The following is a 71,338-nucleotide window of genomic DNA, read 5'->3' on the forward strand; positions in this document are numbered from 1 at the left end:
GGTAATTTGTAAAATAGATTCTAAGAAATTTAATAATTAAGTAACACATGAAAAAACTACTTGATACATAAATAGTTTACTTAAAACATGAAACATGAAAATGTTATTAAAAAATTAAGCAATTTGTAAAAGTGTTACTTAAAACAGGAATTTTTTCTAGAAAATAAGTAATTCATAAAATATGAAAGAAGTCCAAGAAATTTATTTACTGTACATACAATAAAATTTTCAAGAAATAAAGCAATTCGTAAAATATGAAAGAATTAGTTAAAACAGTAAATGGATTCTAAGAACTTCAATAATTTATAATATATGGAAGAATTATGTAATACACAAGATAATTATTTAAAACATGAAAAGATTTCTAAGAAAAATTACATAATACATTAAATGTTACTTAAAATGCGAAAAGGTTTCTAATAAATTAAGTAATTCGTAAATTTTGAAAAATTACTTTATATATGAAACATCACTTAAAATGTGAAAAGGTTTTAAGAAATTAAGTAATTCGTAAAACATTAAAAATTACTTAACACATGAAACATTACTTATAATGTGAAAAAATTTCTAAAAGGAATGTAAAAGGTTTCTAAAAATCAAGTAATTTATATAACATTACTTAAGGCGTGAAAATGTTTATAAAAATTAAATAATTCGTAAAACATTCAAAAATACACGAAACATTACTTAAAAGGTGAGAATATTTTAAGAAATTAAGTAATTTATAAAAATTAAAATATTATTTAATACATGAAACGTTGCTTGTAATATGAGAGGTTTCTAAGAAATGAAGGCTCCCATGACTTTTAAAAAGTTAAGGTGGTTTTCATTTTCGTTTTTGAAAAATGGAATTTAATCAAGAAAATTGTTTGGTTAAAAATTAAAAATAATTTTGAAAAATAAAAATATGTAAAATTATAAAATAATGAAAATAAAGATTTTAACTTTAAATGAATTGACTCTGGTTCAAACCCACAAATGTAAAAATATTTTTTCAATAGTTTCTCAAATATTAAATTTGATACCATGCCACGCCAACATCGTTAGAAAAACAATGTTTTAGTTTGTATTAAAAAAAGTGATTTGCCTCTTTTTAAAAGGTTAATGGTCTAATTTAACGCAAAAAAAGTGTCAAATTGACAAAAATGTAAACATAGAGGGTTAAGTTGATCATTATTACAAAATTAAATAATTAACTAGCAAGATATGAAAAATTATAACCTCAGAGCTCGTAGTAACATTCCCTGATAGGCAAAGCTAAAAGTAAATTCTATAAAAACACCCCAACCACGTAGAGAATGAAAAAGAAATAAAATACATTACAACGTCTACTAGTATTAGCAGTAGAAGCGGTAACTCTTTTCTAGTGTATAGGGTAAAAGGGTGTCAGTTGGGTGTGGTGGTCTCGATTGCAAGTGGATTGCAAGGGATGGGTGTGGAGCTGCGATAGTGTACGACTTGTGTGTGATGGACGTGTTTGGTCTGTTTTGGGCGTGGGTGCGTGTCAAACCCCAAAAATGGCGAATCCAACAAGGCGAATGAGGTATGCATGTTTACTATTTGGTGCACTAGGGTAGCATGATTCGTCACGCTCCTAGCTTGTTGGCAGGTTAGAGTATTGACGCATACTAGTATTAAAGTATTCGCCCATTAGCAATATCTAAGGATTTAATTATAGGGTATGTTCAAGTGAAGGAATAATACACTCAAGAAAGAGTATGCCTAATAATCTGGCATAATTTGATATGGCAAATTAGGCTTTCCTGGTATACTTAAGGAACTTATTTTCGAGCAAAATAGCGTATTTTTCATAGTTTTTCGTAATCATTAGATTTTAAGTTTATAAGTGTAAATTTCTCATTTTTACTCATTTTGTAACTCAATTTAGCCAATGGTGTCATTGGGAGGCCTAACATGTGGTTGAATGGTGTAGGGATGCGTTGAAGGTTGAAAACCAGCAAAAACGACACCAGAAGAAAGGGTATCACGATATTCATATCTTGGAATTGCGATACCTCCAACAGGATGAAAGATTAGAGGCCACCATTCAGTCGTATCGCAATACCCACTTTGGGTATCGTGATATCCACCCCTTAAATAAGACCCCAAGGTTCAAAACTGCCTAAGGTATCGCGATATCCTCTTTTGGGTATCGCAACACCGACATCGTGAGGGAGACAAAATTGGACAAAAAGGTAGTCTTTGTCCACCCGGTCCACCAATCACCCAAGGCTCGTATAGGGGTAGTTTTAGCAACGAAAATTCATCAACATTCAGCATAAAACAACCAATTTTGGCTGAGGAGGGAAGAGACATACATTGGTTTAGTTTTTAGCTTTAGTTTCTCTAGGTTTTCTTTTAGTTTTTTTACAACTTTTCTAGGGTTTTTATTTTCTCTTATTTTTTCTTAGTTTTAGAGTTTATTTTTCTGCATCTACTTCTTGTTCTTAGTGTTCTTAGTGTTAGTTAAGTTAGTTATCACTGTAGCTTAGGTTTATTTACACTTTGAGTCCCTGTACCTTGGTTGTAAGACATTTCTAGCTTTAGTTTAATGTTTTTTTTTTTACTTTAAATCAGCTAAACTTTGTTCATTTTATGTTTATTGCTTTAGACTTTCTTATTAAATGCCTTTAATTTCATATTCTTTAAGTTTTCTTGCATAAAAATCCAAACTTTTATATTTTTCTTAACCTTTACTTTCATAGCTTCTTTACTTTTCATTTTCATGTCCATTCTCTTTATTTTTAGTATTAGTAGCTAAACCTAAAAATGAAGTTGGTTGATGGAGATGTGGGTAAGTTGATTTTTTTTGGAAAAGAGACTAAATCGTAATAAATTGGACTAAATCGAATTGTAATGGCCCAAATTTGAGGTTATCGGAACAGTGGTTTCGGGACCACAAATCCGATGAGAAAAATTTTATTTTTCTTATATTTTTATGGTCTACAATTTCACAAAATGATTTCGTGAAAATTTCGTTCGAAAATTTCGACGTTTGGGCACTCAATTTAGTTAAAAGGACTAAATTGTAAAAAGTGCAAAAGTTGAGTTCTACATGTTAGAGGTGTCCAATTGTTATGAAACTTTAAATTGGAGGTCCTTATATGGTAATTATACCATTGGTAACTTGGTAGACAAAAATGGACATGAGATAAGTGAAATAGAAAATTTTTAAGTTAGGGGCAATTTGGTAATCTAGTAATTAAAATGAATTAAAAGGGAAAAAGATGGCAAAAATCATCATCTTCTTCATTAGGACGAAATCAGCAAGGGGGGAAGCCATAGTTAGGGTTTTCAAGCTTCCAAGCTCCATAGTAAGTGATCCCAAGTCCCGTTTTTAATGTTTTTTACGTTTTTGGAGTCTCGGTAGCTTAATTTAGCTTATTCTAGCAATAATTTAACCTAGGGTTTATATTTGGAAAAATACCCATAGGTGAGAAGTGTTTATTTTGATGTTTTATGATAGAATATGAAGCTAGAAATTATGTTAAACAACTTTTGCTAAGCGATTTTAAGTGAAAACGAGTAAAACGACATAATCGGTAAAAATACCTAATGTTCATAAGTACATGTTAGAGTAGGAATTTGATGTTGCCATAGAAGGGAAAAATGTTCAGAATGTTATAAAACATAAGAATAAGAGATGAAGTTTAATTTCCGAGCCTTGGGGCAAAAATGTAATTATGTAAAAGTTTAGGGTAAAATTGTAATTTTGAAAAGTTAGAGTCGAGGGCTGTTTTGATGAATGTGATTATTAAATAAGTTAAATTTACTATTTTAGATCAAGAAGTACGAAACTCGAGGTTAGACAAAGGGAAGAATAAAGTTGAAGACTAAGTTGGTGAATTCGGCTATAATTGGTACCGAGGTAAGTTTACGGTAAATAAATGCAATATTTCAATATTTATTATTAATGCTGTTAATTTCCAGCAATTATGAATTTATTTTATGAATTTATTTGATGATGATCCAAGCATGAAATGATAGAGAATTAAAATTTAAAAGTCCCGTTGATACATAAGGATGGTAATTGGATACGAATGTCATGACATTTGGGTAAAGAGATCCCATGTAAGACCATGTCTGGGACATGGCATTGGCATCCTTAAGATCATAAGAGGTCCTCTGTAAGACCATGTGCGGGACATGGCATGGGCACTTAGACGAGAGGTCCCATGTAAGACCATGTCTGGGACATGGCATTGGCACCGAGATGAGAGGTCCCCTATAAGACCATGTCTGGGACATGGCATGGGCACCAACATGAGAACATCCCATGTAAGACCATGTCTGGGACATGGCTTTGGCATGTTATTATCGAAGAGACCGAGTATCCTTATTATTCCAATGTAGCTCAACGGGCTTGTAAACGAATCATGTTCATGAAAGTTCAGTTTAAAGCATAAATGGCAAGCTCAGGTAAGTTGTAAGACTTAAGAACTTCTTATACTATCAATTGATGTTCAACGATGCAGCAAGAGTTGAGTAAGTTATGCACACAAGTATTCTAAGTAAACAAGTAAGAGAACTAGCATGAGATTAACTAAAGAGTAAACTAGAGATATAGACATTGAGTTTAATTATTTAAGTTAAATATTGTTATTTATTTGCTAGTAAACTTACTAAGCTTTATGCTTACTTCTTTTATTTCTCTTTCTCTTATAGTATTGCAAAGCTACTTCAAAGATCCTAAAGAAGTCGGAGATCGTCCACACTATCAACTACAACGCTTTCGGTATTTTATATCGAAACACGTTTGAGCTATGGCATGTATAGGGATTTAGTTATTTTGTATGTTTGTAATGATGATTTTGCTAATGAGTGATGTGTAAGTATTTGATGATGTATGGTCATTAAAATGGTTAAGGATGAAGGTGTTTGTTGTTATGAAAGATTAGGTGATAAATTATGCATGGAAATCATGAAAGGATAAAATTTTGCAAAGAAACAGAATTCAGGCAGCACAGTGACGTGAATTTGAAAAATCACCCAAGATAGTATAAAATGAATTAGAGGGTGAATGATATATGGAATTAAAGCTTGTTGAGTCTATTTTCATAGAAAAATAACAGTGTAGCAAAAGGAAATTTATATTTTAAGATATGTGAATTTTAGTAAGATAGGGTCAGAACTGTTTTTGGAGTCCCCTGTTCTGAGTTTAGAAAATAATTACAAATTGTACCAAAATGGTTATGAGTTGAAATTTACATGCTTAGATTCCTTAATTAGTCTATTTTCTGTAGGAACAAGTGGGAATAGCATATGAAAATCCTATAATGAGAAAAGTTATTTTTAGTAACAAGAGGTCAGAATAGTCGAATGGTGAAACAGGGGAGACTTTAACTAATAAACTGTACTAATTGGCTGAACCAAAAATTCTAAAAATTTTATGGTAGGAATATATATGAGTCTAGTTTCAAGGAAAATTTACGGAGTTAAATTTTGAGTTCCGTAGCTCAAGTTATAATTAATTTAGTGACCGTTGCGCAATTGGACAGCTTTGCTGTAAATAGTGAAAATAATTTGCAAAAGTAAATTTTTATGCTCCGAATTAGTAAGATAAGTTAAGTAATGCCTCGTGCTCGACTCCGAAAACGGTCTCGGGTAAGGGGTGTTACACGAATAAACTTAAAAACTTAAAAAATAACACCCCTAAGGGAATTTCTAGACAAGTGAAATCGAGAGGTAATATTGTTGTGCACCAATTCATTAGTCTCGGATTAATAGGTGAGATCGAGAGATAAATCAGATTGATTTGTCTAAGTCAATAAAATTGAGATTGAGAGATAAAATGAAGCACTTAGTAATTTAAGCGATTTAAGTCCCTCATTCAAGAACCGGCGAACCACATCGAAATCAACCAACCGCCATTAGTCATTAATTGATTAATCTCTTAGTTTTGTACTCTTTACAACTTGGTCATTAGTTTAACATATTTAATTTTCTTACAAAATTTTATTGTTATGATTTTCTATATTATAAATTCATATCAGTAGCCACTTAGACTCTATAATGTACGCTATTTATCATTCAATCGTCACCTTCTTTAGGTTTGATCCTTAGAATACTCATGTGTTCCATTGCAACACTACAAATATTACAACTGACCTTTACGCTTGCAGTAAAATCGCGTTCTAAAATTGTTTTATAAAATCGTTTATTTTATGCACACGTGCGAACACGGTCAAAGTTGTTGACGCCTTTGCCGAGGAGACAGTGCAATATTGAGTAATTTTTAGTTGTGCACATTTTATGTAAAGATAAGTAGCAAAAGTAGGGTTTATAGATACGGCTTTGCTTTTATTTGTCTTTATCTCATTTGCAATTTTTAGTTAATTTTCTACACTCTTTTGTACTTGTAGGAGGCGTTGTATGATTTGGACCGGTAACGGCGACTTACCATTTGAGTCGAAACTAGAACGTATCATTATACATGCGAGAAGGGCGTAACATCCTAGAGACACCCTACCTCCACAAAGAGATCAGCCCATCAAATATTCGCGAGTAGAGATTTAATCACCACTACACCCACGCATGGAGCAACGTACTTTGAGCTACTACGCGATGCCCAATCTGGATATTGTTCGAGGTAGCATTAATAGCCTGGTGATTAATGCCAATAACTTTGAAATCAAACTGAACATGACCCAAATGATGCAAGTGAACCTTAAATTTTGAGGGTCAATGAATGATGATCCGAACCAACATCTTAAGAGATTTCTAGCCATTTGTGATACCATTAAATATAATGGGCAATCCGATGACGCTATCCGTCTTCGGTTATTCCCTTTCTCTCTTACTGATGATGCGTTTATTTGGTTAGATTCACAACCGGTAGATTCTATCAATACTTGGGACGAGCTAGCGAGCAAATTCTTTGCGAGATACTTTCCCCCAAGTATGATAATGAAGCTTTGTATGGATATTACAAATTTTCGGCAATTGGGAGTGGAATCACTATACTAGGCATTCATGATGAGTTACTAAATAGAGATGTGAATTGTAGCATTGATTGGCTATAAAAAGCTATGAAGGTGATGGACAAAGGGGCATTTGCAGACTTTGTGGTTCTTATATAGAATATGTGGAATGAGCGTGATAATGTAGTGCCAAAGGGGAAGCACTCAGCAGCCCACTTGATACTTGGTCGAGCTAAGGGGCATAAGCCGATGTTGCTAGCCCGTTTAGGAGAGGCTCGTTGGGTTCTGCCATGGCAAGGGGCCTTCAAGGCTAGTGTCGACACAACCTTAGATCGGGATGGAGAGAGAGTCGAATTAGGCGTTGTGGTGCATGACGAGGATAACTTTGTGCATGGGGTCGAGTGATTCGACAACTTGAGGCAATGGAACCGAGCTGGGCTGAGACACGAGTGATCCTACTTGGTCTTCAAGTTGCACATTCTATGGATTTGATACATGTTATAATAAAGTCCGATAAATGTTCTTTTAGTTTCAAAGCTTTGTACTAGTTTGATGGATATTTCTATTTTGACATGAGGCCTGATAGTCTAAACGTTTATTCTTGTCTTTGGATTTTTCTTATGTAGCCCGATTCGGCAATAGAGTTGCCGATAGTCTAATCTGGCTAAAGTTTGTGTCATTTGATGCTAGTTGATTATTCTCATGAGATCCATGAATTTTTTTTATGCTAGTTGATTAATGAAAATTTTGGCCACTTGGGCAGTTTATGCTTAAAAAAAAGAAAAAGAGAAAAATAAACAAAGAACTTTGTCATTGATACACGAACAACAGCAAAGAATTTCTAGGGTTTGTCCGTATCGGTAAGCGATGGCGATGGCTGCTCTCAGACGCGAAGGGAGGCGTTTCGCCCCTATGATCTCTCCCCGCCCTATTACTGCCCTCCGGTCCTCTCCTCTCGCTCCCTCTCTCGAGTACGGATCTCGTTTTCTCCGATCTCTCTCTATACACATATTCTCATCGCGTTTCCTCTATTTACTTGGACTTTTACCGGACTGATTGGATTTTGAACTGGTTTTGAGGACATTAAGTTTGTGGACATTAAGTTTGGACTTTCTTTTCTTTTTTCTTTTTTGTATATTTTCCTGATATTTTTTCTATATATATAAAATGGACACTTTTGAAATAAGCTTAGTTCATTTCCCTGCTAATAGAGAAGAATGCATTATATAATTTTTATAATTAAATACATATCTAAAATTGAGCTAAACAGTTTGTACTGGTGTGGCTCAATCACTTAAGTTTTCGGAAGGAAGGAAAGGATGAAAATTTGAATGTACCTTGTAAAATTTATAATGAAATTTATATTTTAGCAATTTTCTTTGATGCAATTTGAGCTAATAAATAAGTTAACTTGGATGGCAGGGATGAGTGTCCTATTGGAGTTCGTTATATTTCGACCCAAGTTGGTAAGACTGTTTCCTGTTTCTTTTTAGTGCGTATGCTTTTCATGTTCTCTTCTAGAGTTAGGGTTCCTGGTGAAGGTTATAACTTGGGTAATGGTCAATTCCTTGTGCAGTTAGAAACCGTATGAAGAGTGTCAAGAATATTCAGAAAATCACAAAGGCTATGAAGATGGTTGCAGCCTCAAAGTTGAGAGCAATTCAAACTAAAGCTGAGAATTCCCGTGGCCTCTGGCAACCATTTACTGCACTTCTTGGCGATCTACCCAGTATGTCCCACCAAGAAGCCTTGATATATACTGTTTTGCTGAGCAAGCTCAATTGAATTTGTTTGTGTTTTCATTGCATTTTGCTTAATGGTTGCTATCAAGTTGTGTTTTTTCCCTTTATGTTGAATTGGTGCTCATGTTGTGAATCTTGTCAGGCTTTGGCTCCCTATACCCAGAAGGTTACGCAAATGACTTTGATATTTGGTTGATAATAGAACATCTTGAGCAGATTAGCTGCACTTTTAATGCTTCTTTGTGTTTATTTGTTTGATAATTTTGTGAGTATATCCTTATATGTCCTAGGTTAATATAAGCTGATGATTTGGAGAAGATGGGTTTTTCTCATTGATTTTGTTTATTGGGGTGTAATCAGGTTTGTGATTCTCATATAATCATGCCGTATGGATGTTATGTGTGTGCCTATTTGGGCTTGCTCTGAAAGAATTTAAGCTTTAGATAGGTTTTGATTATTTACAGAACTGGTTCTGTATCAGTAATACCTAGTTTGACTCAGTTGATAACTAATATTACGTGGTTCAGGTTGAAAGAGAATGGTGAATGAACTTGCTTAGTTAGGGTTATAGGGTCTTTTCCTATTCACTCCCTTGTTTTGTCCTTCTATAATTTTTTTCTATTGTTATGTTTTACTTGTATCAAATTTATATTTCTCTTCAGCCGCATTTTACTAATGTCTTGCCACAATGCTAGGTGCTAATGTTAAGAAGAACGTTGTTGTGACCATCTCTTCAGACAAAGGTCTCTGTGGTGGAATTAATTCTACATCAGTCAAGATAAGCAAGGGGCTCCACAAGTTGAACTCTGGTATATCTCCCAAGCAACTGCTTGTTTGTTTTCTCTCTGGTGGTATCCAAATTGGATGCTTCTTATGAGTTAAATATCTTTATTTTGGAAGGTCCTGAAAAAGAAACAAAATATGTTATTTTGGGAGAGAAGGCAAAGGCTCAATTGGTTCGTGACTCTAAGAAGGACATTGAGTTAATCATAACTGAGCTGCAGAAGAACCCTTTGAACTACACTCAGGTCTGTCATTGTGCTTTTATGTGCAATAATGAAAGAACCTCTGATTGCTATATTCGATGCTTGATTCTTTCTTTATTGTTGTCTTTTTTATCATGCAGGAGTAGGATATTTCACATTAAGAAAAATCTGGTCATATAATGGGCAAGAAACAGTAATTATAGGACTTAATTTGATAATAGATGGTAATTTTATCAGTTGGTTTAGAAAGGAAAGACTCCATTTTCAGGGAAGTAATGTGACAAATGATTCAACCTACCTACTGACCTGGAACTTGAATAGTAGTCATAACAGTAATTTAAGGTAGGGTTGAATCTTGGAGGTTGTTTTGTTGCAGTTCTAGTTAGAGTTTAATGGATAATGATTCTAGGGAGAGTGCTAATGCTTTTTGTTTGGTTATAATCTGTCATGATGTTGGTAAATAGTAATATCTGTACTTCACATGTAGATCTCCTCAGTCTTTACTTAAAAGCCTTAAAGGCTTCATATAGGGTTAGGAATTTTTCACACAAACCTAAAGAGCATACATGTGCAAATTCTCCTATGATTCTTTTCTATTCGTTGAATGAGCTAATGTGAACATGTACTGTCTTATACTTATCTCTTTGGATGAACTGGATTTTTCCAATATAGTTAGATCTCTCTTTTTATGGACTTTTTCTACTTTTTTTTTCCATACTTACAAATATATGTGCCCTTTCAGGTCTCTGTTCTTGCAGATGAGATCTTAAAGAATGTCGAGTATGATGCTTTGAGGATTGTCTTCAACAAGTTTCACTCAGTAGTTTCATTTGTGCCAACAGTGTCAACTGTTTTATCACCTGAAGTATGACTAAAATCATTTAGCTTCATATTTTTCTTGTTTCTTGTTCAAATGTTACTTTATTTTAGTCTCTGCTTGTATTTGCTGGTTTGTTTGAATAGATTGTTGAAAGGGAAGCTGAATCTGGGGGAAAGCTTGGTGATCTAGACTCGTATGAAGTTGAGGGTGGTGAGACAAAGGGCGAAATACTTCAAAATCTTGCAGAGTTCCAGTTCTCTTGTGTAAGTCCCGCTGTTTGATACAAAAATCCTTATTTCTTCACATTCTGCATGGAAGTTATACCATGAAGGCATGAACTATGAATAATTGAATATAAATATTTGATTAACGAAAACCAATCTTTCAAATTTTGTGAAATTTACTTGACACCTAGGTCTTAGAGAGCTGTATTAAGATCGGGAGAATCTCTTCTATGTAATGATCGTTAATGGAAGCAATTCCTATGATTTCAAAGATAAAGTAAATGCTTTATCAGTTAAGTTCCAAAGATTGTGATAGAGCTCTAAGGTTTTGCTTGGTAGAGTAGAAAGAAAATTGAAAATATGGAAAATTGAAGGGGTAGAAAAATAGAAAGAAAATATAATTTGTCTTTAAGTAGGTTCGCTTGGTAGGAAGGATGGAAAATTTGAAAGGAAAAGTAATTATCGTTTCCTTCATTGCTTGGTAGAGTAGAACAATGAGAGGAAAGGAAAATGGAACTTTGAAAACTGCATAATTTTAAACTAACATACACCCCTCTTCCACTTTCTCTCCTCTCATCATCCCAATTTAGAATGATTGGTTGGTTTTGATACATTAGGATGGTAAAGGATCATCTACTATATTTTCTTTCCTCTCATTTTTCTTTTTTTACCAAGCACACTCAAATCTTATTTTATTGCACTTTTCAACTCTCTTTTTATCCTTTAACTTTTCAACTCAATCAAGTACACCTTGATACGGATAAAGTGCGGAAGAAGGATCGTATTCAAGCTGTTCGACTCAAAAAGAATTCAGATTTGACTTGTAAAGAAGAAATAACAAATTTAGAAATTAAAGAAAAAGAAAACACTGAAAAGAAGAAATTTAAGAATTAAGAATAAATATTCAAAATAATAATTAACTAAATAAATAAACGAAATTTAAACGTGGAAGATGGATCGAATAAACCGATGGTTTTGATGGATAGATGGATTAGTGTCTAATTGAACCTTAGTAATGAAAACAATTGTATCTTAATGAACAATGAAGAAGCTAGGCTAGCTAAGTACATACAAATAGAGCTCTAAAGTATACTAAAACTCTAATTAATCTAAACAATAAGTAGTTTTAAACTAAAATTTTTTGTTTGACTAAGAAACAAAAATTCCTAAACAACTTAAAATACTTAAACAATAACTAAAATTAAGAATAAATAAATAATAAAATAATAAAACTTAATAAATACAATATTGGGCTCATATATAAATAAAAATTAAGCCTAAAAACCAAACTCGATTTAAATTCGAATTAAAAGTCCAAAACTCGTAATTTCCGTCATAATTCCGTCCAGTAATTCTGCTCGCTTAATCTCACTAAAATGGTCATAACTTGAGCTCCCAAACTCGAAATCGAGTGATTTGAAGTGCGTTTCGAAGTTGAGAGATAGATCTTCAAAAGTTATGTAGACATCTAAACTCATAAATGCTTGGATCTCATCCAAAAATTTGTCGCAAGTTGACTAATCTTTTTAGTTTGAAAATTGGCAGCTTGGTTGAATTGACTTTAAAAAAATTCACTCACTCTGTGCATATTCCTCGATTCCTCGAAAGGATCCATTCTCACATATTATCCTTGATTGAATCTTGGTTTGATTTACTTAACTTTTGACTTTGTTGTTGGGTTTTGAGGTGCCGTGAGCCATTTGCCAGGGGAAACCATTTAGTATCTCTTTGTCCAATGTATCTGGATGACCAAGAACAGATAGCCATAAGAGAATTTTGAGCACTAGGGTGCCTTTAGACTTCGATTGTTTAAGGTGAAAGAAAATTGTAATGATGGAAAACTGGAGGGGGAGAAAGATGAAAAGATAGAACATATATATACATCTATATATTCCTTCCATTGGTGTCTTGGTTGGAAAGATTAAAAAAAAAAAAGTAATTGTCTTTCCATCCGTTATTTGGTAGAGTTGAATAATGAAAGAAGAAAAATTAAAATTAAAATTAAAAAAGAAAAAATGCATAATCTTGTCAGTGTGCACAGTTAACTTACATTTCTGATTTCTCTGATATTTTATCGTCCTTTCATTCCAATTTAGAATGATTTTATTTTTATGCATTGAAATGAAAATTGCTCATCTTTTCTATTATCTCACTTTTCTCTCCTACTAAGTATGCTTAAAATTTGTTTTTCTTTTTTCTCCACTCTTTCCATCCCTCCATTTTTCCACTCTACCAAATACTCCCTTAATCTTGAGAATGGATTTCATCTCATCTTCTTACCAGTATAAGATACTTGGTTTTCTTTTTTCTCTTTCCATCTACCTGCGTGTGCTATATCGTTTCCAAAATTTACCATTAAAGCATTCTCATGTTTCTTGCAGGTAATGTTCAATGCGGTGTTGGAGAATGCTTGTAGCGAGCAAGGAGCAAGAATGTCTGCTATGGATAGTTCAAGCAGAAATGCAGGCGACATGCTTGATCGCTTAACTCTTACATATAACAGGTCTCCCTCTCACCCTCTTTCTCCTATAAACACTTTCATATGAATTGGTTTTCATATTTTAACTAGTTTTCTCAGTCGCTTTTGTGGAGCCTCATTTAGTTGCTATTTCGTGTTACAGAACCCGTCAAGCATCAATTACCACTGAATTGATTGAGATTATATCCGGAGCATCGGCATTGGAAGGTTGAACAAAAAGAACAAGTGCTATGTTTTCGGGACAGCGATGAAATAAAATCCGAGTGAACAACTGCTATGTTCGGACTTGTTCATGGTGCTACTTTGTGAAACAGTTTGGTGGAGCTAGTGCGAATAATGACCTATCCATTGTCAAGTGCAATGTAAATGTGATTTTATTTTTGATCATTCATTGACATCAGCATAAGTTCAGCATTTAGAGATTGGACGAATAAGATTGCCCTTTTTTTCTTTCTAAATTATACTCTAAAACAGCAGCCAAATCTAATAATATAAAGTTACAAAAAGGAGGATCCAAGTTCGAATTTTCGAGGTGATATTGTTGGGATAGATAATTACGATCCCTGAATGTGTATTGTAAAAGGGATATGAAAAATACAAAAAAAATCTATATATTATTTTATTATTTCTGAATTATTAACCATTCAAATAATGAATTAAAAATTAATTACAGGAATTAAAAATAAATTATTTAAAATTATTAAACGCTTAAAATTACTTTCAAATTTTGTAACTTAAATAAAATGATAACTTATCAAATATCTTACCTTATTTATACAATAATTTTAAATTTAAGATAAATTATACAGTTAATCATCAAACTTATGTAAATTTTCTTTTTAGCATCGAGAAATATATTTATGTGATAATTTTAGACACCGGAATATAAGTTTATAGGAAAACTCGATTTTGTAGAAAAATCAATTTATTTTTTACTTTTAATTTTATTTTTCTCGTAAAACGGAAAATAAAGATGACTAACATTGTCTAACCTCCAAATTAATAGCTTGCGATCAAAATGAAAATATTTGTTAATGATAATGCTGGTATTACAAACTCTTTTTTAATGCCAAAAATGAAAAATTAAAAAAAGAAAAATATATTGTCGCTATATTTATAATTTATATAGGTTTCGGGTCAGTCCGAATCTAAACCCAATTTTTTTGGTTGGATTTTTGTTCCCTCTTCAATCTTCACCTACCACGTGTTGGGATGAGTAAATTACCCTAAAAAGGAAGCATTTTGGTAAATTTAACGCACTATGAAAAAAAAAACACCTCCAACAGCTTTCATTAAAAAAAGAAAAAGAATAGAAAGACCCTCCAACAACTTGAGAATATACATACAGACTGACACAGAGGGGAGATCTGAATACACAGAACCGAATACAAAACAGTGACCACAATTCTCCAAACCAAGCCTTTTAGAAAAGTTAGTAATCTCCTACATCTCTAAACCCTCAACTGCAAGCTTCTTTTTGCCTTAAGCTTTTATTTGGGTTCTTCATTTTTTCACTTTTTAATGTTTCTTTGTTTTGTTTTTGTTATTGGGTTTCTGAGAAAATACGAGAATTTTGCTTTGTTTAATGTTGCACTTATACATTTTCCCAATCTGGGTTTGTCATTTGCCTCCTTACTTTTATGTTTTCCTTGTTTGGGTTCTTCATTTCCTACCTTATGCATGTTCTTTTGTTTATGATTCTTTCTTTCCCTTCCCTTTCATCTATGGTAGTGATGAATCCTTTAATGTTTTCGTTTATTGAGAAAATGCGGGAATTATGCTTTGTTAATGCTCTATTTGGGCATTTTCTAAATCTGGGTTGTTGTTTATATATACTTTCTCTTTTGAAATGGTGTTTTTTTTCTTTCTTCTGGAAATGGGTTTGTTAATTGGTTTTCTTGTGGTAGTGGAAGATCCTCATTACTGTTTTGGATTGTTGGAAACAGATATATATACTTTTTGATGGAAGGATTGGTGAATTCACGGATCATTCCTATTCGAACTTCCTGTAGACGGCATTACTCTGTTTTTCTCCCTACATTTTCCTTGCAGTTAAGGAATAAAAACTTGAATAAGGGTCAAGTTTGGATGATGAGACGTCACAAGTCATTGGATTCGGTTGCTGCTTCGATTCAACCATTAGAAGCCTCGACTACAGGCAACACTGATAACAGGCAGCCTTCCAAAGGTTTTTTCTTCTTATTTATATTTCAAGTGGTTCATATATTTCTTTAATTAAGTTCCCTCAATTTTGGATGAAAAACAAGTAATTGGTTTATATGAAAACTTTGAAAAATCTGATTGTACCGTGTTAGATATGTAGTTGTACCCAAAACTCATACTCAAGTCTGAGTAACCTAGGTTAACTTTTCTGTATTTTGTAATAGTAATTGTGTGATATTCATCTTTTAACATTTCAGAGGTTCTTGAGCTGTGGAGAAGTGCTGATGCAGTGTGCTTTGATGTGGATAGCACGGTGTGCGTAGATGAGGGCATTGATGAACTTGCGGAATTTTGTGGGGCTGGAAAGGCTGTTGCAGAATGGACTGCTAGGTTGTTCTCCACATTCATTTTAGTTTCTTCAATTCCTTCGATATTGTGGAGCATGAATAGTTGATTTTGATTTTGTTTGATAGAGCCATGGGTGGTTCTGTTCCTTTTGAGCAGGCCTTATCTGCCCGATTGTCTTTATTCAAGCCTTCCCTAGCTCAAGTCCAGGATTTTCTCGACAAAAGGCCCCCAAGGTATGAGGCTCATATTTCACTGTCTCGAATATACCTTGATATGTTCTTCATATGACTAAAATGCTTCTGAATTATGGATAGTTTGTAGAATTTGATTGGTAGATTTTTCTAAGCCATGATTTAATTGAACCTCGCAATGTGTTCAATATTTGCTTTAAACACCGTGAAATCTTGTTATATTATGTTTTAGTTCTAATGCTTTCCTTGTTACTTGATGGAAAAAAGATAAAAGAGTTTCATGTAGCTCCATTATTTTTGTGTTGCTATGTTATAATGAACAAAATTCACCAACTCCTAATTTGGCAAGGACCATTGTCTCTAAAATATCCATCTTAACTTTTAACCGACATCTTACACATTTCAGAGCCTAAAACCCAATGTTTTATAGCCAACTGCCTAACCAAGGTTAGTAAGTTAAATTCTTGTCTTTTTCATCTCTTTTGTATTAGTGCCTTTTTATTTATTTTTTGTTGAGATAATTAATTATTTGGAATAAAAATCTAAGTTTAGGTAATACACACAATCAAGAATTGCAATGTTATGAAACACCACCCCAGTACTTCTCGGCTTGTGATTTTAATAATGCTTGCAGCATAGTGGTCATTATTATTAAATTGTATAATGGTAGTATGCAATTTAAATTTATAAAATTGTTTGTTTCCCGTTGGATTAGGGCTTTCTAAATGTTGTATATCATATTTACCAATACAGTTAAACTAAATTATGAGGTTTTCTAAGAAATCACTACATAAAAATGATTACTGAAGGGCATCAACTCCTCAATGAATTAACGATTTTTTATTATTGTTTGCCTTTCTTTTTAATCTTCTCTTTGACATGATGTTTGATAGCCTAGTTCATTATTCTTCTTACTGATCTCTAGGATTTCGCCTGGCATTGAAGAATTAGTCAAGAAGCTGATGGCAAGGAATACCGATGTTTATCTAATTTCCGGGGGCTTCCGCCAAATGATCAATGTATGCAACTATGCTACTAAATGCTTGAAAGACCATCTCTGTTTTACTTTGTTCTGTTAAGGCATTCATGTGGTTTCATTTGCCCTTCTGATAAATGCAGATCTGAAATCACTTGCAATATTTTGATGACATTGAAAATAGAAACTTGAACGTAGGAAACTGGAATCCTTACTTGACATTAGATATTACACATGCAGCAAATGGTGACTTCTGAAAAACCAATTAGATATAAAATTATGAAAGTGTGATATGGGTAATGTTGTCATCAGTAAGAGTCATTGTACAGCGTGTAGGTTCCTTACTATTGAGAGAGCCATGTTATTGTATATTAATATAATCTTCCAATGGTTAACCATTGGCCAACTACTGCCAGAAAATAGTTAATTGAGAAGAGTTTTTGTAGCCTGTTGCATCAATCCTTGGAATTCCGCAAGAAAACATTTTTGCCAATCAGCTGCTCTTTGGAAGTTCTGGGGAGTTTCTGGGATTCGATGCTAATGAGCCCACTTCGAGGAGTGGAGGAAAAGCTACCGCTGTTCAACAAATAAGAAAGGTGAGTCTTGTGGCTGTTTTTTGTATTGGCCGGCTAAAAGTTCATTTTCCAAGTCTAACCAAAAAAAAATTTCCAGGTTAAGGGATACAAGGCATTAGTCATGATTGGTGATGGTGCTACTGATCTTGAGGTTAGTAAAGTCATCTTAACTTTCTTTAGATATGGTTAATCTTTAAGGTTACCATATAAAGTAATTTTTCCTTCAATGCATTGGGAATCAATATATTAACTGTTAATGATTGCATTTAATATAAGAATATTGGGTAAAAGTATCATGGAGGCTTTTGTATTAAGAGCTAAAATGCATTTTGCCCTCTACTAAAAAAATGGGCAAATTTATCCATGTACGTTAGATAAAGGAGGAAATTGGCTCTTTCTGTTAAAATTTCATCCATCTGTGCTATTAAAAGCTATCGTGGATGGCAGAATTACCAGACAGTGACCTGTGGCGTACCACATGTAATTCATACTGACATATATGGACCAGTTTTTAACAGTAGAAATGAATGAAACTTTTAACAGAAGGACCAGTTTGTTCTTTGATCTAATATACAAGGACTAATTTACCCATTTTTAAGTAGAGGGGGAAAAATGCAATCCAACTCTAGTACAGGGGTGTCCATGGTCCTTTTACCAAGAATATTGCTATAAATAGAATGTTAACAACACTTAAAAGAGTCCAAAGAGCGCCGTGCATGTTTTTAGAGGAAGAACATTTCTTGTTCAACATGCTTTGAAGTTAAAACAACTTTATTAATTGTGTCAAGCGATCTTGTTGCTTGTTTGAGGGAGTGATGGTGAGGTTGTGTCAAACGTATCCCGAGTTCATTATCTATTAGTTGACTTATAATGTTGAGCACCTATAGGCTATTGAGCTGTCTGATGGATAAGGGCAATTTCTGGGTTTCTTTTTACTATATCCCTTCATTGTATTCAGCAACATTTTGCTTATCCAATGTGATTTTGACATTTTATTTTATTTTCATCTCGAAACTTAGGCCCGTAAACCAGGAGGTGCCAATTTGTTTATTTGTTATGCTGGTGTTCAACATCGGGAGTCCGTTGCAGCAAAAGCTAATTGGCTGGTGTTTAGCTTCACAGATCTTATAACTGCCTTGGAGTAACTTGCTTTCATTCTGATTTTTATGCCATTTTTGGGGGTTTTCTATGTTCTGTTATAAGTTTCCTGCAAATACTAATTAGGCATTCATTCATGCTGTTCTTATAACATCTATGGCTGGTATATGGATTTGGTGAGATATTTAGGCTCAAAAGAAGTCAACAGCTATGTCAGAGACTCGGGTATGAGCGTTGAATATTAGTATGTGTTCGACATTGATATGTTAAATTGTTTGTAAGTTTTTCTATGAATTTAGAAGGTGTTTGGAGGGATCATATTTTCATACTTGCACAAAATATTTGTTAGACATAAATGTTGAACACGAATGTTTCAAATTAAGAGTTGGAGCAACATAAGTCAACAGCATACATGAACTTAGTTTATGGACATGAATGGTATAAGATTTTTATATTAATGAATTTTATTGTGTTAAGAAGGTTAGATAATTTTATAAGAATTTCAGTGATTTGTATGGTAAGGAACTTGGTAATTTATTGAAAACATTGGGATTAATTTATTTAATTCATTTAAATGAGTTTAAGGAAGCGTTGACTTTGGTTGAATATAATTTTTGTTTGGTAATATAATTTTAAATTTTAAATTTTACAAAAGAATGTTAATTTTTATAAAAGTATCTCTAATAAGTAATAAGACTCAAAATCAAATCATTTTTAAGAAAACATTCAAAAATGCGATTACTAAAAACTTAATAATAAAAATAAATATTTTATATATATTTTTATCTAATTATTCTAAAATTCTTTATTTGTTGTGCTATTCTCCTTCTAACATTAAACATTTACTCTTGTTATTATTGATTGGTTTTAGTCAAGTATAACTAATTAATAATAACACTTTATAATTTAGTTAAAATTAGTATAAATAATTTATAATTAATAATATTTAATTTAGTCATATATAGTAAGCCAAAATGTATGAAAAATTATTTTGATCAATAAACTTTTTAAATTATGTAATTGTGACTAGTAAAAATATATAATTTTAGGATTTAATTGAAGCAATGACTAGAGTTTCCATTTGTCACTTAGATAACACAAAGGTAAACCTTGTTATGCTCTTTCTCTCCATTGATATTGTATGATAAAAAGACATAATTATGTTTTTTTAAAAATATGTCTCAAAATTAAAATACTATTATTATTTTATAAAAACAACTTTTAAACTTAAATAATGTAGTGTGGGTCTAAAAGTTACATGATAATTAGATTTGAGTCTAATTATTTGTAATTACTAGTGTAATTATTTCAATTTTACCCTCCTTAAGAATTAGGGAGTGTAGTTGAGGTTAATTACACAATCTACTAATTATCTAAACATATCACACATAACAAAATTCAATTACTAAATGAATCTTAATATTAAATAAATTTTAATTATATAAATAATTATTTGATTTAATATTTTAATAAATAATATGAAAGTTTATAAAAGGGCTCCAAAGTTAATAAGTTTTTAAAATTAAAAACGAAATAAAATAAAATTTTATTGAGTTTAGTGTGAGAGCTTATTTAATATCTGGAACAAGTTAGAATATTGATTTTCAATTGAACTTATCAATCAGGTTGATTTTAATTAATGTTGGAATCATATTAAATTGGTCAGCGAATTAGTTGAATTGAGAACTGATTGAAAAATCGTTTTGAGAGAGATAAAATTAATCAATTCCAATCATTTAATTTAAATTAAACAAATGAATTAAATTTAGGGTTGAATTGGGTTTTGTAATTTATAATTTTTTGTAAATCTTTGAAGAGAAATTATTTGCATCAAGATCTGGGCTCCAACTGCCAGTTATCTGATTTGGATTGGTGGGTCATTTTCATTTTCTTTACTAAAAACAATACGATGTTTTAAATTTAAATATCTTAATAAATGCTCAATAGAGTTCGAAAATAGCTTTTCTATGTCCTACCATATTAAATTCTTTTATCCACTCTCATACTTCATTTTATAAAACATTGTCTGCTTTATTTTTAAATAATATTTTGAAATTGTATCATGTTATATTTTTAAATGTTTAGGTGATGTCGTGATATAATCTTAAAGTTTCATTTCATCAAATTTTTACATGCGTCAAGTTTAAAGATTAAGTTTGATTTAGTTATCAAATTCATGTACCAAAGCAGCTAAAAAAAATACAAGTATCAAAATGGATATAATTGCCAAATTCAAATTCAGATTGCCACTTCATTAAACTTTTACATTTGTCAAGTTTAAGTATCGAAGTGGATAAAAAAATATAAATACTAAAGTGGACCCAGATTTAGAAACTAAAAATTATAATTTTTTTTTTACTCAAGCACATAGTAAGCCAAAAATACGCCCCAATTTCTTGTCATGACATGCTTAAGACTAATTGATCAAGAAAGTAAAAATCCAAAATGAGTTTAAAAGAATAAAGAACAACATTGTTGGAATGTTTTTAAACTATGACTTCAAATTTTCTAATTTAAGTATAAGATCAATTTAGGGGTCAACTTTTAGGGGTTGGTATAATTGTTTTTGTTATATATAACTCTTCCATCAAAACAATCTTCATCGATACGAGTTTGTTCTTTTGTCAGAATAGCCTCCATTAAGGGGACTTTTCTAACTACTCATCATGTCGCATTAAATGTACATATCACACATGACACCTCTGACAAATGCGCCATAAGATATTCCATAATCCAATACCCAACCACCTAACACGATCTAATCATGAGTTGTCCTATCCCATAAAGCCATCCTTTATAAGATAAAATACCATTCCCCAAAAAGCTCATGTTAGACTTTCCTTCTCTTATAAAAGGGCCCCTAAACACAAAAGGATACTACAAGCCATCACTCTGCAATAGCTCCGTTTATGTTCCCTTTCCAATCACTTACTCTCTCCTAAACACCCTCCTACCACTCTTGGCACATTGACATGTGTGAACTACCCTTAGCTACCAACCCTTCAAATCTTATGTTTACAATTGGCATCGTTTATTGGAACCAAGAGAAAAAGCGATAGCTCAACCAAATGGTGGCATTCCCTGCCAACAAGGACAATGGAGAACGACAAACCACCAGTAGGCTACATAACAACAAAACAACCTAGATCACCAACATGTGGTAGAAGAGTATTAACAAAAACAAGCTAGCCAAAACTATTAGTGTAGGTTCGAAAGCAACTAGTAGAGCCACTATTATGCCACTCATAATGACCCCTATTATGTGGGCCAAAACAACGCATATTGTGTTGGTTATTTTCGATACCCCTTACAAACTCACATGTACCAACAACAATAGTACTTTGGGCATCGCAATCTGCCCCCACTATGATGAAAAAACTCACTAAGGACATTGGACTCTCTGTGATATTATGAACTACAAGCTGAACTCAAACCTTGCAAGATCAAGAAAAATAGCAACGGGAGATGATAAGGCAAAACACTAAGGTAATACAAAAACTCCAAACATGTTAAAATAATCTATCTCGAAGAGAAGATCTAGAGCAAGAAAGGAACATGAATCAACGAGACTCAACCATCGAATAGGAAGATAGAGCATCCTTAGCGACACTAGCTCGACAAGAAAGTAAAGCCAATAGTAAGAGAAGTAAAGTGATAGAAGGAGAGCATTGAACTCAGATGATGCTTTTTCAATAGTAAAATATACCTTTAAAAAACAAGTGAAGTTTATAAGGAATGAGATCAACTCTACTATGAAAGAAAAGGTATATGACGTTGAATGGGCCCCTTATGTGAACAAACCCTTAGCATCTCGAATCATTGCAAAACCAATGCCCCTAAATTTTAGCCCATCAAGTAAACATATGACAACAACAAAGACCCCATCAACCACCTAACCCAATATTATAACCACTGATGTGTCGTGAAACTAATTAAAAATTTTACTAAGGCAAGTACACCTATAAATTAATAGTATAACTACGGTGAGCAAAGATATCGTTCCAACAAGGACTAAAAGTACTAGTAATTATCGTTTTTCTATTATTTAACCGAATAATTGGAGTGATTGATTGAAACGAGGACTAAATATTGTTCCACTGATGTGTGGAATGGTTCATCTCGTGTGGGTCACATGGCTTGCTTCGATGCTCCGGTTTTCACTCATTTTTCGCTCATTTTGCTCCCAAGTGCTCTATTAAGCATTAAAACCATGGATTTAAAGGATTAGGAGCATAAAATTCACAATTAACATAAGATAATCACCCAAAAATACATTAAGAATAAAGTTAAAACATGTTACTTTTAACACTTATCAACCAAATGGACATCTAGGGAGTGTTAGACACTTAAATGTTGGGTCTTCGCCACAAATCTGTAAGCAGGAACCATTGGCAATTCCAAACAATTTCCTAATTGTTCCTTGGCCAATATCTTACCAACAATACTACTTATAAGAGTCGTATAAGCCTCATTGTTGTCAAGCAATATTTAATGAACCCTTAAGGAAATTCATACATTGCTTTAATGAAACAACTTATGTAACACTTCAAAATTTTTGATGTCTTAATGCCGTACTATTTTGAGGAGTGCATGAAAAAATTCTTGAAAAATAAATTTCGATTAATTAATGATCAAAAGTAAAATGGGACATCAGAGAATTATCTATCAAAGTGTAGTAATTCCTTTAAGATGAGTTAAGAGATTAAAATATAAATTCGCAAAAGAAGGAAATTAATGGTAAGAGGGGATATTGGAACCCCTCTACCAATGCCACCAAATGCCCATAAAGACTAATCAACGAACAAATGTCAGTTCCACAATAAAGGGGGACATAAAAAAATGTCTATCTTAAAGGTGCTATTATTGGAGCTGTAAGAAGAGAAGATCTCAAACAATTCATTAACCAGTCACGCCAAAAACAAAAATCTTGATGGATGAGGCAATAGCTAAATAGTAGTGTGAGGCATAATTAACATGAGATAATAGGCATGAAAGACGGATAGACCACCCTTTCAATCCTAAAAGGAAGGTTCAAGAAAGGAATGTGATGTCAATAAAGGTGGCAACGAAGAAGCTTCATCTAGGTGAAACTGAGGAATGATACATCATCTTAGACAGAAGGGTGAGTCAAGCATCATCTATGATTATTTTAGGTTTAAGTCTCACCATATGCAAATGTCAATAAAGCGTTGACATTGTTTGCAAAAATTGAAACCTTTAACCGTGAGTATCTAAGTTAGATGGGTTTAAATTTTAGTATGTGTGAGTTCCGTTTAGATTTATTTTAATCTAATTTAGATATATTTTGATTTTTAATCCGTAATGCTTTCTATTAAATTGATCTAGTTCTAATTGATCATCTATATTATTTATGATTTATACTTGTAATTAAATATGTAAATTAAAAAAAAGCCTCAGTTCGATTTATATAATGTATTAAATAAAAATTTTATAAGTAGAACTTTATCTTGCTTTAACTTAATTTTAATTAATAAATTACTTTTCATACAATATATTTAATTATATTCTTTTTAAAGACAACCAAAACAAACTTGGGATAACATAATATATTTTCATCTAGGTCAAATCCAGACATAATTACCGAAACTTTGCATTTAAACTACAATTAAATAATATACCTAGTCAATGAGTTTTGGTATAGTTGAAAAAAAGTAGAGTCCTTAGATCTCCGGCATTCAGATTCAAGATTCAGAAGGTGGGTTTTCGAGTTTCATTTTACGCGGGTTTTAGTTCGGTTGATTAGTTTGTTGGTAAAAATATTTTTCTAGTCTCTCTCAAGTTCGAAATTTAGCAAATTCGTCCCTTTAAAAAACCGAAACAATTTAATTCCTGCAAATTTCAAAAGTGAGCAACTAATGACTATTAATCATGATGTTAATATATTCCGTCAATTGTACATAATTTTTATTGGTATAACAACAAATTTAGCCCTCAATGTTTACTTATTTTGTCAATTCGGTCTTAATTCTAAAAAAAAGCAAATTAGCCTCTACATTTATGCATTTACACAAATGTTGAGAGATAAATTTGTTAAATCAAGACAAATCGTCAGGATGTGCAAACTTTGTTATTATACCAATCAAAGTTATGACGAAAAACATTAATGATGTGATTAATTGTTCTTAATTATCCACTTTCGAAATTAATAGGAATTAAATCACTTTAATTTATTTGAGAGGGACTAATTTGCTTAATATCGAAATTGAAAGGGACCAAAAGGGTCTTTTTTCCTAATTTGTTTCTGTTCTTAATTGGCAATGATCGTTTAGTTCTACACTTTATTCCAATTTTTAGTTTGTTTGTACTAATAGATTAATTGTACAAATTTTCATGACTATTTTATTTAAATCTTTTTCCAAAATAGAGAAATTTATTTAAAATCAGTTTCATTGATTATTTTATTGAAAGGTTAGAGGAAAAATTGGTTGGTGGAATTAGATTTTCTACAATCCCATCCACCAAACAAACATTTTATTATCCTTTCTTGTATAGAAGCATCATATTAAAGAGCAAAGCTTTCTGAATTTATGATCTCTTTTTATGTATCAAATTGAATTTTAGATATCTTTTTAGAATTTTGGAAAGTTTTTTTTCTTTTCAAATCCACACCTTTTGCAATTTGCAAAAAGATAAAACAAAGGCCAATGGGAAAATGAAATTTAGTTTAAAATTCTATAAATAAAAATAAAATCATTGTCCCCACCTCAATATTTCACATGCCAATTTTTCTTTTTTTCTTTTAAAAAAAAGAAAGATATTTAATAATAGAAATTGGGGACCCTTAGGCCTTGGGTTAGGTTAGATAGTTGACATTGTCTCCCACCAAATTATTTGAATCAAATAAGAAGGAATGCTTTTATAATTTATATTATTGGGTTTGATTAAGTTGGTATTATAGTAATTTGATTAAAAATTATTTTCTAATTAACTCTAGTTAAGAAAAATTACTTTTAATTTTTAAAATAAAACTGAATATTAATATAACCTTGTTTTCATCTTTTATTATCTTTATATGAAATGAGTAAATAAAACAACTAAAAATATAAATTATTTATTTATAAGCATTTTACTATTTTACGTGGAACTCAATTCTTAAATATTTTAGAAGTTGTGAAAATCTTATTTTTATTTTTTTATAAATGCATTTGATAATTTTCTAAAATTTTTTATAACTTATAATTTGTTAAAGGGAAAAGTGTTTGTAAGAGACTTAAGTGTTTTTCTTGTTAGTATGATTTTATAATATCATAGTTTTGAGAATGAATTATGTGTTGGGAATCAACTTGTATAAGTAATGAACAAGTAAAGTAGAGAAGATCAAACACGTAAATATTTACGTGTAAAATCCTCAAAGAGAGATAAAAAACCACGAATATAGAAGGCTTCGACTTTCCACTTCATGATAAATCAAACGATAGTACAATATAGAGAAAATAAACTTAAATGTACTAAACGTACATTACTCAAACCCCGAGAACAAAATCTTAACTCAAGAACAAAATTCTCTCCATAGTTATCACAAAATTCTCACCAAAACTCATATATGATTATATCTTGCCGCCCTTAAAGAAAAGTCTTTACTGATTGGCATATCAAAACATGATACAAAACCTCTTCAAAAAAAACTAAGATTAGAGGTCTAATCATACTAAAATATCCCTGGAGTAATCAGAGTCCAATTGGGAGAAGCAGTCCTACTTGAAGTCTAAAACGTGACTGCATAACTTGGAGAAATGTTGTGACATCCCATGCATGCTCGTCACGACGTCAACGCCACGTACGTTTGGGGTTTCGTCACGTCGTTACAAAGTCGCTTGTCCTCACGTCCGACGTCGTCTTTGTTTTACCTCTTCTTCGTTAAACCGTCAAAAATCTTCCTAAGTGCCCGCAGAATATCCAATAAATACGAGGCAAATCCCATAATATGTTTAAATTTAATAGAGTGATGAAATATATCTTTAAATTTTAAAAAATTAATAAAAAAAGATATATGATAATTTTTTAATATAAGTTATAAATAAATTATTTTTAATATATCGTGATAAATATGTTCTTATTTTCTGGTCAACAAATATTTCAAGTGAAATTTAAAAAAATATTATTATTTTTTTGAAAATAATATACTCTTAGTTCTTATAACTATATTATATTTAAATATATAGCTTTGCCGGCCATTTCTGGCCGCCGTCTTCTAGTTTTCCACTTTCTTAGATTCTGTAAGGTGGGATATAAAATAAAAAAATAATCAAAATATAAAAAAGTAAAAATATGAGATAAGTAAATAAATTTATATATAATTAACTATTAATTTGTTAAAAATTATATAAATATACAATATAACCAATGTAAACACTGTTCGATCTCTCCTATGAGCCATGAGGCTATGAATAAAATTCCCTGACCATTAAAAATACAAAAACCCTAAAAATAAAAAAGTATTCAAAAACCCTAAAAAAAGGAAAAAATAAATAAAATTGATCCACTTTTTAGACATAATTGGAAATTACATGAAAGTGGCTTTGCTCGGGTCAGTTAAGTCCACAAAAAATAAAGTTAGAGTCGAAATTTTATTTTATCTTTTAAAAAAGATAATTTTTTTAAAATAAAAAACAACAGTAATATTTATTTATTCATTTGTTGAAAACCCCCTTGTTTTTATTGTGAAAAAAGAAAAGCTAGAAAATAGAGAATTTGATACAGCAACGTATACAGGTGAATGTAGCCTTGTTTAGAGATAACAGAGCAAAGGGTCTTATTCTTCAAAGGAATCCAATCTTAAAGGTTCAACAATAAGAGATACTTCTCCTTTTGAAACTTGGGTCTGCTAGATTTTGCTTTAAAACTCAATCTGATTCTCACAAAACATTGAAGAAAAGAGGTAAAGACCCTTTCTTTTTAGTCCATGTTATCAGCTTCATTTTGGGTTCAAATGGGTTCTTTGTTGATTGGTTTGTGCAGTTCTTAGATTGATTTCAAATGGGTAAACTTAGGATTTTCACATCGTTTTCAGAACTGGGTGTTTCTTTTGAGGTTGTTCTTGTTTGTAACGTCCAAGCTGTTTGTGTTAATAAATTGGATTTTGTGTTCTTTTATTTTCTTCCAGTTGAATTTTTTTTTTGGGGGGTGGGGGTGGGGAGGGGTTGACAGTTATTTAGGTTGCTTTTGTTTATGATTTAGTGTTTGATTGCTTATAGTTTCAGTTTTCTATTTGGTTGATTTGGTATCAATTTGCTTTGTTAAATTTCTGGAATTTTTTATCTTAGCTTTTTTGCACATTGCTTTGTGTTTTATGAGAACTTAGATTCAGGGAGACGAAGGAGAAATCTGTCGTGGTTGATTCAGGCGTCAGGTTTGTAATTTGAGATGGTTTCAATGTTTTGATCCCTAGTTAGTTTATTTTTTTGTGTTGAAGTGTGTTAAAGTGCTAGAAGCTGTTTAAGTTGTGAGACCTTAAGTTTTTCCAAGTTGGGGTTCATGGGAATTGTTGCTTTGAGGCTTTGGATGTTGAGGATTGAAATGAGGTTAAATCTTTGCGGTGATGAGCTCGGGTGGTTTCTGAAATTTCCGTGAACGAGCAGAAATGGATTCGTGGTTTGTTGCAGTAGCTGCAGCAGCAGCAGCTGGATATTTTGCTAAATATTGGCAAAATCTTACAACAGATAGGGATGGTTTTCCCAAGGTTTCTTCTGTGGATTCTGGGATTGGGAAGGTTGTAACAGGAAAGGATCTGGTCCACAAATTTGCTATGATAAGGAAACTCCGGGAAGATGTTTCTGATAGGAAAATATCAGATGTTTATGGACTAAATGTGGCTTCAGCTGCAGAAATTGATTCTGCTAGTGGATTCAATAGTGAAAAGATTGGAAGCTCGGGAAGTTTATCACCGGGATTGTTGACAAATGAAAGCCTAAGAGAAAATCAATGTGGAAAGGAGCTGATTGCTGATTGTGGTAGTGATTCTGCTAAAGCTTCTATTGCTAGAATCGACTCTTTTAACGAGCCTATGCACAAAAGAAGCTCTCTTAAAGCTAAATATTCGCATGGACGTTCACTTAAACCGCTGAGTTCCTTAGATAGTTGCCTCATGGCTCAACTACATATGCAACATGTTAAAATGGAGGAGTATGTACTTAGCTGCCTTCCATCACCAACAACACCGATCTTGAGACCATTGTTGATAACTGACGGAAGCCGAATAATCAACAGAACAAGTGGTGATTTTTCTACTGGATCAAATGGGACCTGGGACAGTAAGCTGCATAATCTAGCCACTTTTGAAAAGAACAGATACGTATATGCGGATCCTCCTCTGCCAAAAATTGATTCCTCTGATCTCCCCGAGAAGTTGAAGTTTAAGAGCGGAAATGAGTGCGATGGAAGACCGAGCATTCCTTGCAAAATCAATACTGAAAAGCAGTTTCATGCACAATGGGGTACTGGTCTTACATTGTTTTTCCAATTTTGCTTTACCTATTATATTGATACTATAAGAATCTGTTCTTATTATTGAATGCTACTTTTCTGTTTCCAAATTTGTTTTCTTGCTAAATGTGCCAGAAACTGTAAAAAACAGTAAACAAAAAATACATATTCACCATAGGGTAAATAAAGAGTACAAGCAATCTAGCATCATATTTTCAGATATGAATATGATTACAGCGAAATCCCAGGAGCATCGCCATTCTTTTCTTTTTGATTGTCACTATTTTCCGGTAGGGGAGGTCAGTGAAGGCATATTGGGGTGGTAAAATATTTTAGCAATTAGTTGGATCTCTCAGAGTTCAACATAGAAAGAGAATAAGATGTTGAATTGATTACCTTTTCCTCCATCTTTATAATGAGTTAAACTGCCTTAGAAACGGTTTCTTATACTTGTATGTTTACTTGGACTTGGGAGCATGTATTAGATGCAGGTATGTGTTTTGTTCATTGGAAATCTCTAGGACATTGGTTATTTGAGAAACATGAAGAGTCAATAGGATGTTTAAGCCTCTTGAACGATTTATTTGTTTTTATGCATCTTGTAAGTTCTTTTCAGAAATCCACTATTCATGATAGAAGCTTAAGCTTGATGTTAATTTAATTTATTTGTTTTGTCATGTTCTCAACTCTGCATATAAATATGTCTCGATTTCTCCATTGCACTGGAAACAATAGTATATATGTCGCTTGTTATATTCGATGCATTCGTTTTAACACTATTCCATTCCTTATACTCGTGATTTTTCTCTTGTAGGCTAACAAATTGCATCACTAATCTTTTTATATAAAACAGGTCGTCATGATCGAGCTGTTCTGTTTTGTCTCGGGATATCTATTGGAATAATATGTTCTTACATTGGAAATAAAAGGGAAGTTGAGAAACTGAGAGGGTTGCTAAAGCAAACTGAGAACTTGGTTCAAGATCTTCAAGAGGAACTCGAGATGAAAGATTCATTGACAGTAAAGGAGCTAGCTAATGAGAATTATGAATCACAAGAGGCATGTGACAATTCCTGTCCTGACAGGGCAATGAATTCGTCTCCCCTTGAACAGAATACAGATAATTTAACAAGATTTGATGGTAAAGAATCACATCATCAAAAGGTAGAGGAAAGTCCAGAGTCGATGAGTAAAATTGAAGCCGAACTTGAAGCTGAACTTGAGAGGTTGGGTCTAAACATGAATGTATTGAATCTTGAGCAAAGACTGCCCGATCTTGGTGAGGTAAGCTTGAGTTTATCATAGCATTCCTATGGAGCTTTATAGATGTTTAATGAATTCTTTTTATTCATTGCATTTTCTCAGTTCATTCAATAGAAATCCTCCTGTTTACTGAAGATCACTATCTAATATGTTGAATCCAGTGTTGTAAAAACCGTATCAGAGTGGCCGGTTGAACCTTTTAAACTGGGAACCGGTAGTTCATCCGATCTGAATATACCAGCCAACCGCTAATCCTTTGAATCAATTAAGAACCGATTGAACCAATAAAAAGAGGGAAAAACTGGTTTCAAACTTTTCTTAAGAAAAAAGTTATGGTATGTGATGGGATTAAGATATTTGACCCCTTTAATTTATATTAAAATTTTTATCATTTAGTAAAATACATTAATTAAATATCCGTTATATTAATTCTTATTTAGTATTAAAATTAAGTATTTTAATATAAATAATTTTTAATACAACAACTTGTTCAATTGGTGTAACTGGTTGACCAGGTTTGACCTATGGTTTGGTTTTTAAAACATTGGTTCATTTTCAAATCTTGTAAACTTGAATATTTGGTCATTTGATTTGCTTGTTTGAAGCTAGCAACTAAACTAGGAAGTTGAAGAACTCAGATTCGGGAGTGGGTGTTAGATATGGGTATGCTTAACTTTTTGAATATTTTCCATATATTTGGAAAATCGACCCATATCTACCATGTTCGCATATTTTTAAGTTTTATATATTGGCCAGCTTCGACTACTACCTAATATGTTGGAGAATCAGATGACCAAACATTCGGGTATATTTAAGTTTCTCATATATTTGGAGAATCACACCCCGTACCCATGTTCGATCATGTGATGGATACTGAGTATGAAGATGACTCTACTTAGTTGTTTGCTTTGGCCTTTATTTATTTTTCCTTCCCTGCAAGTTTGTTTGATATCCTATTAATACGCTAAAATTCATGCAGATTGACCCAGATTTTGTAGCAGATTTTGCTGAAGGTGAACTGAGATCCGATATGGTTTCAGGACAAGCTCATGGCCAATCTATGTCTAATGAAAATAGAAGCGGCACCTCGACTACCCATTCCGGAAATTATGCAGTCTCACCCCGAGAGTTAACCTTGCGTTTGCATGAAGTTATTCGATCAAGACTTGAAGATCGAGTACAAGAACTCGAGACAGCTCTAGAGAACAGTCAGAGGAAGGTGAAACTGATGGAATCAGAGCATAAGAATCCTAACAACAAATGGAAATATTTGACAACGGAGAGTCCACTGGTAAATGAAGATCTCCATTGGACATCGAAGCCTCAAGTTCCAAAATTATCATGGGAAACTCCAGATCATGCATACAACGAGGCTTTTGAAGAGGCAAAAGAAGAGGGTACACCATTATATATTTATCGAGAAAAGCTGGCTTGGGGTGATCAATATGACGCAAACAAATCAGATGAAACATTTTACGATCAGGTAAGAATATCGGAAGATCAATCTTCAAGGGTCCAAGAATTGCTTGATGTTGATGTTAGAGAAGATGAATGTAGTGATAATGATGATGAAATGGAGAAGCTATTGATACAACAAATTGTGGAGAAAACCAAGAAAGGATCTCCTGTATTGCTAAATGCACAAAGACTATTGTTTTCCATGGATGAAATTTGAGAAACTGAAAATTTTGCAGTTAATACATATAAGACTTGCATGCTTAACTACAGCAATTTCCAGTGCATCATTTTGATTCGAGTATATGTTTGATGCAATCTATTTTACTTTGGTTTGGGTGTTACTTGGATTCGAGTATATTTTTCATTTCTTTTTCCAAGTTTCTTTTTTCCTTGGGAGGATCATATCTCTATATTTATGTCGAAATGTATCGAAAACAGGTACTTAAAAAAGATGGCATTCATTTCATCTCTTTTGCAAATATAAAACAAAGATACCAACTCCAAATCATAGATAAACAGAGTTTAACATAACATTTTACACCAACTTTAATGGAAATAGTATAATCATATAATGGAAAAGATCATGATCAAGGAAATGAATCATAAGACCTTAGTGTACCTATATTCTATGATTTAAAAGCATGAGATCATTTATTATTTAAAACATCAGAAGGTTCAAAGAACATTGTACAATGAAAACTTCAAGTAAGAACCTTGTTAAGAAATAAAACAACACACCGAGTGCTATCGACACGGGAAGAGCCGGTAGAGCTTTCTGATACAATGCCAATAGCACCAATGTAATGCCCAAACCAGCTACAATTGCAAGATAACATGCATACACTGTCATAAAATCGTACATTGCTGCCCTACCGACTAACACACTGTAGAAGATGAAGTCCCCTAATCCAAGCTTGATAGCACCAGACGAACCTAACCCCATACCTTCTAGCATCAAACTTTCAGTTGACATACCGTCTTGAGCATCCATTCTGCGATCAATCAACGGTGCTGAAAGCTCAGCATCCCTTTCTGAAACCTGTCCCTCTTCCACTCTAGCAATTCTTGCGCCATTGTGACTACTTTGAACAATACTGACTGTAGAATTCAAATCAGAATTCAAACTTGAACTGTCCTCGGAATCTAGCCTAACATTTTGCCTTTCTCTCCAGATCCGCCTTTGAACTGGCCTTGAAGCAGAATCATGATGTGTAACTGGCCTAGCCTCATAAACCAAAGCTGGGATATCTTCATCCCTTGACATAGCAAGCTCAACAAGGAGCCTTAAAGGACCAACAGGCAATAAAACAGCAGCAAGATCATACAATGCCATTGCAACCAATAACACCCAAGTAGTCCATTCAGGCAAAAGAGTAAACCAATAAGCAACCAACATTCCAATTAAAACCAAGTAGCCTTGAGTCACAATAATTGGCATTTTTGACATAAAAACAGCCAAAACACCAATAACAGCAAAATTAAAGAGAAGCACCAAAAAGGTAATACAATCAACAGGAACACTGAATTCTTCAATCAAAAACAAGGCAATTTCACCACCCATGAATCCCAAAACCACAAAAGAAGAAAAACCCATATAGATTTTCAAGAACTTAGTGCATCTAAGGTAAAAAAAGAGCACCAAAATGAAGGTAGCAACAGTGACAACAACTACAAAAACTAAGGAATTCAAAAGGGCACCTATGAACTTGTCCCAGGATGAATCTGAGCCGGTTTCTGAGTAAGCTATGGTTGCAATTGAGGAAGTTACGGAAAGTGAAGAACTTGAGTTAAGAATTGAGACCAAAAGGACGACTAAAAGCATGCAGATTGAAACGGGGGTGAGGATTCTGATGATTTCTTCACCCAAAGAATCAAGGAGGGATTTGGGTCTTTGGTTTTGGGCCATTGTCAAATTTGGGAAAAAGTTAGAATCTTGGTGGAGCTTTTCTCGATTTTCCAGGTTAATTTTGATTTGGGATTTTTTGTTAGTAAAGCTTGCTAAATTTTTGCAGGAACCAGTCGATGGGGAACTGGATTCAAACCATTATCAACCGTCGATTATTATGACTTTTCAGATGGCTAAATAATTTATGATTTGTCTTTATTATTTTTATTTCCTAAAATTTTAGGTGAGTGAAAATACATTTTGGAAAGATAAATACGACAGAATTTTCCAAAAATGCCGAAAATAATTTTTTTTATCAAATTAGGTAATTTTTTTTGAAAATTATGGGATTAGGCCGATTTTACTGAAAGAAGCATTTCTAGGTGATTTACAAAAAACATTTATAGCCGGAAGTGTTTTCCTCTTTTTTAGGTTAAAGTTTTTTTTTTTTAAGTTAAGGTTAGAGTTGAGAGTTTTTAAAGTAGGGTTAGGGTTTATTTTTTAAGGTTTAAGGTTTGTTTTTATTATATTTTTTAATAATTTTTAATTTATATATATTTAATTACTTTTATTTTTATATATATTTTTATTTTTTAATTATATATATTAATTTTTATATTTTTTGAGATGTAAAGTGAATAATTATTTAATTTGATGTTTAGAAGCATTGTATTTACACCAATTGTATATTCTAATTATTCGAATTGCAAAATTTAATTCACACCATAATTGAAACCTCGAACTACTCGATTTGATTAAATATGTCAGTGCATTATTTTTGGACATTGAGATTTGTTCAGAAAATATATCCCGAGAATCTCGGGATATATGATGGTTGACTGGCTAAAAGTTAGGAGTTGAAATTCCTAGAGAGAAAGCGCTCTACGTAGAACGCTTTTTCAGTGCATGTTAGAAGAAAGCGTTGAAAGCGCTTCCAGTTGGACGCGTTTTCAGCTGATGTGGCAAGAAAATGCGTCTTACTGGAGGCGCTTTCAATGTTTTTTTTTACATCCGTTTTTAGTGCATTGTCAATATTGCATGCATCTACAATCAACAGCTGATTTTGGTTGTTTCGACAATTATACAAGAAGAGATGATATACTCCCTACGACGTCCAGCGACAAGGGGACATCCAACCCTGGAGATGGTGGGGTTGAGAATGTAAAGGGCACTGAATCTGATGTCGATCCAATCCAGTCGATGGATTAGAAATTGCATTATTTTTTGAACCGGAGCTAATTCCAACTAAACCAGAAGATGGAGGTTCGGACAGTGAAAGTCTGGGAGAAGATGCCGAAGAAGATCTATGGTTCAGGGCGTACTCACCTCCAATCCACATGCATAATGTGGACTTATCAGCAGAATATGCGTTGGAGTTTGCATAACTACCACACAGAAGACTAGATCATGCGGGTTCTTCGTTGGATTCGGGTGATTTAAAAGTGGGAAATGAGTTTTCTTCTAAAGATGGTTTTGTCTCTGCAGTGAAGCGATACAACATCAAGAACAGGGTAAACTTCCACGTTATTAAGTCTCAATCTGATAAGTTCGAAGCGAAGTGCGCAATGCGAGATGTGCATGAAAAATCATGACTTCTATTAAGAAGAAGACGTGGTTATGGATCATAAAGAAATATAGCGCTCCACATACGTGTGTTGCTGTGGATACTGCATTAAGACTTTTTTGTATTATAACGATCAATGAATTGCTTATTTTAACGTATTCGTGTTGCAGGTATTTCACAAGATCATCCGAAATTGGATTTAGAGATGATCGCAGACATAATACTACCTATAGTCAAAGCGAATCCCAGGGTTGTTGTGCCTGTTTTAATTTTAAATATTCGTAGTCAATTCAATTACACACCGTCGTACCGTAAGGTGTGGATCGCAAAGCAGAAGAAATTGGAGAAGATGCATAATGGGTGGGACGCGTCATACAACGATTTATGACAGTGGTCTCGGGTCTTGGAGAGGTATGTTCCAAGTTGTGTAACAGATCTCTAAACGATGCATGCGTACTATAACGATAAGTTACTCCGTGGATGCCAAGTGTTCCATCATTTTTTCTAGACTTTCAAGCAATGTCAACAAACATCCCAATATGTAAGTCACTGGTACAAATTGACAGTACTTTTATGCACGGGAGATACACCCATTGATTGTTGTTGGCTGTGGCAAAGAATGACAATTGGAAAATCTTGTCGATTGCCTTCGCAATAACGTCGGGAGAATCAACATACGGTTGAGATTTCTTTCTATCTAAGTTGAGGAGGCATGTTTTCCCTCAACCCGATATATGCATCATTTCCGATAGGGAACTGGAATACTGGCCACAATTGAACGACAGAGAAGCCTTTAGGGCTGCACGCACCATAAGTATTGTCTAAAACATGTTGCGGCAAACTACCATGGACAGTACAATTTTGCAGCTCAACGCGTACAAGTGATCAACATGGGTATATATTCGTCACTACATCAACTGTTTGATATTTAACCGGTCAGTTGATATTGTGATTAATGGATAACCTATTTGTTTTCCTCGACAGGATACGAGTTCGTCCGACATTGTTTCCATGAAATGTTGAAAAACTTGCAGGCCATTAACGATACGGGTGCGAGTTACCAATCCAACATACCTTTCGATTAGTGGACATAATCTGTTTGTTTCAATTGTACTTAAGAGTGGGTATAGCATGTAATGAGAAAACCACCGTGGCAAAACTAGTGTACAATCATGTTCAAGTAAGATGACAGTTTAATGTTAAATTTTGGATTTGCGTGTCCGATGATTTTGTTAAAAGGATTTTGAGACAGATGTTGGAACATTTTGTTGATGAAAACATTCCAATAAATCAAAGTAATAAAAACTCCATGCTTAAAATGCTTGAGAAGAAGTTGAAAGGGAAAAAGTTATCTTGCTGTTGTTGATGATGTGTGTAGCGTTGAGAAATGGGAAGATCTAAAGCCTTGCCTGGCAGGTGTTAATAAAAGTAAGGGAAACCAAATCATTGTGACAACCCGTAGTGAAGTTGTGGCATTGAAAGTGCAGGTACTTCCTCAGCAAGGGCTTCAACTCCAAAGAATTGAACACGATGACTGTTGGTCGATAATCAAAGAAAAAGCTTTCAATGCTATGCCGGTTCCTCTGGGCATTAAGCTTCATTCCAAGTTTAGGGGATTTCCCTCCTCGAAATTGTACAAGTTTTCGGCTGCAATGAGCTGGTAAGGTTTCTGATCATGGGAAGATGTACATCACTTCAAAGTTTTTGAATTGTGGGGTGCAAAAAGTTGAGCAACATAGGAGATTCATTGTCAACTTCTATTTGTCTGAAACATATAATCCTACAGGATTGTGATCATCTGAGTGAAATTCCTAGACTGGATGGATTCGCTTGTCTTAAAGAGTTGTTGGTTCACCGGTGTGCCAAGTTGAAATATGTTGCTATAACGGGTGACATTTCATCCCTTGAGCTGCTCAGTTTTGATAGTTGCAGCGAACTGCTGTGGACTGGAAATGGATTGTCCACTTGTATGCAACTCCAAAGCTTAAGCATACGGTTTTGTCCTTATCTGAGTTTGGTTTCCGTTAACAATGAACTCTCATCTCTCAAGGAATTGAACTTGACAGCATCTGGTGAAGAAGGCTTAAGTAGTGTACTATCAAGTTCACTGCAATCCAACACTTGTGTTAGGAGATTGACAGTATCGGTTCCGGTAATCTTATATCCTTTCCAGAACATTTGGGGTCCCTTGTTTATTTAAACATAAGCTGGTGTCGAAACTTTAGGAGTATTCTGGAAGACAGCCTCGCCAACCTGAGTTGCTTGACGACATTAAAGATGGGTGGTTTCTGGGAAGAACTGGAGGAATTCCCTGTATTAAACACCTCTCACTCTGCATTCAAGATATACATCTGATAGGATGGAGAAAACTCAAGTCTTTGCCTCATCAACTTCAAAACCTTACTGCCATCAGAGTGTTAAGCATTGAGCGGTTTGATTGACTAGAAGCCTTGCCTGAGTGGCTGCCCAATCTCTCATCCCTTGAAGAGTTGGCATCGAGTCATGTTATTATCTCATGCATCTGCCTTCTATGGAACTCATGCCAAGCTCACATTACAGATTTCAAGGTGTCCTCGATTAGACAAAAAATGCGGTCAGCAAAGCAACCTTCACATAACCTGGAAAAGTTCAATGTCCTTTTGTTATTAAAATTATTGTTGCACTGTCATTGTCTTCATTTCCTTTGCTGCTGAAAGAATACTCCATTTCTCTGAAGAAAAAGAATGGGAAACCGAGTTGATGTTGGTGGGATTCATATCTCTGCTACTGATGATGTCTAAACACAGGATTGCCAAAATCTGCCCATCAAAGGTTGCCTTGCCATGCAAGGAAAAGAAACAAATAACCACACAACATTGTGAGACCCTTTTCTCCTTTCTTCCCAATGGTAATGATGGCCGTCGCATGGAGTATGATCTAGGAGGGTGGGTTATTGGGTAGTGGAAAGAATTCAGAGGAAGAAAATGGGCAAAGTGGGTTTCTAAAGGTCGTCCAATGCTTGTAGCCAGGTTGGTCCCAGAGAGGAGACTCCGTTGGTATTTGATATGGCGGGCAAGGTTAATGGAAACGACTCTTCATCTGTTTCTGCAGTGCACTAAAAAAAAATTCAAATTTTATCTCAAATCTAATTTCAACTTTAAAAGTACAAAAATCAAATTTGGGGTGAAATCTTCAAGCAGCAGGTTTCCAATTGAGCTCAACTTGGAACTGAATATAAAATTATTTTTTTTCCATAAGGATTTCAGTTCTCCATGGAAGGAGACTTAAGAAAGTATTAAAAGTTCTACAAAGACAATAGCTCACGTCATTTGATCAAATAAAAATTTGTTTCAAAAGTGATGACAATATAACTAAAAACCAAAACAATTTTACTACTAAAGACAGATTTAGTTCATGCCCTTTTGGCAAAATCACTGCCATTCTCGTCATCCTCATCTCGGAAGTTTTCGTTCATTGGCTCATTTGAGTCGAATGCTTCTTCCTCCTTGAAGCCATCTTCGGTACTACTGAATTGATCACCACTGTCAATTCCCATATTAGGACTTCCAAATCCAGCTGAACCACCAGTACCAACACCATCAATGCCGCCGCCGCCACCAGCAACGCTGAAACTCCCACTTTCGTAATTGGTTGCATCAGATTGACCAAAACCACCATGGCTTCCCTGGCCTCCGTAGTTAACACTGCCACCGTATCCAACATTACCTCCATAATTTCCAGAAGTGGGGGCAGCATTTCTGCCATAGCCACCACCACCATAGCCACCGCCTCCATAGCCACCGCCTCCATAGCCACCACCGCCGTAGCCACCACCGCCATAGCCACCACCTCCATAGCCGCCACCCCCAAAGTTACGAGGAGCTCTCTCAGTTGCATAGTTTACTCTTACTTGACGGCCATGAAGAGTCTTGACATGAAAATTATTTCATAAGTTGAGACCATTAAAAGTTTTCTAATATAAAATTATTCGTAAGTTACGAATATGAGAATTATCCTGATAGATGGCAAGGGAACACAGGTTATATCATGAACACTAAGGTCACCAGAGAGAAGAAACTATGTTATGAGATAAAACTCTGCAACAAGACGCACATTGACCAAGTCATATTATGTTATTCGGCACGGGTGCGAGTGTTGGATATCAGTATGCATTTAACACAAGTATGTTCAACAATACCATGAAAATTATCCTGATAGACGTGTAAAGGCAACACAAGTTATATCATGAACTCTAAGGCCATGATAGAGAAGAAACTATTTTATGAGATATTGAGTGAATCTGACAGTATATATTAACATATAAATATTGAGAAGCAATAAGTTCAAATCTACAACTCTGCAACAAGAGACTCATTGACCGAGTCATACTATTGTACTCGGCTTGGGTACGAGTGTTGGATATTGATACAAGTTCAACATGAGCATGTTCAATATTACCATGTATTTGGAGGGTACTTTGAGGGTCATATCCCCCTACCCATGTCCAAACGTGAGTCAAACTCAAACATGGATATTAGACACGTGTACTTCAAGAAAATCAAAAAGTTGAAGCAACATAAAATCATATATTTCTGCTTCAGATTTTCTGGATGGGGCCTAGGAGAAATTTACCAACACAATGCAAAGGCCTTCACCATAGTTTGAGCACCATGAGAAGAACAAAAGGCCCCATAGGATTACATAATGGGGAGTACTTGCATATCATATTCTAATTTTGATCTCTTTGTACAAGGTTATATGCATCTATGCTTACTGTAAAACATATCAGAATTCTATAAGGTGCAAAGCAGCAACCAGTGGATACTTGGAGACTACCAAGATCAAAGGAAAATGTGATTCCTCAGTAACTAAATACTTAGAAGCGTTATATTACCTGTCCATCCAAGGCCTGAAGTGCACTTGAAGCATCCTCGGAACTTGTGTAAGTGACAAAGCCAAATCCTCTAGACCTGCCCGTCTCTCGATCCACGATTATTCTTGCTACAAAAAGATCAAAATTAATCAACTCTTTTACAAAGTCAAAACCAGTGAACCACAATCAAACTCAAACTGCAAATTCAAAGTTCATTTCCAGACAAACACAACTCAGTTAAAAACAATCATTCATTTCCAGAACATTTCATAAAGGGCATCTAATGTTAACAGTACATGTCTTTAAACTCAGAAACTTAAATCGACACGAGTGTAAGATTTAAGCATCTCAAGAGACTTTTTGACCCCCCTTCATGAAAAACGCAAATTGAATTAAGCGAATGTATTCATTGCAGCATACCTTCAATAACTTCACCATATTTGCTGAAAGCTTCTCTCAGACCTTGGTCATCCGTTTGGTATGAAATACCTGCAATTAAAGAAAGTTAACAAGAACCCCTAAGAAAAACACATAATAAAAAATTGCTTGCTTCAATATGTAAACAAAATTCGGATGCACCTCCTACAAAAAGTTTCGAGCTCGGCGCGTTCGACATGCACCGGAACACTTGAAAGAGGCTTGGACTTGATGCAGACAACTGAGCATTGATCTGTGTGGTCGAGGTCTGCCTAAGCATATTCCCAATTTTACTTAGAAAAGCCATTGTTTCAACCTAGGAAAACCAAAAAATTAAATTAAATTTCACTTTCAGAAAATGAAACTGATAAAGTAAAATGAGGGGGAAAAAATACCCAAGAAACAACTTAACAAACTATAATAAAACCGGATACTTTCAACAAGATTGCTTCTAAACAGTGAACACATGCAAAAGGAAGAGCCATCAACTAATTTTAAGGTGCCAAGCAAATAAGATAAAAAATAATCTAAAACCCTATGTTATACACACTATTTTTCCTAAAACGCTTTTATCTGACACATATCTGAACATAAGTACAAAGGTATAATCCTCCAAATACATCATAAAACATAGAAAAAAGTTAAGCATAGCAGTGTCGGGTCGGACAAATATAATAGGGTAAATTCTAAAAACATTCCAACAGAGGAACCTACTTTTACAAGATTTAAACTTTTTATTAGTATTGATTTCTATCTTTATAACTCTTACAACCCAAAAAACAAACTACTTTGATTTTCTGGGGGGAAAATGCTCTTTCTTTTTCAAGCTCAAATGTCAAAAAAAAAAAAAAAAACAGTAGAACATACAGTTTCAATCAGCTCCCTAAAAACCTAATCGTTCATGATCTTAAGAACCAAACAAGAACAACCCAGGCAGATAATTACATAAGAAAACGAAACATTAAACCACAAATCTGATACTATAAGAAATTTAAAAAAAAAAAAGGAACATCTTTTCAACGACACAGTAATCAAGATTCAACAGAAACCCTATTCAAATAAACAAAAGAACAATCGAACCAATAGATCAAAATCAAACATGAACAATAGTGAAAGCCATAAAAAAAGAGGGTTTCATGTCTTTTTGGAAGCTTACCCGACTGTTGTATGGGATGCAAGTGAGAGAGAGTGAGAGACGCTTGTACTTGTTTCTCAAGAGTAAAACCCTCCGGGTTTATGTAGACGGTGCGGCGTTCAGATATTTTTTCTTTTGGCAGAAAAATATTTTTATTACACTTGTCAGTTTTTCATTGGTCTGTGCTGTTTCATGTCGGTAACATGACCTTTTCTTAATCATAGAAAATCATAAAAATTATTATAAAAAATCATTAAAAATAATTTAATTTTACATCTTAACATAAATTTTAATGCTTTAATCATATTGATTATACACAAAATTTGGAATAAATTATATTAAAAATAAGCATTATAATGAATCAAATTATATAACTTTTTCCTCGAACATCAAACTATGTATATCAATCGGTAAATTATCACATCAATAATCGGTGCAAATACGAATTTTTACATCAACATATGTTAATTAGTTTAAGCAATTTCGTTAGAAATGCACGTTTAGTTCACTAGAATTGAATAATGCTATAATGGAATAGAATTGTAATTAGTAATTCAATTGTTTAGTTGGATGAAATAGAATAAAAGCGTAATAGTATTCTTGTGTTTGGTGAATGGAATAGATATTGTAATAGCATAAGGGAAAAACAGTAATAGTATTCATATTCTAATATAATTATTATTAAATATAATTTAATAAAAAAAATATATAATTTAATAAAATTTTAATATAATTATTTTTATATTTAATTATATTATTTTAATTTATATTTTGAAATAAAATATTAAATTATATTAAAATATTTCAAATATTTTATTTTTATATTTTCTCGAGTCGAAGTTTTAAAGGACTAATTTGAAAATTAATATTGTTTTATTATTCAATGTTGCATGAAATAATCATTATTTGGTGATATCAAAGAATAACTATCACATGAAGATAAGTAATAAGGAAGTAATGGTGACCATTGAATGAGTATTACGTTCAACCAAATAAATGAATAATTTACTATTCAATGAATAAGAGTGGAGTGCTATTGCATTACCTCCAACCAAAGATGGTGTAATAGTCAACATTAATTAAAATGGTGATTGATCAAATTTTAAGTTTATGGATTCAATTACATGCAAAAATTTGAGAAACTCAATTGTATTTTTCTTTTTAAATTCTTCGAGGGTCTTTTATACTATGCATAATGACTTATTTGGCCCTCCAATTTTACAAAAAAAAATAATTATTTCAACCCTTTATTTAATTTCTCGTTTCTTTTAGTTATTAAATTTACGTTGTTTGTCAAATCACCCAGAATGAATGACAAAGTTAACAATTTGCTACACTTTACTAATGCGACACACTTGGATTGCCATATGGATATTACATTAACAATTATTTATTTTTTAATATTTAAAAAAATCATTAACATTATTTAAAGAAACTATAAAATATTTTTTAATTTATAAAAATTAATTAATTGTTGACGTGACGATATCGTAAATGTCAACAAAGTTAATAAATATTAATTTTTTCATCCATTTTGAGGTGATTTGATAAATAATAAAATTTAAGAGTTAAAAGGATGAGAAACCAAATAAATTTTTCTATAAAGTTAGCAAAATAATGAAAATTATAAAACTACAAAAAAATTGAATGAAATTCTTTTATTTAAAAATTATATGTTGAAGCTAAAGCCCTCCTTTCTATTCCAACTTCTTCCCATTAACCATAGAAAGAGATCTATTTTGTAAAATAATTGACAACCCTCTATTTTACTAAATATTTTCTCTATCTCATTCATAAAAATAAAAAATAAAAATGCTTATTTGCCAATTGGTTAGAAAAATATAATTAGTCTAGACTGTGATTTCATTCTCACTAGACCTGCATAAAAGAATAGTTTGTCCATAGCTCAACTAGGACTCATGTGAGTTATGAATACAAATACGTGTTTAATATTTATTTTTATTATTATTTTTATTTATGAACCTAGAGAGTAATATCTATGTTCAGTAGTGTCATCACATACATTTTCCAGAAAAAAAAAATTGAAAATTCGAAAGGAGGACTTCTTAAAACTTACACACTTCAGTGCATAAACTCAACCTGAATTAAGATGTGCTTATTATGCCTTGGAGTGAATAAATCTCAATGGATATGTTCTTAGGATGATATAAATATATGATACAATCTATCCTTTCCTATAAGAAGAGATCAACAAGGCAATTTTATCCACCAATTTAGATGCATTGTCACTATCCTTTTGTGAGAGAGGCGATGTCCATTCCTGGAAATTATGGAGGCTCCCTGTGAAATCCGTAAATAGACCATCAACTCCGATCTTGTTTAACCAATAATCATATTCCACGTACGGGTCTTGATGGAAATCCAAGTGTAAAAACATGTTTTCATTGCGGTATGTGTACGGATGAACCTGTATTATTAGCCTGTATTAGATATCACCGACCAATGCCGACAATCAAAAGCTATATAGATGGGAAAGTACCTGTAGATCCTGGGCATGTGCTCGAGCAACAAGATCTGTTGGTGGTTGTAAGTAATTGTTTTTTACAGGAACAACCGTATCTTTCCAAGGTCCAATGCCGACGACATATTCCTTAATGTAGTCAAGATAAGGATCTGATGTAATTTCCCAATATGACTGCAATGTGAATTGCATTTTCTTCCATTAGAATTCCAAAATCCGAAAAGAATTAATAGTGAAAGCAAGTTGCTATGGTTCATGTTCAATCGGATGGAAAATTTCTTTCGATCAACTACATATGGTAAACGAATCAATAATATATTGGGCAAACAATCTGATCAATGCTGGAAAACATCTTTCCATTTAAACCTTTTATGAAATCTACATTCGAGGGATACAAAGAGTGAATTCAGGACAAACCTGATTAGTGTCCTGAGTTGGCATTGTGACATCATCGATCAAGAAGATCTTTGGCGAGTTGGTAAGATTTGATATGTACACAAGTGAAGTTGGTGCAAAGGACTGTATAAATATCGGCTTTTCTAACCAATCTTTCGACATGTATGAACCTTTATATCCATACTTCCTAAGTGTCTCCACAAACTTGTCCTCAAATCTCTTTCCATTCGGCCATTTTACCTGTTGAATGCATGGATTCAAAATCATGGGAATCAAAGTTTATAGGAAGTATCAGTCAATCGACACAGTTCACCAGATTTCAAACCAACCCTAGTTTCATGTGGTTTGCTAATGGAAAATGATAGATAAGTTCTTAGCTTTTCACTGACATTGTTAAAGCCATGGTTCAAGGGTCGTAAGAGGTATCATATGAATCCTAGGAAACACATGCTTTTTAAGAAAAAATACGAAGGAGCAATCAGTTCAGTTTGAAAACAAATGATCATTGGTCAATTATCTTCTTCTCTGGAGGCAAAGCACAAAAAAAAACAGCACTTACATGCTGGTTGATTAACACAGGATTTTTAATCTCGGGATAAATTCCAACAACTCTTGGTGCATCCAGTGCAATTGAAATGAACTCCTCAAAAGTAATAATGGAAAACTTTCCTGTTGAATACAAAACAACCACTATAATCAGCCTCGAAAATTAATTACCTTCTTTCATAGTAGATCAATAAAATCAAGTGCCATAAAGTTGGTAATGAACAATGTAGATCAACGAAATCAGAAAATTTCTTAACAGCATAACTTGATAATATGGAGTTGAGATATGAAATAGTGTAAATCATGTAACCATGCAATAACAGCCAGCAAGATGCAATGAGTAGCTAATTCCATTTCACATTAAAAATGGTTCCCCGACCTTTTTATATGTTAGAACACAGAGTTTAAAAAACTAAACAGATAAAATAAATAAGGAACTAACCATTATACTGCTGATCCCGGAAATTGTACCGTTGCTTCACCCGTAACTTCTTTAATTCTTTTAGCGTGAAGTCAACTGCATGTATGAAGAAAATTTTGTCGGTCTTAGCTAGATAAGAAACATACTATTTGTAAGTTAAGAGTACAAATCCAGAATTTGCGGTGAACGTAAGGTGTTAAACTAAATACAGTGCCCATCTACAGGATTTTTTTTATCTTTATGGCACAATTGCAAGAAGAAAAAGGACTAAAAATTGTATGCTTCCATACCAGTAAAAAAGCCTGTGACGTTGAACCCTTGAACATTGTATGTCCTTTTACGATTTGCAAACTCTTTGTGATTAGCAACATCAGTTGTCAGGTCGAGGATAACATCATGAAAACATATAAGGACACCATCTTTAGATGATAGGATATCTGTTTCTATAAAGTCTGCACCCTCTTCAATTGCTCTCTGCAAGAAGCAGTATATACTCAATGTACATATAACATCAGTGATTTTAAATTGTAAAAAACGATAAACATCGAATCTAAGCTATACACTCTCGTGTTTGAAGAGATAAAAGATTAAAAAGAAAGAAAAGAAAAGCCAAAATAAGGGTCGAACTATAGAAACTATAGAAAGGGGAAAGCATATAGAGTAGGCAGAAGGTGTATAATCAAACATACCATGTATGCAGCAGCCGTTTCTTCAGGGATCTCTCCATTTGAACCTCTATGTGCGATATTATACGGACGTGAAGTTTGCATAGGCTGTCTATTTTGATTGGATATTTTACTAGGAAGTGGATAGAAAGGCCTCGCAGCACACCCAAGAATGAATGACAGAAACAAGAGAGGGGCAAAGCCTGCAGTGTTTCCTAGCGTCAAATGAGTCATTCATATTGTTTACTTAAGAACGGAATACCAAATGCCATTCTTAACATAATAGTCATACAATTGCACACACATGAAAGAAACTATGCACCAAAAAAGTCTTTCTAAGATAAAACTAGATATAACGCTCATCGAACCTGTCCCCAATATTTAACACAAGTGATTCACTTATAGTTCATTAGATTTTGGAGAAAGAGTGCCATAATCTGAACAAGCAAAATCCGCAAGCTAGTTTTGAATCTATCATATAACTATAATAGTGGATCATCATTATCTTTTAGTTGATGGCTACATACACACACATATATATGAGTAATCACTTCTCCATAGGGATTTGGGGCAACCATTAGCAATATCATAAAACTAGTAGAAGCAGAGGAGAATGCACATGCAGGCATCAATATATTATGCTTTATTTACAACCAGAAGGCTTTTAGCAATAAAATTAAAATGTACTTATAAAGGGTTTTTTTTCACCATATTTATGCATAATAATAGGTTATAACTTATAACACTATAACAAGGGGAAAAATGAAAAGTCAATGAATCAAAAAAACCAGTCTAACAGTATATTAATGAAAAAAAATACAACACAAAACTATTGATTCAAATGAATAAATGCAAAGGATAGTGATTAATCTGTGAACATATTAAACAATGAGCTGAAAATCCCAGAAAAAAAAAGGGGGGGGGGGCTAAAAACAAATAATCTTAGCAGCACAAGAGAACATATGAACAAAACCCAGAAATACACAATCAGACTAATAAAAAAAAGCATAATCCAGAGAAGGTCAACGACAATAATACAAACATAGCAAAAAATCGAACAATGAAAAGCTTAAAACTTACATGTTAAGCTCATTGCTTTTGCCCTCAAACAATAAGTCCACTTCTCTAGATCCCCTTGTTTCAACTTTTTTTCAACTTTATGCGTCCCAAAATTATGGGTTATCTATCAGTTGAAACAAATCTTCAAAAAAAATTATGAGATGGAAGTGGGGAGTGTTTCTGGGTACATTATACTGTGTTGTTTGATAGCATCATATGCTGCGGATCTACCGATAACCTCTCAGAATATTCCTTCTAAAACTCTTTGATTATTGGATTATTAGAGAATCCCATTTGTGACAAAAAATTGTTTTTTTAAAATATATATTTCTGGATAATTTGGTTGGCACAAAACATTGGAAAACTAAAATAAAGCTCAACAACCGGTTTTTCTTTGACTGAAAAACGATGATTAGTCAGAAATAACAATATTTTTGGTTTATTTGCGATTTGATACTTAAATTATATTACTTTTTCAAATTGGTACTTAAGCCTCTCTTTTTTGTCATTTGGTACTTAAAGCGCTGTTTTTCGATACCTTCGTAGTGTCAACTATTAGGTCTATTAAAATAGATAACCAATTAAAAGCTAACACGTGTTAGAAAAATAAGCATTATTTTCTCTTTCTAAGCAAAAATTATTTATTTAATTTTATAAATGGTTTCGATTTTTCTTAAAAAATCGATAATTTAACAATAGAAGGTTTTTCTTCTAAGAAATGTTGTCTTTTGTCTTATGTTCAAGTTTTGCTTATCTAATCAATTTACATTTTCCAAAGGGCATTGGATTTATTATTAATTTTGTTGAAGGAAAGTAGAAGCTAATAAATCCTATTCTTTGGATGAAAGTCTTTGTCAGATTTCAATTTCAATATTTTTCTTCATCTTTATTAATTAAATTAACTTTAGTCGCATACCTAGAAATTTAGGGGTTTTTTTGAAGTAATAGAATGTAACGTGTCAAATTCAAAAAAAAAAAGGTTAAATAACATTTTAGGGCTGACAACTATTCTAATATTGGGGTATAATTATTATTATTTTTTGTTTAAAGGTCAGTTCTTCATTGCTTTTGAAGAGTACTTTTGAGAAGTGCTTTTGAAAAATTTGAGTGTTTGGTATTGCTGTCAAAAAGTACTTTTGAGAAATAAAATGTCTATTTTAGACATGATATTATAAAGTAACAAATATGTATTTAAATAATGTTTAAATTAGTTAATATTATGATATTTTAGCAGAAATATAAAAATAATTTATTATAACTTATTGTTAATATTTTAATATATAATATTAATTTTAAATATTTCTAAGTAATTAATATTAATTATTTATTAAATTTAATTAGAATATATAAATTATATTTAAATATAATAATTAAATATTTGTAATTAGATATTGACACAATTGTATTATTTTAAAATTATTTTTATTTTTAATTAATGCTTTTAACACATTTGTATTATTTTATTTATAAAATGTATTTGAATATATAACTCATATTAGATATTAACATAACATAGAAAACATAAACCTAACAAATTAAAATATTACATATATTTGGATTAAAGTTTTAAAATGGATAATATTTATATTCCAAATATAAATACTAAAAATGTTGGGAGAAGACAAATGTTAAAATTGTAAATAGAAGTCAAAAACACTTTTGGTTGAAGAAAAAGTTAAAATTTTCAACTTCTCCATATGCCAAAAAGTGTTTTGTTTTTAAATGAATTTTTTTCTGAAATGATTTCTATTCTTTAATGCTTTTAAGGAAAAGCACTTTTTATTCCAAAAGTTCATCTGAGAAGCATTAAAGAATGGGGCCTAAGTTTGGTTATGAACTTGACAATTGTTTCTATATTAGGGCTTGAGCTTTTTTTTTTTGTTGTCAAAGTTAGGCACTAAACTTGACAAATGTTCTCACATTGGGACATGAAATCTTTTTTTATCTAAATTAGCCCTTGAAAACCCTCAAATTCAAACCCCAATGTGAGAACAATTGTAAGTTCAAGCTTAATGTGGGAATAATTACCAAGTTTAGGGTCTAACTTGGATAAAAAAAAGTTTAGGTCTCAATGTGAAAAAAGTTGCCAAGTTCAAACCTGACACGGGAACAATTATCAAATTCAAGACTTAATTTGGATCAAAAGAAAGTTCAGACCCTAATATAAAAAAAAATTATGAAGTTTTATCCCCAAATTGTGATTTAACCAAAAAGGAAAAAAAATATTTTTTTAAAAAGGTTTAAATCAAAACCCCCCTCAAATTATACCTTCTTTTCCAGAACTTTTTTTTTAAATAATAAATTACCAATTTTGTCTCATTTTACCTCAAGTCACTAGCCAATAAAAAACTTGACAGGACATGTTTTTATTTGATATAAAAATTTTGAAGATAAAATAAGACAAAATTGATAATTTAAGTATCACTTCTAACCCTAAAACACCTATAAGTATCTAAGTGATAAAATATGCCATAAATTTATATACTATTCAAAATTTTGAAATTTAATCCCTATATCTTTATTCCAAGAATTTAATCCTCTATTTTTCAGATTTTAAAATTTAAATTTAATTGCTAACATCAATTTTTTATTAAATTCAAATTCATTATGATATCATTTTCTAGTTACATGACTAATTGACCAAGTGAGGGGTTTTTTTTCTTCTCAAAATATCACATCAACGAGATTTTAAAAAAAATTAACAATTTAACCTAATAGTTTAAAGACTTGTTTAGTATACTAGCCAAAGGAAATTGATATTAAACAAGACATCTTTTACTTAGAAACGACTCAAATTTAACTTAATCATGATCACCTGCATTTTGAATATCAAGTGAGTCAAATTTGAGGCTTGAAGAAGAAGGAAAATGAGTCAGAGCTTTAAAATGAATCATCAGAAAGTGTGCATTTCATTCAATTCCAAAACATTTCCAACTGTATGTTATTAGCCTGCTTATACGAATTCAAACAATGAATTCATCATCATCAATTAAATTCCGAAATTTCATTCACAAACTGAAAAAATATACCAAATGCAAGCATTTCCACACCATTGTGGCGGAGAAAACGACAACTCGCATAATATGGGATTACTCAGAAGCTTTTAATCCATCCTTTATTCCTTATATGGCCATAACATCGCCATAATTGCGCATTTCTCGGGGATACAAATAAAATTTGTTGATTAACATATAAATAATGAAACCAAACAGCAGCCTCGGAAACATGATTGTACTAAGATGTAAGAACATTTCTTGTGAACGTTGAAAGCATGTTCGAACTTCAAATTCCGCTACTACTTGAAATGCACTGTTTAACATGGTGTTATAAGTAAGCTATGACTTTGATACTGCCCATAAGCTTGAAACAGATATAGAAATGCTACAGTCAATAGGCTGCTCATTTTCCCAAATATAATGCAATTGACACACCCTTTTGCAACCTACGTTCCTTACATTCTACTTATATTCCTCAACCCTTTCATAGGACTTTTCTTCTGCTTCATGCTATTCTTTAAACCTCATAACATAATTCAGAGAAGATAAAAGAAAACAAACCGAATGACTTCCAAGCTTCTATTTATGTAGTCAATTTTGGGGTAAAAGAAAAGATATGTAAAAGCTTGTAACCACTACTCTTCCACAAAGTTTTCAGTTCTGAACAAAGCGTCCATCAAAACCAAAGGAGCCTGATATCATAATCAATCGATATATCAGTTCGCCACAACAACCATTATTTGCCCCAAAGAATGGAAAACAGTTAAGTAAACAACGAATCGAACTAACGAAGGCATTAGTTATCCAAAAAAGCTTCTCTCTCCATGTCAGTTACGTACATTACATAGACTTCTACTGACTCTAGAAGGCTGCCTTACTTTCCAGTAAAGTATCCACCGAAACTAATGCAGCCAAAAATCATAATAAAAGGTTATATATAAGTTGGCCATTGAAACCATTACTTGTCCGTAGCGACTTAAAAAAATTTTTGCACCGGTGCTAGTTGGAGTAATTATTGAAAATTTGAAAACAGAATCTCGATTTTATTTGTAAAAGGAGTCGCTACCGATTTTTTTTCTAGGTGTGATCGGACACCTAATAAATTATCTTTTTAAAAGAAAATTTTATTTTTAAATTTTTCTAAAAAAAAGGTAATTTTAGGTCTACGTGAAAATTCAGAGCAAATTAGAGTTCGGGAGTCGGTTACGCGCGAGGAAGGTATTAGCACCCTCGCGACGCCCAAAATTGTATCTCGTTAAACGAATGTTGTCTTAATTTTCAAAAAATACGAATTCAATTTAATATTAGTCGTGATCCGATTGAAACACGAGAATTTTAAAGTACAACAACTTTTTCTTTTTTTGAAAATACAATTTTTTTAAAAATACAAGAGTTTTAGAAACACGAAATTTTTTAAAACACAAAATTTATTTTTGAAAACATAAAAAGTTTGATAAAATACGAGGATTTTTTTTGAAACACAAAAATTTATTAAAAACGGTCAATTTTTTGAAAACACGAAAATTTTTGAAAGACGAGAATTTTTAAAAACACGGGAAATTTTTTTGAAAACACAAAAATTTTTGAAACACTGAAATTTTGAAAACACGAAGATTTTTGAAACATGAGAATTTTTGAAAACACAAAATTTTTTTAAAATACAAGAATTTTAGAAACACGAATTTTTTTTGGAAACGCGAGAATTTTTGAAATGAGAAAATTTTAAAAAAAGTGAATATAAAACACGGGAAATTTTATTATTGTTTTTTTGAAACACGATAAATTTGGAGAATATGAAAATTTTTGAAACAAGATTATTTTTAAAAAAAAATATCGTATTTGACACGAATCAATGATATCCACCCCTACATGGTGATGAAATCATTGAATTAGTGTTAAATCGAATCAACTTAATATTAAATCATGATTCTATTAAAACACAAGAATTTCTTTTTTTGTTTTCAATTTTAAAAGGGCATCTCGTATTTAACACGAGCCGTCGATATTCACCCAACATATCGATGAAAATCAACGGCTCGATGCTAAATCGGTTCGTTGCCTTATGCATTAAAATAATTTTTTTATATTTTAAACATGCATATAAAATGACATAATAATATTTTAAAAAAACTATTTTAAAAATGCTAATTTAAATTAAATGAAACACCATTTAAATACATGAACAAAATTAAAATGGATTAAAAAAATTACCAAAAGCCCAAAGTTATGGGCTTGAATTTTGGGCCTTTCTTTTATATTTTTTGCTGTTGGGCTGTTGTTATTGGGCTGTCAAGGGATTGGGCCGAAGCTGCTGGGCTGGAGCTGCTGGACTGCTGGAATGGCCTGCTGCTTGGGCCTGGGTTGCTGGGCTTGGACAGGCCTGCTGCTGTTCTTTTTGCTGCTGTTTTTTAGGGCCTGCTGTTTGCTGTGGTGGCCTGCTAAGTTGCTGGTGCCGGGTTGGGTCACGGGCGGACGGGTCGGGTCGAGTCAGTTTGACCCGACTGTTAAAATTTTCCTTCTTTTTCCTTTCCCTTTTTTCTTCCTTTTCTTCTTTCTTTTTTCTCTCTTTTTTATTCTTCTTCGGCAACCCCGACGGTGCTCCCCGGCCTGGTGCGACGATCGACGGCGGCGCGCGGTGGATATCTCCTCTTCTCCTCCCCTTTTCCTTTTCTTCTTTTTTTTTCTTCCTTTGTCTTTCTCTTTTATTTTTGTTTGTTGCTTGCTTCTTGCTCTTTTTTTTTTTGCTTCTTGGTTGTTGTTTGTTTTGCTAGGTGCCGGCGATGGGAGTGATGCGGCGGTGGCCACGGTGGCGTTGGTGCGATGGCCGGCAATGTACTACTGTTTGTTTGATTTTTCTCTCAAAAATTTTTGCTTTCTTTTTTCTTGCTTGGCTCCTCCAATCCCCCCTCTCTTCTATTTTTTCCTTCTTTTTAAATCCTTTAATTTTGTCTTCTTCTTCTTTATTTTCAGGTGGCAGTGGAGCAATCATGGCCTAGGGAGGCTGCTGGAGCTGGCCTGCTGGTTGCGGCGATTTGACAAGTCCAGAAGGACCAAACTGCAGAAGGTGCAAAATTTTTGGGGTAAAAGTGCAATTTTAGGAAAATATGGGGCCAAAATGTAATTTTTGGAAAGTTTAAGGGCCTAAATATAATTTATAAAAAAAATTAAGGGTTAAGATGCAAATTCAAAAAAGTTAGGGGTCAAAATGTAAATTTGAAAAAGTTTAGGGGCCAAAATGTAATTTTTTTATATTTTTTTGATTTATTATTATTTTATTAATATTATTAAAACATAAAAAACAAAAACACCGATGGGCTAAAGCCCAAACAAGTCCAAAATTAGATTATTTAAAACCCAATTATCCAACCCCACATGCCCAACCATTAGGCCCACATGCCAACCAACCAAGCTAGAATCTGACTCCTCATCATGCTCTGCTACACATGCATCAGAAATCGCATTGCCCTTTTTTAACTTACAATTCTTTTTCCAATGCCCTTTCTCACGACAAAAAGCACATTCAGCTTTGGCAGGTCTCCCTTTGGACTTACTCCTTCTACCAGGTTTGTTGCTGTGCGAACGACCTCTTACTGTTAAGACTTCTGCAGTTGTATCTCTGTGATCTATACAATGCACTACAGACTGCATCAAATGTGATCGTATCCTTCCCATGAAGCAATGTGGTGGTAAGATGATCATATTCATCAGGAAGAGAATTCAACAACAATAATGTATTGTCTTCATCTTCAAATTTCTCATCCAAATTTAGTAAGTCTTCTAAAATTTTATTGAATGAGTTCACATGGTCATTCATCGACATACCAGGTGCATACGTGAATTGATAAAGTTTCTTTTTCATATAAAGCCTATTTTCAAGACTTTTCGTTGGAAACTTTTCTTCCAGTGTATCCCACAACTTTTTCACTGATATCTCCCTCATGACAGAATACTTCTGCTCTTTGACCAAACATAGGCGGATTGTACCATACGCCTATCTATTGATCTTGGCCCACTCCTTGTCATCCATCTTGTTAGGTTTCTCTTCAAGGGTTATATCCAGCTCTTGCTGACATAAGACATCCAGGATCTCACATTGTCACATACCAAAATTATTGGTACCATCAAATTTCTCTACTTCAAATTTTGCATTGGTCACAGTAGTCTTTGCTAACGATGATGCCTCTGCCATTTTTTCTCCTCAATCCCAACTACTGTATATGTGAACAATACTGTCGACATGAATAGTGCCGTGGATGGGCAATACCGTATACGCAAAGTGTCATAAACGGTCGTATTCTCCAAGTACAAACTTGGCTCCAATACCAATTGTTGTGCGGAAGCTTGTAAAAGAGTAAAATTATTGTACTAAAAAAGTACACTAAGTTTAATTCCCAGGAAAGAGAGCTGGGTCACGTGGATCACTTAAGTACTAGGTCTTTCCTAGCCAGAATATCCCTCTATCGTAATTTAACCGCACAATAAATCACTACAATCACTCTCACAAAATATGCAAAATAAACAATAAAGTACACAAGAATTTTAAAGAGGTTCAGCAAATTTTGCCTACGTCCTCAGGCACTAACATATATATTTTACTTCAAAATACAAGTGAAAATTTACAAATAAAGAGAGAAAACAATGCCTTAAGGAGAGAATGACAAAAGTGGGGGATAATCAAAATGAGAAATCGTTAGGCCTATTTATAGTTGAGATTCAGGGATCAATTTGTAAAGTCACTATATAATTAGGGACCAAAAATTGCAAATATCTCATGCCAAATTTTAATCCCACTTTTAGTGTAACACCCCTTACCCGTATTCAACTCCGAAATAGGGTATGAGGCATTACTAGAACACTTACACATGTAAACGTATTAAACCGAGTTACAAAATTTCATTCAAATTTAAACTCTTCAAATTTTTAACATGCTTTTATAATTCTTTATAACATATCCTCAAAATATTATATTCATAACAGATAGGGCCTACGAGACCCAATACTTACTCATGTAATTCAAAGTTCCATTTCCATTTTATTCAATTCATAATATTTCGTGTTCACGATTCAAATTAATTTCTCAATCCAATATATATATTTCAATACCACACTCTCATACTATGAAACTTTATTTTTCCATATTAGCTTAAACCATGATCATCACATATCAAAGACAAATGTTCTTGACATTTCCATCACATAAACCGAATTAATCAATGCAACTCAATGATATAATCATCCATATATCATTATTATCATATATATATATCAAGACTAAATTTCTTATATATTTGATCAATTGCTTTTCAACACCGCAATAGTTCCTTCGGTACCAATACGTATTTACCATTCAATTTAACATTTACCGATTATAATCGGGCATATGACCATTATACACAATTCTTTCCTACATTTTATTGTCCTCCTCCTCCTCTCCATTCCACATCCTTTATGTATAAAACATGCTTAAATAGCATTATACATAATTTTACTATTCACTTATATTTAAATTCAAAGTTGTCTATTTGAGTCAGAGTCACTAAATCATTTTTATCTGAAGCTACAGAGCTCCAAACTAAGATCTGTTAATTTTCCCTAAAACTAGACTCACATTTATTCTTATCATAAAATTTTCAGAATTTTTTACTTGGCCAATTAGTACAGTTTATTCTTTAAACTCACCCCTGTTTCACTGCTCAACATCACTGACCTCTCTTCAGTAAAAATGAATTATCTCATTGTACAGAATTCGGATGATATTTACGTTTCTTTCCTTTGAAAATAGACTCATTAAGGATTCTAAGCATATAAATTATAACTCATAATTATTTTTGTACAATTTTTAACTATTTTCCAAAGTCAGAACAGGGGATTCCAAAATCAATCCGACCCTGTCTCACTAAAATTCAAATATCTAAAAATGTGTAACTCTTTTGCTTTCCTTGTTTATTTCATGTAAAAATAGACTCCTTAAGCTTTCATTTCATATCTTATTCACTCTATAATTAAATTTCCACCATTTTTGGTGATTTTTCAAAGTCACACTATTGTTACTTTCTAAAACTGTTTTGTTGCACATTTTACTTTTTCATAATTTCATTACTTCTTTTCATCCTACATAGGGGTCGATTAAATATCGAACCCAATATTCATCACGTAACCTTATTCGATTCACATATATTTTCACTTATCTAATTTCCCCGATGAACACTTCGGAATATTAACCGTTACACGGTGGAATCAGCACTTAGCAACCACCTTATAATCGATGATACGGGGAATCAGCACATAGCAACCCCTTTCACAGTCAAGGATACGGTGGAATCAGCACTTAGCAACCACCTTTATATTCAATGATACAGGGAATCAGCACATAGCAACCCCTTTCACAGTTAAGGATACGGTGGAATCAGCACTTAGCAACCACCTTTATATTCAATGATGCGGATTCACATAGTAGCATGCACATAGTACTACACATGTGACCATCACTATCCGATACACGTAGTAGCCTGCACATAGTACTACACACGTGATCGAAGCTATCCGGTACGCATAGTAGCCTGCACATAGTACTACACATGCGACCTATCATTCTGGTACACGTAGTAGCCTACACATAGTACTACACACGTGATCGAAGCTATTCGATACGCATAGTAGCCTGCACATAGTACTACACATGCGACCTATCATTCTGGTACACGTAGTAGCCTACACATAGTACTACAAACGTGACCATCACTTTCACTTTCACATAGTGGCCTACACACAGTCCATGCCACATATGTGATCATTTCTGTCACTTCATTCGTATCCCTTTTTATTCCGAATGTTCAATCGGGAAATTTCTCACTTTTTCTCATTTTTTTTTACTAATCAAAGTCAATTCCTTGTCTTTCTTGACTTATAATAACACATTTAATTTATTTAACACTCACATTTTTCAATCTAGTCCAAAAATCACATTTTGGAAAAATTACATTTTTGCCCCTAAAGTTTCACAAAATTACAATTTTACCCCTAGGCTCGGAAATTAAACTTTATCCCTTATTCTTATGTATTATGACATGCTGAACATTTTTCCCTTCTATGGCAACACCAAATTCCCACTCTAACACTTACTTATAAACATTTAGTATTTTTATCGATTATGTCGTTTTACTCGTTTTCACTCAAAATCGCTTAGCAAAAGTTGCTTAACATAATTTCTAGCTTCATATTCTACCATAAAACATCAAAATAAACACATTTCACATATGAGTATTTTTCCAAATATAAACCCTAGATTAAATTATTGCTAGAATAAGCAAAATCAAGTTACCGGGACTCCAAAAACGTAAAGAACATTAAAAACGGGGCTTAGAATCACTTACTATGGAGCTTGGAAGCTTTAAAACCCTAACAATGGCCCCCCCCTTCTGATTTCGTCCTAATGAAGAAGATGAGCCCAATTTGCCATCTTTTTCCCTTTTAATTCATTTTAATTACTAGATTACCAAATTGCCCCTAACTTAAAAATTTCCTATTTCACTTATCTCATGCCCATTTTTGTCTACCAACTTAACCAATGGTCTAATTACCATATAAGGACCTCCAATTTAAAGTTTCATAACAATTGAACACCTCTAACATGTAGAACTCAACTTTTACACTTTTTACAATTTAGTCCTTTTGACTAAATTGAGTGCCCAAACGTCGAAATTTTCGAACGAAATTTTCATAAAATCATTCCGTGAAATCCTAGACCATAAAAATATAAGAAAAATAAATTTTTCCTCGTCGGATTTGTGGTCCCGAAACCACTGTTCCGACTAGGCCCAAAATCGGGCTGTTACATTCAGTGCCTTAAATCTCTTATTTCTAGTGCCAACATTTCGATATCCATATCTTTGAATTTTCTAAATATGGATGGTTGCCAATAGTTAGCTCTCTAGAGTCATAGAAGTCTATGTTCATGATCGGTATGAATGGAGAAATTTTTGCACAATAACTAATGCCTTCTGCCTTCATTAGGTTGATTTGTTTTTTTACTTAATTTTACTATGTTTTCCATTCTTGGTGTAATCACTGAATTTCGTCCGGTCCATTCTTCGTATTTTATTTTATTTTATTTATTTTATTATATATATTTAAAAATTATGATTTTCTGGGCTTGCCCTATGTGGGCCTAATGGTTAGGCATGTGGGGTTGGATAATTGGGTTTTAAATAATTTAATTTTGGACTTGTTTGGGCTTTAGCCATTGGTGCTTTTGTTTTTTATGTTTTAATAATATTAATAAAATAATAAATCAGAAAAAATATAAAAAAATTACATTTTGGCCCCTAAACTTTTCCAAATTTACATATTGACCCTTAACTTTTTTTGAATTTGCATCTTGACCCCTAATTTTTTTATAAATTACAGTCGGGGTTGCCAAAGAAGAAGAAAAAAGAGAGAAACAAAAAGAAAGAAGAAAAAGGAAGAAGAAAGAGAAAGGAAAAAGAAGAAAAAAGAAGGAAAAATTTTAACAGTCGGGTCACCTGTCCGCCCGTGACCCGACCTGGCACCAGCAGCTTAGTAGGCCACCACAGCAAACAACAGGCCCTAAAAAACAGCAGCAGGCCTGTCCAAGCCCAGCAACCCAGGCCCAAGCAGCTTCGGCCCAATCCTTTGGCAGCCCAATAACAACAGCCCAACAGCAAAAAAAAATATAAAAGAAAGGCCCAAAATTCAAGCCCATAACTTTGGGCTTTTGGTAATTTTTTTAATCCATTTTAATTTTGTTCATGTATTTAAATGGTGTTTCATTTAATTTAAATTAGCATTTTTAAAATAGTTTTTTATAAATATTATTATGTCATTTTATATGCATGTTTAAAATAAAAAAAAATATTTTAATGCATAAGGCAACGAACCGATTTAGCATCGAGCCGTTGATTTCATCGATATGTTGGGTGAATATCGACGGCTCGTGTTAAATACGGGATGCCCTTTTAAAATCGAAAACAAAAAAAGAAATTCTTGTGTTTTAATAGAATCATGATTTCATATTAAGTTGAATCGATTTAACACTAATTCGATGATTTCATCGCCATGTAGGGGTGGATATCATTGATTCATGTCAAATACGATATTTAAAAAAAAAAATTGTGTTTCAAAAATTTTCATATTCTCAAAATTTATCGTGTTTCAAAAAAAAAGCAATAATAAAATTTCCCGTGTTTTATATTCACTTTTTTTTTAAAAATTTTCTCATTTCAAAAATTATCGCGTTTCCAAAAAAAAAAATTCGTGTTTCTAAAATTCTTGTATTTTAAAAAAATTTCGTGTTTTCAAAAATTCTCATGTTTCAAAAATCTTCGTGTTTTCAAAATTCCAGTGTTTCAAAAATTTTTGTGTTTTCAAAAAAATTTCCCGTGTTTTTAAAAATTCCCGTCTTTCAAAAATTTTCATGTTTTCAAAAAATTGATCGTTTTTAATAAATTTTCATGTTTCAAAAAAAATCCTCGTGTTTCAGATTTTATCAAAATTTTTATGTTTTCAAAATAAATTTTGTGTTTTAAAAATTTTGTGTTTCAAAAGAAAATTCGTGTTTTCAAAAAAAATCTCGTGTTTCAAAATTTTCGTGTTTTTAAAAAAATTTCGTGTTTCTAAAATTCTTGTATTTTAAAAAAAATTCGTATTTTCAAAAAAAGAAAAAGTTGTTGTGCTTTATAATTCTCGTGTTTCAATCGGATCACGACTTATATTAAATTGAATTCGTATTTTTTGAAAATTAAGACAACATGCGTTTAACGAGATACCAAGTTTGGGCGTCGTGAGGGTGCTAATACCTTCCTCGCGCGTAACCGACTCCCGAACTCTAATTTTCTTTGGATTTTGACGTAGACCTAAAATTACCTCTTTTTTAGAAAAAAGTTAAAAATAAAATTTTCTTCTAAAAAGAGAATTTATTAGGTGTCTGATCACACCTAGAAAAAAGATCGGTGGCGACTCCTTTTGCAAATAAAATCGAGATTCTGTTTTCAAATTTTCAATAATTACTTCGACTAGCACCCGTGCAAAATTTTTTTTGGGTCGTTACAGCTGGCGACTCCGCTGGGGACTTTTTTTGAGAGTCGAGTCTGATGTTAAACGCATGTTGTCAAAATTTTCAAAATTTATTGTTCAAATTAATTTTTAATCATGATCCTTGAATTTTATTTTTTTAAAAAGTCATGCATTTGCATTCGGTTTTTAAATTAATAATTTTCTAACGTGCTTTATTTTTCTGTTTTTTTTCAGCTCTAATTTTACGTTTTTTAGTTTGGTTTTTTAGTAGAAAATAAAAAATAAAAGGGTTTGTGAGTTTCTCCCCACACACCGTGCACTTGCATTCTTGCATAACATGAGCTCTCTACCCGGGCTCCGTCCGTTTAAGTGGAAGTAAACGCTACGCCTTCGTGAGTTAGCTCGTCCCTCCGCACAAGCTAGTGAAATACTTCCGGGTTACATATGACTTATGCTTTCGTGAGTTAACTCGTCCCTCCGCATAGGCATAAGTAAATGTAATCCCTCTAATTGAGCTTGTGAGCCTGTGATGGGTAATGACCGAGGCTCCATACTAACCTTAGTAGGTGACAGTATGGACAATTCGAGTACCTTTCTAGAACCAAAACCACATATAGTGAACCGTACGAGCCACCAAATTAGAGCCATGCCGAACCTCTGTCCGTTTGATAGTTACCAAAATAAGTACACGAGAGAAACGCCTCTTACCTTTTATTTCTTTTACATTTACACTTATTTGCAAATGAATTGAGTCTGTTTAATAAATTGGGCCGGATAGATTGTCTGATGGTATGTGGGGTAGGTTTCTTGTAAAGCATGTTGGGGCAAAAAAAATGTGGGTCTGTTCCACCAAATTGCATGATTGAATAGCTTAATTTGTTAAATTTTCCATAGTCTTTATTTTTCTTTTTCCTTCTATTTATATCTGTTGTGATCTCTAACCAAGGTTATTTGTTCTTCATTTTATTTTTCATCATGCATCGTAGACATCTCATTAGGAAGGTGTTGATTAGAGATTGATTGCCAAAAATTAGTTTCTGATGGAGGAGTCAATTACACGAGTAACCGAGAAAAATACTGTAGTCCGAGATTGGTCTTTGAGAACTCAAAAAGCGAAAGGGGACAGTTTAAAGGAAGGATACATCTCTGATCTTCTCGAGCGTGTGACCTCGAATGTGCGTCAGAATGATCTTGAAGACTTGACAATGATTTGGAGACAGTGAGACTCATATATTAGAAGCATCTTCACTGGAAAATATGGGGATATAGCTCACTTGATGGCAATCAATGTGAATAAGCAATTGATTCAAGCCATGGTTCGATTTTGGGACCCGGCCTATCAGTGTTTCACTTTCAATCAAGAAGATATGACTCCGACCATAAAAGAGTATGCTGCCTTGCTTCGCATCGACAATGTGCAACTCAATAAGATATATGTGAAGGAGCCTAAACCAATGACCTTCAAGAAAAAGTTAATGAAGTTGACATGGATGACTGATACATGGGCTGAAAAACAGATAAAGAAGAAGAATGAAGTCAGTTGTGTTCCATGGTTTTCTCTTCGAGAGTTAGTTCAAAATCATCCAGATACCTTGAGAAGGATAGATCTGTTTGCCTTGGCTATTTACGGACTGGTCGTCTTCCCGAAGGTTCTTGGGCATATTGAAGTTGCGGTTGTAGATTTTTTCGAAAAGTTAAGGCAAAGAATCAACTCGGTCCCAACCATCTTGGCTGAGACTTTTAGATCTCTAAATGCTTGTAGGAGAAAAGGGGAAGGACGTTTTATCGGATGCGCTCAGTTACTGAATGTTTGGATCTTTAGCCACTTTTGGAAGGTGGAGCGCACGCATTTCCACATGTTTTCAAAGACATTCGCTCCGTTGGAAGCACACATTGAAAAAGATTAGCCAAGGGATGTCACTGAACAACATTGGGTCTCGGTTTTTCAGAACCTTCGTGCTGAAGATATAACTTGGAGAGCACATTGGATTCGTCCCTCTGTCTTGTTATACAAGTGTGAGAACCAAGACTGGGTGCCTTTGATAGGATTATGAGGAGGAGTTGGATATGCTCCGTTGATGGTTCAGAGACAGTTTGCTTCGCGGCAGTTTGTACCAGTTACTGATGGATTGGCACAATCGGAGTTTGTTTTTACGGGTGAGGGTTACATGAAAAGGGTGCGAGATACTGCGAATTCTTGGAGGCAAATCTACCTAATGGAATTGGCTCTCTATGTTGATACTATCACTGTAGACTATGATATATGGAGGCAACGACGAGTGAAAAGTCAAATAACCCCGCCAATTGATGAAGCTTGCCAGAATCCGTTCTCAGAGGAAATCACATCCGAGTTAGAAATTGCAAGACATGAATTTAAACGTGAAAAAGCCAAACTGTTGCGAGATATTAGTTCTCTCCAGGAGGAAAACTACCAGCTGAAGATTGATGTTGAAATTGAAAAATCCAGAACCGAGAAAGTCCAAAAAGAAGTTGAAGTTACGAGAAATGATTTAAGGGACCTTCATTTGGAAAACAATAAATTAAGAGGCAGTATAAGAAATAGTGGATTGGGCAAGTCATCAGCAGAATGGAAGGAAGAAATAAGCAACATTAAAGGTGGGATGGAGTTCTAGAAAGCAAAAGCAAAGAAGGAGGAGGAAAAAACTGCACGTACTATGATAGAGTTGAGGAAAAAAATATTGAGTTTGAAACCGTGTCTGCAAAATTAATGACTAGTCAGTCTAAACATCAAGAGCTGAGAGGAAAGATACGGGATTTAGAAAATGTGTTGCAAGCTCATCAGCAACATTTGGATGATCTCCTAAGAGCCTTAAAAGAGAAGAATGGTCAGCATAATAGAGACATTCGTGCCTACGAAGGAGCCCTCCAAGAAAAGGATATGCACATCGGCAATTTGATTAATGAAATTCGTAAGGCGACTATGCAAATAGTGCAATTATCAGATGAAACAGAAATCCTCAGTTTTCAATTCCCTCCAAGCCAAAGATCAAACATGTTGGAGTTCCTAGAACGCGTGAAGAAACAAGGCAATGTGGCCAGGGAATTTGTGTAATGGGCTCTTTTGAGTAATGAAACGCCAAAATATGGGGCTATCTTGAAATCAACACCAAATTCTTGTATATTTATTATGACTAACATCAATTTGTTATCCGTTCATTCAAGCATTGCATGTACATATCACCCTAACCATTCACCAAGGTTAGAACCGCACAATCCACAGTTGTGACACTATAAGTCTGGAATCACGTTATTCTTATAGAACGCATCTAAGAGCTAGAGATATGGATGCTGAACTCAACGAGAGTGATACAATTGAGGATGTTTCAATGATACACCCCTGTCCTCCAGGATATGTTTTGAACAATTGGACTTTTGTGGAACTCCTTGTAGTTTCTAAGTCCTCTCCAGAGTAATGCCCAATGTTAATTCTCCATTATTTTGTGTGTCCTTAAATAGTGGGATTCCTTTTGTAAGAGCTTATGTTTGCTCTTTATCATTTCAATGAACATCAATGAAGATGCATTTTGTCATGGTCTTTTTATTTCTATTAGCTTCGTAATTATCCTTTCTCTTCATATCATCTTCCTACATGTATTTCATATCATTCCATAACATTTTGTGTGTTGATCCCAGTACTTTGATGCTCCTCTATAGTTTTCTTTCGCATTCACCTTTCAGGTGCTCAGATGTCCATAGCATGAACAATTTCGTTACAAGTCCTGAAATCGATTTCGAGAAGGTTATTTGTTTAGGAGAATTCGAAGCTAAGGAAGATGCTGAAAATTGTGTCCCGCCTCCTGACTTACTGAGAATGGTTGAAAAAGAAAAGAAACATATTTTACCCCATCAAGAATATGTTGAGAAAGTGAACTTGGGAAGTGAAGAAAAGAAATAAGAAGTGAAGATTGAGATTTCCATTTCAGAGAACACCAAACAGAATTTGATCGTCTTGCTCCGTGAGTATAAGGATGTGTTTGCTTGGTCGTATCAGGACATGCCAGGGTTGAATAAGGATGTGGTGGTCCACAGACTCTCATTGAAACCAGAATGCAAGCCCGTTCAATAGAAGTTAAGAAGGATGAGACCTGAAATGCTGCTGAAGATAAAATAAGAAGTTAAGAAACAATATGATGCTGGCTTCTTACAGGTTTCTAAATATTCGGAATGGGTAGCAAATATAGTCCCGGTACTGAAGAAAGACGGCAAGGTACAAATGTGCGTAGATTATCGTGATCTGAATCGAGCAAGTCCTAAAGATAATTTTCCTTTGCCACACATCGATGCGTTGGTGGATAACACGGCAAAATATTCTTGAAAATGTGGGGAATGTTCTGCTACAAAGTGATGCCATTCAGATTGAAGAATGCTGGGGCAACATATCAGAGAGCCATGGTGATGCTGGTCCATGACAATATGCAAAAAAAATAGAAGTTTATGTTGATGATATGATTGCCAAGTCCTGGGGAGAAAAAGCGCATGTTGGGAACCTCAGGAAGCTGTTCAAAAGATTAAGAAAGTTACAGTTGAAGCTTAACCCAGCCAAATGTACGTTTGGGGCTACCTCGAGAAAACTACTAGGTTTTATTGTCAGCGAGAGGGGTATTGAGATTGATCCATATAAGATAAAGGCCATATAAGAACTGCCACCTTCGCATACGCAAAAAAAAATTAGAGGATTTTTAGGAAGGTTGAATTACATTGCTTGATTCATTACTCAACTTACCAACCAATGTGATCCAATTTTTCAACTCCTTTGAAAGCATAATCCGGGAGAATGGAATGAGAAGTGCCAAATGTCCTTCGACAAGATACAACAGTATCTGTCTAATCCTCCGGTGCTGGTACTGCTGATCCCTGGGAAACTCTTAATATTGTATCTGACTGTATTCGAAAACTCAATGGGTTGCGTACTGGGGCAACATGATGGGTCAGGGAAAAGAGAAAAAGTGATTTACTACATCAGCAAAAACTTCACAGAATATGAGGCAAAGTACCCGTCAATTGAAAATTTCTGTTGTGCATTGGTCTGGGTAGTTCGAAGGCTTAGACAATACACGTTGTATCATACAACATGGTTAATTTCAAAGCTAGATCCATTAAGGTACTTGATGGAACACACGCAGTCTCAAGGAGAATGGCACGATGGCAGATCCTACTGACTTCTTGGCAAGTCGAGCAATGGAGGAATATGAGCCGCTTAGATTTGATTTTCCAGATGAAGACTTGATATACATTTCCGAAAGTGAATCATTAAAAGATCAATCATGGAAGATGAGTTTTGATGGGGCATCGAACGCATTGGGGCACGGGATAGGAGCAATCTTAGTGTCACCGAAAGGAAACCATTACCCGCTCACTGCCTGATTGAATTTCTTCTGTACTAATAACATAGCAGAATATGAAGCTTGCATCATGGGACTTCGTGCAGCTATTGAACGAAAATAGAAATCTTAGAGGTGTATGGGGATTCATCGTTAGTGATTTATCAAATTCGTGGAGATTGGGAAGTGAGAGATTCGAAATTAGTCAAATATTGCAATCTCGTGGCGGAATTGGTCAAATAATTCAAAGAAGTGACTTTTCACTACTTCCCACCAGAAGAAAACCAATTGGCTGACACGCTGGCCACCTTGGCTTCAATGTTCAAAGCAAATAGAGAAACAGAAATAGTGCCTCTCCAAATGAGCATATATGAGGTCCCCGCACACTATTTTAGCTTTGAGAAAGAGTCAGAGGGACGACCATGGTTTCATGACATCTTGGAATACATTAAGAATCAGAGGTATCCAGAACAAGCAAACGAGAATGACAAGAGAACAATCAGGAGAATGGCGGCTGGGTTTGTTCTTGACGGGGATATCCTATACAAAAGAGGAAAGGATCAAATGTTCTTGAGATGCTTAGATGTCCACGAAGAAATTTGTGGAACGCATGCCAATGGGTTTACTATGGCTCGGCAGATTATGAGACTTGGTTATTTTTGGCTGACGATGGAAATGGATTGCATTAGCTACGCACAAAAATGCCACAAGTGTCAAAATTACGGTGATAAAATCTATGCAGCTCCCTCGCCCCTTCATGTCATGACTTCCCCGTGGCCTTTTTCTATGTGGGGCATGAATGTCATAAGGCCAATTTCCTCGAAGGCTTCTAATGGACACCGATTCATCTTTGTGGTTATAGACTACTTCATAAAATAGGTAGAAGCCACTTCGTTTGCTAATGTGAAAAGACTGCAGTCTGTAGATTCCTAAAAAAAGAGATCATATGTCGATATGGTTTGCCTGAAAGAATCATTTCAGATAATGCTTTAAATTTGAACAACAAGATGATGAAAGAAGTATGTGAGCAATTTCAGATAAAGCATCATAATTCTTTACCCTATAGCCCGAAGATGAACGGAATAGTAGAAGCGACTAATAAGAACATTAAGAGGATTATCGGGAAGATGACTGAGACATATAAGGACTGGCACTAGAAGCTACCATTTGCTTTGTATGCATACCGCTCCTCTGTGCGAACATCTACGGGGGCAACTCTTTTTTCTCTAGTCTACGGAATGGAAGTTGTTCTGCCCATCGAAGTGGAGATCCCATCCCTACGTGTCTTGATGGAATCAAAACTAGAAGAATCAGAGTGGGTTCGAGATCGATATGATCAACTAAACCTTATTGAAGGGAAACGCTTGAAGGCTATTTGTCATGGACAAATGTATCAGAAAAGAATTATCACGACCCATGATAAAAAGGTGCAGCCAAGAGAATTCTGCGAATGGGAACTGGTACTAAGAAAGATCCTCCTGATACAAAAAGACTTTCGAGTAAAATGGTCGCCAAATTGGGAATGGCCATATGTTGTAAAAAAGGCATTCTCAAGAGGGGCTCTGATTCTCCCTAAGATGGATGGGAAAAAGTTACCTAATCCAGTGAACTCAGTTACCGTGAAGAAATATTATGCCTAAAAAAACAAAAAAACAAAAAAAAAGAGAAAAATAAAATCAAGATGAAAACCCGAAAAGGGCGTCTTGATAAACAAGAGGATTAGGATGAAAACCCAAAGGGCGTCCTAATGAAGTGGGCTCGAGCTTAAGGAGCAAGATGACTTGAATGGGGAGTCGAATGACGAAGTTACAATATTTGAAGCATTCTCAGAAGCTCGAAATCTTCTACACAAGAAGCTGTGCTCGAAACGATCTAGGACGAAGAAACGTAGAGAAGTTCATGCGTTGGATATCTAAAGCATTTGTAGCCATTGAATTCACTCTCCTTTCTTTGTGATGCTTTCTCTATTAAACTATTCATTGTCAATTTTCTTTATTGCTTTTGAAAAATTTGAATATGAGGTATTTCTTTCATGCCTACTTTGCCATTTTTCATGCATCTCGTGTTTGATTCATTTAAATGATAAATGGTAAGATGACATACTCTAAACGAAAGGAATGTTGAGCATTACTTGGATGAGAATTTGACATGTACAAGGGCCCCAAAGCAAGAACAAAGTTCAACAGGGGGCAGGAATGTGATAAATGAAAATGTGGGTCACTCAACAAACTTGAGAGAAGTACAAAATCGGAGAGAGAAGTCAATGATTGAGGCAATGAATGCAGTCCCTCACGAAAAGGGGGCATGTGACAAACAACCCAGGGTGCATGGCATGATCATGTAGGCATAAAAGCATTTAGGATAAACACGTGCATATCATGATAACATCATACATGACATATACAAGTATCCCAGTAGAGAAAGGGATTTTGGGAGAAAGTTGCACAGAATCAATAAAAAAGAAGGCTTTTAGTTTTACCCGATGTTTTTTTGAAACCTTGTTTTTTTAAGAATTATTTTTCAATTTTTATTTTTTCAAAAATCAACTCATAATGCGAGGGGTGAGTTGAGCCTCTGGCACACGCCGAGGTAGTTTTCAATTGCTGTTTTTCAAAAATCAACTCATAATGCGAGAGGTGAGTTGAGCCTCAGGTCGCACGCTGAGGTATTTTAAGTTTCTGTTTTTCAAAGCTCAACTCATATTGCTAGAAGTGAGTTGGGCCTCGGGTCACATGCCAAGGTATTTTCAATTTCTATTTTTCAAAAATCAACTCATATTACGAGAGGTGAGTTGAGCCTCGTGTCGTACGCGGAGGTATTTTAAGTTTCCATTTTTCAAAAATCAACTCATATTGCGAGAGGTGAGTTGAGCCTCGGGTCACATACCGAGGTACGAGGTATTTCTTTTAAATTTCTATTTTTAAAAATCAACTCATATCACGAGAGGTGAGTTGAGCCTCGGGTCACATGCCGAGGTATTTCTTTTAAATTTCTGTTTTCAAAAATCAACTCATATTGTGAGAGGTGAGTTGAGCCTCGGGTCACATGCCGAGGTATTTCTTTTAAGTTTCTGTCTTTTTCAAAAATCAACTCATATTGCGAGAGGTGAGTTGAGCCTCGGGTCGCACGCTGAGGTATTTTAAATTTTTGTTTTTCAAAAATCAACTCATATTGCGAGAGGTGAGTTCAGCCTCGGGTCGCACGCTGAGGTATTTTTAAATTTCTGTTTTTCAAAAATCAACTCATATTGCGAGAGGTGAGTTCAGCCTCGGGTCACACGCTGAGGTATTTCTTTTAAATTTCTGTTTTCAAAAATCAACTCATATTGCGAGATGTGAGTTGAGCCTCGAGTCACGTCGATGTATTTTTCAATTTTTGGTTTTCAAAAAAAATCAACTCATAATGCGAGAAGTGAGTTGAGCTTCGGGTCACGCTGAGGTATATTCAATTTCTGTTTTTCAAAAAAAATCAACTCATATTGCGAGAGGTGAGTTGAGCCTTGGACCATGCTGAGGTATTTCTTTTTCTGTTTTTCAAAAAAATTAACTCATAATGCGAGAGGTGAGTTGAGCCTCGAGTCACGCTAAGGTATTTTCAATTTCTGTTTTTCAAAAAAATCAACTCATAATGCGAGAGGTGACTTGAGCCTTGGGCTGCACACCGAAGTCTTTCTTTTAAATTTCTATTTTTCAAAGGTCAACTCATAATCTGAGAAGTGAGTTGAACATCGGATCGCACACCAAGCTATTTTCAATTTCAGACTTTCAAAAAAATATAGACAATCGAACAAATTTCAGTGCTTTTAAGTCTTTGCTCTATCACTGTTTCACAGCGACGAGCAAAGAGGGATAGCTGTAATCACTGAATTTGGTCCGGTCTATTCTTCGTATTTATTTTATTTTATTTTATTTTATTATATATATTTAAAAATTATGATTTTCTGGGGTTGTTTTTATGGGCAATGACAGTGCTTGTAAGACAATAAGAGTAGATACAATCTAATTGAAGAATCACGACGGCTCAATCCAAGTCTTGATAGATGTTTGCTACGTACCTAGCTTGAAGAAAAATCTTATCTCATTGGGGGTCCTAAAATCTAAAAGGATCACAATCACTTTGAGAGATGGATTACTAAAGGTAGTAGCTGAGGTATTGACGGTGATGAAAGGCACAAGAAGGAATAACCTATAATATTTAAATGGAAGTACAGTTATTGGATCAACATCAATAGCTTATGCGAAAGATGTAGATTCAGAGGCTATCAGGTTATGGCATATGCGATTGAAACATGCTGGTGAAAAAGCTTTGCAAAATTTGGCGAAGCAAGGCTTGTTGAAAGGTGAAAATTCTTGCAAATTGGAATTCTGTGAACATTGTGTTCTAGGCAAGCAAATGAAGGTAAAATTTGGTTCAGCAATTCATAATACGAAAGGAATTTTGGACTACGTTCACAGTGATGTGTAGGGACCTACCAAAGTGGCTTCTTTGGGAGGTATGCATCATTTTGTTACTTTTGTCGATGATTATTCAAGAAAAGTATGGGTGTATCTAATGAAAATAAAAAAGTGAAGTTTTGGATGCATTTTTGAAATGGAAGAAGATGGTGGAGATTCAGACTGGTCGAAAGGTCAAACGACTTCGACCAGACAATGGTACTGAGTACAAGAATGATCCATTTCTACAAGTATGTCAAGATGAGGGCATTGTGTGACACTTTACTATTCGGGATACACCACAATAGAATGGGGTGGCAAAATGTATGAATCGGACTATATTGGAGAAAGTTTGATGTATGTTGTCCAATACTGGATTGGGCAAAGAATTTTGGGCTGAGGTAGTTACATATGCGTGTCATCTAATTAACCAGTTGCCATCAGCTGCAATAAATGGAAAAACTCCTATGGTGATGTGGATTGGTAAACTTGCTACTGATTATGATTCTTTACATGTTTTTGGTTCCACTGTATATTATCATGTAAAAGAATCTAAGTTAGACCCAAGAGCAAATAAATCATTATTTGTAGGTATAACTGGTGGAGTAAAATGATACCATCTCTGGTGTCCTAATACAAGGAAGATTGTTTTCAGTAGAAATGTGACTTTTGATGAATCAACCATGATGAAGAACAAGGATTCACAAAAGGATGACAAAACCAGTAGTACTTTGCAGCAGGTGGAGCTTGAAAAGATTAATGATGATCTAGCTAATATTGAAGGAACAAATGATGATGAAGTTTCTACCCAAGAACTTCTATAGCAACAAGATTCAATTGCATATAGGAGGCCAAGAAGAGAGATTCGTATGCCTGCTCGCTTTAATGATATGGTGGCCTATGCACTTCCAATTGCAGATGATGATGTTCCTTCTACTTACACAGAAGCAAGAAGTAACCCTGATGGTGTAAAGTGGAAGTAAGCTATGAATGAAGAAATGCAATCTCTTCATAAAAATAGGACTTGGGAGTTGGTGACACTACCCAAAGGAAAGAAGGCAATTGGATGCAAATGAGTATATGCAAAGAAGGAAGGATTTCTTGGTAAAAATGAAATTCAATACAAGGCTAGATTGGTAGCAAATGGTTACGCTCAGAAAGAAGGAATATATTACAATGAAATGTTTTCTCCAGTTGTGAAGCATTCATCTATTCAGATTTTGCTAGCCTTGGTTGCGCAATATGATCTTGAACTAGTTCAGCTCGATGTAAAGACCGCATTTTTACACGGTGATTTGAAATTATAAATCTATATGACTCAGCCAGATGGATTCAAGGTTTCTAATAAATAAAATTGGGTTTGATCATTTTATGGATTGAAACTGACAAAGTCACTTTATGGATTGAAACAATCTCCGAGGCAGTGG

At 33.7% G+C, this 71,338-nt stretch overlaps 6 protein-coding genes and 1 long non-coding RNA gene across 10 annotated transcripts; 4 read left to right on the forward strand and 3 right to left on the reverse strand.

The window, feature by feature from the left end:
• The first annotated feature begins 3,044 nt into the window (after positions 1-3,044).
• On the forward strand, positions 3,045-4,883 carry LOC128042319 (uncharacterized). Its single transcript, XR_008197532.1, has 3 exons — positions 3,045-3,314; positions 3,782-3,868; positions 4,666-4,883. It is a non-coding gene; the product is annotated as an uncharacterized LOC128042319 (long non-coding RNA).
• A 2,297-nt stretch (positions 4,884-7,180) lies between these two features.
• LOC105788188 (ATP synthase subunit gamma, mitochondrial) lies at positions 7,181-13,629 on the forward strand. The gene is made up of 9 exons (XM_012614956.2): positions 7,181-7,891; positions 8,343-8,386; positions 8,497-8,649; positions 9,358-9,471; positions 9,563-9,690; positions 10,391-10,513; positions 10,612-10,731; positions 13,074-13,195; positions 13,314-13,629. The coding sequence occupies exons 1-9, from the start codon at positions 7,788-7,790 to the stop codon at positions 13,381-13,383; spliced, it is 978 nt and encodes a 325-aa protein (XP_012470410.1). The 5' UTR covers positions 7,181-7,787; the 3' UTR covers positions 13,384-13,629.
• An 805-nt stretch (positions 13,630-14,434) lies between these two features.
• Positions 14,435-18,840, forward strand: LOC105788205 (phosphoserine phosphatase, chloroplastic). Of its 3 annotated transcripts, none has more exons than XM_052633020.1 (8): positions 14,435-14,602; positions 15,118-15,359; positions 15,592-15,724; positions 15,808-15,915; positions 16,799-16,892; positions 17,296-17,445; positions 17,522-17,575; positions 18,444-18,840. In XM_052633020.1, the coding sequence occupies exons 2-8, from the start codon at positions 15,134-15,136 to the stop codon at positions 18,567-18,569; spliced, it is 891 nt and encodes a 296-aa protein (XP_052488980.1). In that variant the 5' UTR covers positions 14,435-14,602; positions 15,118-15,133; the 3' UTR covers positions 18,570-18,840. The 3 variants fall into 3 exon arrangements, with proteins under 3 accessions (XP_052488980.1, XP_052488982.1, XP_052488981.1); XM_052633022.1 differs by having other exon boundaries at positions 14,446-14,602; positions 15,224-15,359; XM_052633021.1 differs by lacking the exon at positions 14,435-14,602 and adding an exon at positions 14,769-14,786.
• An 8,354-nt stretch (positions 18,841-27,194) lies between these two features.
• Positions 27,195-31,959, forward strand: LOC105788170 (hypothetical protein). The gene is made up of 4 exons (XM_012614928.2): positions 27,195-27,421; positions 27,845-28,976; positions 29,819-30,249; positions 31,208-31,959. Exons 2-4 carry the CDS (start codon positions 28,124-28,126, stop codon positions 31,901-31,903), a joined length of 1,980 nt encoding a protein of 659 aa, XP_012470382.1. The 5' UTR covers positions 27,195-27,421; positions 27,845-28,123; the 3' UTR covers positions 31,904-31,959.
• Positions 31,960-32,310: 351 nt separating this feature from the next.
• Positions 32,311-33,737, reverse strand: LOC105788183 (presenilin-like protein At2g29900). The gene has a single exon (XM_012614949.2). It carries the CDS (start codon positions 33,590-33,592, stop codon positions 32,345-32,347), a length of 1,248 nt encoding a protein of 415 aa, XP_012470403.1. The 5' UTR covers positions 33,593-33,737; the 3' UTR covers positions 32,311-32,344.
• A 4,606-nt stretch (positions 33,738-38,343) lies between these two features.
• On the reverse strand, positions 38,344-41,670 carry LOC105788143 (glycine-rich RNA-binding protein 2, mitochondrial). Its single transcript, XM_012614893.2, has 5 exons — positions 41,561-41,670; positions 40,567-40,720; positions 40,408-40,476; positions 40,009-40,115; positions 38,344-39,042 (listed from the first exon to the last, which is right to left on the reverse strand). The coding sequence occupies exons 2-5, from the start codon at positions 40,709-40,711 to the stop codon at positions 38,527-38,529; spliced, it is 837 nt and encodes a 278-aa protein (XP_012470347.1). The 5' UTR covers positions 40,712-40,720; positions 41,561-41,670; the 3' UTR covers positions 38,344-38,526.
• A 1,812-nt stretch (positions 41,671-43,482) lies between these two features.
• Positions 43,483-47,484, reverse strand: LOC105788126 (glycerophosphodiester phosphodiesterase GDPD5). 2 transcript variants are annotated; one of them, XM_012614865.2, is made up of 8 exons: positions 47,130-47,484; positions 46,074-46,252; positions 45,675-45,858; positions 45,406-45,480; positions 44,977-45,086; positions 44,439-44,657; positions 44,040-44,195; positions 43,483-43,967 (listed from the first exon to the last, which is right to left on the reverse strand). In XM_012614865.2, the coding sequence occupies exons 1-8, from the start codon at positions 47,140-47,142 to the stop codon at positions 43,725-43,727; spliced, it is 1,179 nt and encodes a 392-aa protein (XP_012470319.1). In that variant the 5' UTR covers positions 47,143-47,484; the 3' UTR covers positions 43,483-43,724. The 2 variants fall into 2 exon arrangements, with proteins under 2 accessions (XP_012470319.1, XP_052489966.1); XM_052634006.1 differs by having other exon boundaries at positions 46,074-46,264; positions 47,130-47,468.
• Positions 47,485-71,338: the final 23,854 nt, after the last annotated feature.

This window comes from Gossypium raimondii, chromosome 7 (assembly GCF_025698545.1).
Source record: "Gossypium raimondii isolate GPD5lz chromosome 7, ASM2569854v1, whole genome shotgun sequence".
Lineage (NCBI taxonomy): Eukaryota > Viridiplantae > Streptophyta > Magnoliopsida > Malvales > Malvaceae > Gossypium > Gossypium raimondii.

Bases quoted from the DNA above. Each gene is read 5' to 3' on its own strand.
- LOC105788188 (XM_012614956.2), top strand. From the start codon at position 7,788: ATGGCGATGGCTGCTCTCAGACGCGAAGGGAGGCGTTTCGCCCCTATG. The intron at 7,892-8,342 runs GTACGGATCTCG...CTTGGATGGCAG, and splicing joins CCTCTCGCTCCCTCTCTCGA to GGATGAGTGTCCTATTGGAG. The intron at 8,650-9,357 runs GTATGTCCCACC...CCACAATGCTAG, and splicing joins ACTTCTTGGCGATCTACCCA to GTGCTAATGTTAAGAAGAAC.
- LOC105788205 (XM_052633020.1), top strand. From the start codon at position 15,134: ATGGAAGGATTGGTGAATTCACGGATCATTCCTATTCGAACTTCCTGT. The intron at 15,916-16,798 runs GTATGAGGCTCA...ACTGATCTCTAG, and splicing joins CTCGACAAAAGGCCCCCAAG to GATTTCGCCTGGCATTGAAG. The intron at 17,446-17,521 runs GTGAGTCTTGTG...AAAAATTTCCAG, and splicing joins CTGTTCAACAAATAAGAAAG to GTTAAGGGATACAAGGCATT.
- LOC105788170 (XM_012614928.2), top strand. From the start codon at position 28,124: ATGGATTCGTGGTTTGTTGCAGTAGCTGCAGCAGCAGCAGCTGGATAT. The intron at 28,977-29,818 runs GTACTGGTCTTA...TATATAAAACAG, and splicing joins GCAGTTTCATGCACAATGGG to GTCGTCATGATCGAGCTGTT. The intron at 30,250-31,207 runs GTAAGCTTGAGT...AAATTCATGCAG, and splicing joins GACTGCCCGATCTTGGTGAG to ATTGACCCAGATTTTGTAGC.
- LOC105788183 (XM_012614949.2), bottom strand. From the start codon at position 33,592: ATGGCCCAAAACCAAAGACCCAAATCCCTCCTTGATTCTTTGGGTGAA.
- LOC105788143 (XM_012614893.2), bottom strand. From the start codon at position 40,711: ATGGCTTTTCTAAGTAAAATTGGGAATATGCTTAGGCAGACCTCGACC. The intron at 40,477-40,566 runs GTGCATCCGAAT...CTTTAATTGCAG, and splicing joins CTCGAAACTTTTTGTAGGAG to GTATTTCATACCAAACGGAT. The intron at 39,043-40,008 runs GTAATATAACGC...TTTCATGTCAAG, and splicing joins TTCAGGCCTTGGATGGACAG to ACTCTTCATGGCCGTCAAGT.
- LOC105788126 (XM_012614865.2), bottom strand. The intron at 44,658-44,976 runs GTAAGTGCTGTT...TGCATTCAACAG, and splicing joins CTGTGTTAATCAACCAGCAT to GTAAAATGGCCGAATGGAAA. The intron at 43,968-44,039 runs GTACTTTCCCAT...CTAATAATACAG, and splicing joins CACATGCCCAGGATCTACAG to GTTCATCCGTACACATACCG.